Source organism: Alnus glutinosa, chromosome 8 (genome assembly GCF_958979055.1).
Source record: "Alnus glutinosa chromosome 8, dhAlnGlut1.1, whole genome shotgun sequence".
Lineage (NCBI taxonomy): Eukaryota > Viridiplantae > Streptophyta > Magnoliopsida > Fagales > Betulaceae > Alnus > Alnus glutinosa.
In genome coordinates, this window is record NC_084893.1 from 10668667 (window position 1) to 10740755 (window position 72089).

Below are 72089 nucleotides of genomic sequence, written 5' to 3' on the forward strand. Positions count from 1 at the left end.
GACGGGCGTACAATTGCAACTGCCTCCCCAGAGCCTCTATCCAATGGCTCAGAAACCCCTGCCTTCTTTTTGGGCTTCTTCTTCTTGACTTGGTCATCTCTTGGCCCACCGGCGATATTCGACGCCTCCTCAACATGGGCCTTGACGGACTTCTTCTTGGGCGCTCCTTTAGCTCCCCCCATAGCAGGACATTTCTTTTGGAAAACAGAAGGGGAGGCACGTCCCGCTAGCTTGGACCGAGAAGCTTTGATCGACAACGCTTTTGCTATAACACCTGGTTATGAACCATAAAGGCAGAATTTGTTAGTTGCAGCTGCAACCCTTCTTTTCCTTTCTTTCTGCTCTTCAGCTGAGAGCTTACTCAATCCCTAGTACCCTAGGGCCTCTTCCAGGTACTCGTCTCTTAACACCCAGTCAAGATCAACCCACCGGTTCTTTTTCTCTCCGTCCTCACTTTGCGCCCACGCCAACAGTCGCTCTAATCGTGCCCCCTGCTGGTCGGTGATAAGCAATTTCTCAGTCGATGCCACCGTCAAACATATGTTAAGTGGAGAAAAAAATAAAAATTGCTGCTACTGTTACCTCCTTTGTGGGGAACTCCCCACCTACAGTTAAAAGCTTTCCCATCGGTCCAAACCGGCACCAAAAGCGTAAAAAGAATTGAGTGTCCCAGTTCTTCAAACTAGATAACCTCCACGGGAAGACGACCAACCGTCAGTCTTGACAGTGAGAGTGGAAACTCAACACCCCAGGGTGTTTCCAAAGGGGAAGGGGCTAATGCATGTACAAGAACATGGCAGGAGAAAGTTCTTACGACCTTCTTCCATGAAAATTTTTGACCAGACTACGCAACTTGCAATCATGATCAGCTAAGCGTCGGGTATCAACTGAATAGGAGCCAAAACAATAATGGAGCGAAGCAACGACGAATCTCCTCCAGCATCATCATCCTTGTCTTCGATCGCCAACTACCCCCAACGAATCCACCAACTGCACCATCATTGACAGATCCTTGACCACCAGTCACCACCATTAGCCATGGAAAACTCTAACCAGATAGAGATGAAAGAAACATTGGTGACTACAACGACGGAGAGTTGCGACGGGAATAATGAACGAAGGAGGGGAGAAGAAAGCAAAATGCCAAAACTTGAGAAAGTGAAAGTAAGAAAGGAAGAATGGCCATTCAAAACCCTTTTATTCACGTAGTACGCGTGAATCAAGGGGACCGTCGGACCGACACCAACATACATTTTTTTAATTTCAAAAACAGTCCTCCGATTGATGCTCCGTCGCCACATGTCGTTCATGGGGGAAGGCGCCGCACTCAGCACAACACCCATCGGTTCCCAATGCATCTAGCATTGTGGCGCCACCTGACGTCATGGGTTACCTGTCTTCGACAGGCAACGACACCGTTTCACAACCAAAAGCATTAATTGCATACCCATCAAATCCCTCATTATTCAGACACTTTGCAACGTATTTACGACCAGAAGCACGAGTCAAATTCTTAACCATGGGATTTGATTCTTGCACTGCACTATCACAACAACTGCATGAATTTCACCCTCATATGAGAGGTTGTTGTGTAATTGTTATATTGGTGTTGTAAATCTAACATTTTCCCTTAACCATTAGAAGGCTCCAACTATCATGGCTTCGCGGGACTAATCAAAGTCCTGTTGGCCCCCACCACAGCCTTGTAGACAAAATTCCCATGAACAACTATCAGCCAAATCATTCAAGAAAATTGGAAGGCCTAGAGCATTCCTAGTAGCCTCACCAAATTTTACTCACCAAAATAACTAAAAATCACTTTTTTCTATTCTGGTGAGCCACTTTATTAAAATTCCCCCAGCAGCCTCACCATTTTAACTAGTCAATATTCACTATTCCATTTAAATAATAATTTTTTCATATATATATATATATATATATATATATATATATATATATATATATATATATATATATATATATATATATATATATATATTTTTATATAATCTTTTTACAAAAAATCATTCATATCCATGAAATAATGACAATATCGTGTGAGAGATGGGAGATGGGAGAAGAAAATGAGAGAAAAAAAGAAAAAAAGTGTGCTAATCATGTGAGAGAGAAAGGTGAAACAAAATTTGGTGAGTGGGTTGTTGAGTGAAAATGTCTGGTCTAATTTGACTAGTAATTTCAGTCATCAAATTTTTTTGGTTAAAATGGTGAGGCTGCTGGGAGTGGTTTTTAAGAGTTTTCATCAAATTGGCTCACCAAAATAGCTAAAAAATTAATTTGGTGAGGCTATTAAAAATGCTCAATAGCCTCACAAAAATAATTTTTTAGCTATTTTGATGAGCCAATTTGATAAAAATCCTAAAAAACCACTCCCAGCAGCCTCACCATTTTAACCAAAAAAAATTAATGACTGAAATTACTAACCAAATTAGATGAGGCATTTTCACTCAACAACACACTTACCAAATCTTGTTTCACATTTCTCTCTCACATGATTAACACATTTTTTTTTTCCTTTTTTCTCTTATTTTCTTCTCTCATCTCTCATCTCTTACACGATAATGTCATTATTTCATGGATATGAATGATTTTTTGTAAAAAGATTATATAGAGAAAAAATAAATAAATATGAAAAAATTATTATTTAAATGGAATAGTAAATATTAATTAGTTAAAATAGTGAGGCTGCTAGGAAAATTTTAATAAAGTAGCTCACCAGAATAGAAAAAAGTAATTTTTAGTTATTTTGGTGAGTAAAATTTGATGAGGCTAATAGGAATGCTGGGCCTACAAACAAAATTTTCATGAACAATTATCAGCCCAATCGTTCAAGGAAATTGAGGAACTACTGAAGGGCTTAGTTATTGACGATCTTCCAATGGTCGCCCACCAATAAGCCCATAAGGTCTGGTGGCCCACAACCTAGACAGCCAACAAGGATTCGAGCACACTCTTGACAAGACATAACGCCCAACGGCCAATTTCTCACTCCGCCAACTCAACTAATTACCTAACCACGCCATGCATCCCTTCCCAACAGATTTAGGGAGAGAATCTCCACGTCAACAACAAATTGTTGGCAAGAGTCCTTCAAACCATAAAGATGAAGGGTAGGAGACAATGGCCTATAAAAAAGGAGAGGTCACTCACTCACTCACTCATGTACACCAAATTTTACCTTATTAAGACTACTAAAATTTCCTCTTTGTTCTCGCCAACTGACTTGAGCGGTCCCGCCGGACTTGTTCCGACAAACTCCTCTAACCTCTTTTCTCTCTATCAAATTAATAGACGGCGTGAGGTAACGGTAGGTCACTGCACCAACAGTTACGTAGGTGCATGTAGTTGCTTGTCATAATCAACTTTCCAAAAGTTGCATTCTTTTTTTTGCTAAGCATTCCAAAGGTGCAATATTGACCCCAAATATATCATGTTCAAAGTAAATTGTGCCACAATGAGCCAATAGAATGAACATTCAAGACTCCATTTAGAGAGCCCAAACTACAGAGAATTCTGCGTTAATGAAAATTTAACACTTGAATTTCATCAAAAGATGGGTCAATAGAAAAAAAAAAGCTAAGCACCAACTCTTTTCTTTTGATATTGGCAATACCATAAAGAAGCCTGGGCCAAGGCCTTGGCCCAATTAACACCTAAAGGCCTACGCCATGAAAAAGGTCTGTTTTTGCAGATATGTTTATATAAACGTTACGAGATCCCCACCTCAGCCCATAAAATGAGCACCTAATTCCCCTCCCATTGGGCCAATAGGCCACCACAGGCAGATAAACATAACCATCACATATTCCGAGTCATATGGATCAGAAACTCGGCGGGACTGAGCCAACTCAGTTATCAAGTCAAAATCAAAAGAGGAAAAAAAAAAAAAAAAAAAAGATGTACCCCACCCCCACACGCGCGCACATATATATGTATGGCCTATGGGGACGCACATGTACATATACAGATTATTTATTCATTTATTTATTTTTAAGGATAAACCTCGCCCCGTATACGGATTGGGTAAGACTCGATTTCGCCTGCAGGCGTGACCCAGAAACTGTTTGCAGATTCGAATGTTATACGTGATTGGATGCCACCAACTCCAAGGCATTTTACCACTTTGGCGTCAAAGGATTTTTTTTTTTATAAATAATAATAATTTTTATTAGAGAAAGAGGATATTCCACTTACAAGAAGAAGTATACAAGAAAACAAGAATACCAGATACCAAAGAACTAGCTGCTATACAAGAGAAACAAGAGCACAAAGAACTGGCTGCTGTTACAGCGCAAAGAATTTTTGAAGCAAATAATTGGTTTCTGAACATAATACGAAATATATATGGACGTGATCACAAAAATGAGAAGAAGGCTTAATTACTTGTGGTACGAAGAAGGCGGCGAAGATTGTAGGAACCATGATCGCCATCTCCTCTCTCTGGCAGTGACGGGAATTCCTGTAGATTGATTCTCCACGACGATGTCTCGCATCCTGAATCCGGCTTAACGTCCGGTACCAGAAGGGGCGACCTTCTGCCCTCATGTATTGCATCAATGCCATCAATCCCATTCTCTTCCATGATGCGCTTGTCTCCCTCTCTCTCTCTCTCTCTCGTTCTCTCTTTCTTTCTCTCTCAAACGCAAAAGAACACAATCTCTCTCTCTCTCTCTCACTCTCTCTCTCTCCTAGGCCTAGCCGCCTAGATCCAGTTTTCCTTCAAAAAAATATTTCACAAAATAGCGAGTGTTATCAGTTATGGCAACTCCAAGTAAAGCGTGCAAAAATATGAAGTTTCGAGTCTTGGAATGTGGGAATATTTATATACATAAAGACAAATGTCGAATATGGAACAGAATTTGACAAAAGAAAATAAATTGTCATTTATATATATCCCAAAGAAGATAAATATCAATTTCGACATTTACATATATAAAGACAAGTTTCGAGTCTGTGGTCCCTTCCAACTCTCTCTTCAGAATATTCACTTTCTGTAGTCCCTTCTAAAAAAACATTTTAGGAAATTGGGATTATACATTTTATTTGTGCAGCGTGACAGGATAAAAAAATAAAAAAATAAAAAAATAAAAAAATAAAAAAAGAAAAGAAAAGAAAGGAAGAAAGAGAGAACGAGAGAGAGAGAATTATCCTCCAAGGACGCAACCCCGAAGTAGAAGTGATAGAAGGTCCTAGAAAGTGAGCTGGAGCAACTGTGCGGTTAATCTATCAGCCTTTGTTGAAAAATATCTTTGCACATAATTCCTGTACAACTACTCATATGGATGAGGCTTATGTATGTGATTCAGGAAAGTTGTGCAACTAGTCACTTCTCATTTTTCTTAGACTACTCCTAACCATTTCTCTCTATTTCTCTAAACAAAGTCATTTTTTTTTTTTTTGTATTAATAAACAATTTTATTTAAAAAAAAAATTGAACAAAATCTTTCAAAAATACTTTTACTTTGACTATTAAAAAACTAAATTTATCATTTATAATTATTAATCAGTAAAAATTAGAAAACTAGCAGCCACCCCAGAGGTCGACGGGGTGGCTGCAAGTCACCTTCAACCACCTCTAGGGGTGGCCTGCAGCCCCCTCAACCATCTCTTTTTTTTCTTTTAAAAAAAATTAATTTAAATTCTTTAATTTTTTAAATTTTTTTAGTTTTATATATTTGTATATTTTTTTATTATGAGTGACATATGACGTTATTTTATTGACTATGATGTGGCACACTAATAAAATCCGTCAAGTATTTTTACAAAATTTGACAGCAAAAAATAAATTGTCATTTATATATATATATATATATCCCAAGAAGCTATCTCTTCATTTTGGTACTTCAAAAAAAAAAAAAAAATTATTACAAATCAAGTAAACCAGGAAATGATTTTACATTTTTTCTCTAAATTATTTAAATGGGGATTTTTTATGCAAGTGTTGGAAAGTACTAGACTAGAAAGTGTTAGAGGGCCTGACCTTTGGTGCTCATTTCGGACAAAGGAAGAAAAAAGAGGAAGCCAGCAGAGACAACAAGTCAGGAAGAGGAGATCAAGACAACCAAAAAGGAGGAGGAAGAGGGGTTAACACTAAAAAAAACTAAAAAATTTACGAATAAAATTTCTTTTTAAAGAATTTTGCAGGGGCATTAGCTCCATAACTGCATCAAGAGCCTATTACTTCGCAACTGGTACTTATTTAAATGTTTGTTAAACGAGTCAGACGAATTGGATTAACTCAACACAATTATTTATCAAATGAATCTTGTTGTATTATTTGCTTATTTTAATGGGTCGCATTAGAATAACTTTTAATATGTTGGGATAAACTAAAATCCAAAAAATGATAAACATTCAACCGTCTCTCTTGTTAGTCACTTTTTAATAAAAAAGTGTATTTTAATTATAAAAAATGAAAAAATAGAAATATTTTTTTATATTTTTTAATTAAAATACACGCAACGGACAAAGAACGATTAAATGTCTCGTGTCTATCATTTTTCCTAAAGCTCACACCACACTTCAAAATAGGCAATCCTACTTTAAAATAAGATTTTTTTTATAATTATTATTTCTTTTTTATTTGTTGTTATCATGTGTTCCGCAAAAAATATACTACATTCGGTACACAATCTCTGTCGGACATAAATATCGATCCCTGTCATGTCTGTGTCAAACTTTCATCGGAATCTATGCTTACTGGCCCAAAAAAGAAAAAAAGTAATAATAATTATAAAAAAAATCCTATGCTTGCTTTGCATTATTCGGTGATACTTTGATGCTTATTTTTTCTTCTGGGCGGTGATGCTTTGGTGGTTGAAAACATTAAATCTTTAATATATTTTTGTTTTTGCTAGGCATCATTTCGTCGTTAATTGAATGACTTATAACACACTTAAACATTAACAAAGAAAACTAAATAATAATCTTATCTCATGTCATTACTTAATTGCGTCACCTATTATTATTATTTTTTTTTTTTTCATTTTTTCATGCACCATATCTATCTATCCGGCTCTTCGAATCCTATAAAGTAGTCGAGGTTATTTTTTAAAAAATAAAAATAAAAATTAAGTAGTCGAGTTGATTCTTTGAAAATTACGACGAAATTTCGTAAAGTAAGCAATTCCCAATAGCACTCATGAGTTGTGAGGTAGGTTGTGTTTGAAAGCATAAGAGTAGAATGGATGTGAAAAAACATTTCACTTTTGGGAAAAGCCAAGAGGATCATATTCTTATATAGGCCTTAATCTTATTTGTAATGAGCGTCTTATGTTGGAACTGTCGGGAGCTTGAGAACCTCTGGACAGTTCGAAACTTTCACCAAATGGTGAAGAAGAAGAAACCCAATTTAATTTTCCTCACGGAAACCAAAATGATGAATAAAAAAGTCTACTTTGTGAAAATAAGATTGAGTTTGATCATATGTTCGTGGTGGACAACAGGCCCGTAGTGGTGGTCTAGTTCTACCATGGAGAAATTTAGTTGAATTTGATATCCAAAATTATTGCATTAGGCACATCAATGATGTGATCAACGATGAGTGATGAGTTGGGGTGGAAGGTTAATGGAATTTATGGACATCCAGAGGTTGCAAGACGGAAGGAAAAATGGTCGTTTCTGCAGCATCTTTCCTACATGTTGCCTACACCATGGCTCTGTGTAGGGGATTTCAATGAAGTTTCAACTTTGGCAGAAAAACAGAGAGTTGCTCCTTGATCCCGCAGTCAAATGGAAGCCTTCAAAAGAGCCTTAGAAGACTGTAAACTAAGTGATTTGGGGTACAAGGGTTCCAAGTTTACCTGGAACAACGGTTGCGCAGGCAGAGAATTTACAAAAGAGCATTTGGATAGAGGGGTTGCTAATAAAGAATGGTGTGAGATACACAGTAATGTGACAATCTCTGTGTTAGCATGCCGTAGTTGTAACACCCCTAAACCGTTAAGGGTTATGTTCGTCCATTTCCTTACACAAAACTGCAAAGATTCATAAGGTCTGCCAGATAAACTAGCCAATATACTAAATTAAATAAATTTCTAGAAAAAAAAAAAAAAAAAAAAAAAAAAAAAAAAAAAAAAAAAAACAATTTTTAAACTCAGAGCTTCAAAAATATGTGGAAACGAGTGTTTCGAAAATAGCCATTATGTTTAATACAATAAATGAAAATCCAGAGAAAATTAAATTTATCGCGCAAGTGCACATATTAAGATAATTGAAATGCAACGTCCTAATGCAAGCTTAGATCCCATTCCGGCCGCCTAGGTCCCTCTACTCATAACCTGAAAACAAAACAAAATAAGGGTGAGCGAGAAATGCTCAGTAAGGTAACCCCCAACCATAAAACGGTTGAGTTAAATTCATTTTCTTCAAAATGATTATTAAACAAACTTGAGATCAAAAATTTCCTTAATATAGAATATAAATTCGGCATTTTTCGTAAAGCATAAAATTACTGGTTGATAAATAAACTTCTCATATCTAGAGCCCATGTACACTATTACGCCCTGTATACTTAGTGACCATGGCAGGTAACTGTGGCCATAGCTGCCCCGTCAGCTAATTAATCAAAGTGCACTTAGCATGATTTGGAGACGGTTTCCGCCTTCTCAACGTCCTTCAGCGGTTGCGCTTCCATCTCAAGCAACAGTACCGAACTTAATCCTCTGTGAATCTCTGTCAATATCTCTGGGGCCAAAATAATAGTCTCCTTCACACACGTGCCTCATTTATAAAAATATTTTTCCTTCTCATAAATTATTCTTATTCTTTTCACTATGTTTGGTAACTCTTGAGGCAACGTGTAGAAGGGTTTTTACACTCCTCTTTTCATTAATTTCAAAAAGAAGTAACTTCCCATCTCGGGAACCAAATAAGCAATTTACTATAATTGGGAAGTCCTTTATAACTAAAGCTTCTCTTAAAACCATTGATTTCAAGAATATCATTTCTACCAACAACTTTCATCTCAAAACTATTTTAAAACAATCATTCATGCATCAATATAAATTTGAAACACATAACGAGAACAATTATTCGTAAATATGCTAGAATCAATGGATAAAATAATATGACATAAAATAATTTTAAAAGAGGTAAATGATCCCTTACATCTCTGAACGCAGTACGTTGTTGAAATATTTCGACAGCTAGCTAATCACCTGGTACAGGTTTAAATAAATTAATACAATATACTAGTCACTGGACGACACTCTGACCTCACTATGGCTCGTCTTGCAAGCCTATTGAGAATGGACTAACCCAATATATTTAGATAATCATTCTACACTGTGTACATGTGTTAAAACATATTACAAGAAGGTATTTGTATGTGTTATACACTTAAACTGTGAAATCTAGTTATTTCAAACCTTTGGATGAAATCATGAAACCACGTATTAAAATCATTGAGGTAGTGCACGGCGTGTAGAAAATAGTTTCAAACTCTATGTATGTATTCTATACTAGCTGAGACTTATGGCTGAAAAAGGAGTTCTAGATATATATAGGTGATGCATAAACCGGAAAGTATGAAAATTTCAGGGAACGAATTTTGTCCTTGTAGTGGCATCTTGCTTATGAAAATAATAAATAGTTTCCTAAAGGGATTCACGTGACAGTGTGTGCTAATAATAAGACTACAGTTTGAAATATGTGTATATATAAAAGAAAATAAAACCAAGGCTAGAAAGGCACAAGGACAATGAGAACCCAAATAAAGGTGGTACAAAGGAAGAGAAAAGTCAAACAAAAAAAATCAAATAACCAGTAAGGGCTGTAGGTAGTGACGTTGATAGGAGAGAAAATTAAACAATTGCTTTTGACCGAAAAGTGTACCAAGGCAAGGTGAAAAGAAAATATCCACCCAAGCTTTGATGGTTACTGTAAAAAAAAAAAAATAGTAAAGAATACAATACAATACAGCGACATCTATATCGATTATGAAAAAGAAAGAAGCATGTTTTGAACTAAAAAGAATTAGAAACAGAGAAAGAGACAAGGGTTCACCTTGTTACAAAAACCAAAGTCGTGCGAAAACCGAAGTTGTGCGAAAGAGATATGGAGGGGCGGCTGTAAGAAGGCGCATTTATAAGCTGAGGGTTTGTTCTTTTTGCATGGTATGGCTAGGGTTTTGAGAATATTAGGATTTTATAAAATAAAAAAAAAAAATGATATAACTTATTAAATATAACAACTGCCTTTAATAATATTATACCTCAAAAAAAAAAAAAAAAACTAAAGATCCGGTATTTAATAAAATATAAGAGCAGATATTTTATTTAAGATAAATTAATATATAAAAATAAAATATAAAAAAAAAATCATGTCTAATATTTAAATTATATGGTGTCCAATCTCATAGGTAGTAATTAACCATTTTACTCTAGTAAGAAGGTCGGGGTTATTACAATCTCCCCTCCTTATAAGAATTTCGTCCTCAAAATTCGGTAATCGACTACAACAGTAGCTACGGAAAGTACCTGAGGTGTCAGAGTTGTACTAGGGTCAGTCTACGTCGTCCACTACATCCGATGGTTCGTAAAAGAATACATCTTCTTCTGGATAGTAATAGATGAGGGGGTCCTCCTCTGGATCGGGTTCTATAACGCCCCGCTTTTACATAAGTGAATTTTTTTAAATTTTCACGTGACATTACTAACTTATCAGAGTTAAATATTGGCAACAGATTATATATAGATATAATACAGACTTGGGAATTAAAATGACACTTCAAAGCTTCTACTAAAATACCTCAAAATAGATATAATAAGTAGTCAGTATAATTATACAAGCAGTAGTAGTTATGCCTCACAGGGCATAAATAGTCATACTAGCCAAAATATCTGAGGTTTAATAACTACATGACTGTAGAATTATAAATATTGTCTTAAACTAGGTTAATGAACTACAACAGGATAGTTCACAAAAAGAACGCAGTCTAGCTTCAAAAACTAGTATTAGGAACCATCTATGAGTCTGGATAGTCCTGATATTCTTTTTCTTCATATCCTGTATTATTACACAATACAGAGAGGAAAATAACAACACAAAATACTAAAGTGAGTCCGTTGTTTCCCATAATAATATAAATGCTGATTTATTTAATAAATGCAACATAATGCAATGGCTTTATAATCACATGTATATGCAAAATATAATCTATGGTCGTGAATCGTAGACATAGATTGAATATAAACATAATCATAAAGCAATGACAATTTTAAGTGCAGAGTTTTAGGTATTTCCCTTTTTCCACTCCTCTGTTGGCCTTGGCACGGTTAGCGTTTTATTTGAAGCCTTGGCTTCCTCTCTTTAACTTTTAATTATATTCTTTGGGAGCCTTGGCTCCTGGAAACATTGGTTTTCCTAGTGACCTTAGTACACCAGTTTTTGTATTTATTATTTTCTTTTCAGGTACTTCCTCATTCACTAAGAACCTTGGAACTCTAGTGAAGCCTCATGTACCCACTGTGGATCTGGATCCAACAGCTTGTTATTATACAGATTATTAAAAATAATAAAATATGCAAAACCACATGCGCAAACAGTACGTAAAGCAGTAAACACAATATTATAGGAAAAATCAACTAGTTTCGTCCTCAGCAAGTATAGAGATACTTACTAGTTTACTTCAACGGTTGTCCTCAAAAACTGCATAATCATAATCATGCAATAATAATAGATTAATTAAAGGTATTACAAAACAATTATTATTATCACTATATTTATTCTCATGAAATTATTATAACAATCATTCTAGTACTTTCATTTATAAATTAGATGACGTAACAGTATTGCTATTTGGTTCTCTTAATTATGATATTGATCGCCATTTTAGATTATTGAGTAATGAAACTACTATAAATACAATCAAATATCTTCTTTTACTAACCAATAGTTCCAACTATATATATATATATATATATATATACACACACATGTATACACATATATTTACATATAACTCACACACATAAACATATACTTCTACATAAGATATACACTTCTTTTACTCCAAACATATTCACCTTATTCACACATTCATGGTTCTTAACAACACATTCAAATGCACCCATTTCAGCACACATACTTGCTGTACACACTCACTATTTCTTCTTTTGAAGCACACAAGCACATATCTCTTTCTCCTTCATGCACACACATCCACTCACATACTTATCAACATCACACACAAACACTTTTATACTTGATTTTGCTTGCTGGTTTTGTCTTGAAAGAACAATAGAGATCCATAAATATATATACATATACATAACCGATTATTGCTTCTTCAAAGTAGTAAAACAAGTCACAGTTTAACGTAAGAAAGGATTGCTTATTCTTTGAGAAATTTGGGAGAGAAATCACTTACTGCTGCTGCTGCTGCTTTATAGTGACTCAAATGAGGATAATGAGTTGCTTGTCTAAACCAGAAAATTCCAACCAACGACACTTTGTTTTCTTGGCCTAAAACAGGGGTTGTTTTTCACTTGGTTCCTGTTGGTTTTAGGTGCTGGTTTTGGGGTGATAAGAGGGCAATTTTAGGCTCTAATTTAACTTACTAGGTGCTTGAAAACATGATGAAGCAAGAAGATTTTCAAGCTTAGAGTTTCTGCATTGAAATAGAGAAGGAGACAGCAAGAACGTGAGAAGGTGTTTGGGCTGAAATCTTGGTTTTTGTTCATGGAAATCAATCACCCATGCATCTTATATATAGCAACCTTGAAGGGTTGAGATCAAGCCAGAAAGAAGACACTTCAATGGTCGGATTTAAGCCAAACAATACCCCAAATTCGTATCCCAAATCCCATAGGTCACTATTCCACATCTTTAGACATTGATTGCTTGATATCTATGGAAATCTAGTTGGTTTGGAGCCAAATTGGGCTAACTAGACTAACTAAAATGGATATGGTCGTCTGGAACCGAGAATAGTGTGGGTTCAAGAATCAAAGATTGAAAATCGCTCATTGCTGTTTACACGTAAACTGCACCACACTGGATAATTAAGTCGCTCAATCGACTATTCGGTCGCTCAATCTACTTCGACCCAGAATCGCTCGATTGACTATAAAGTCGCTCGATTGATTCTATTTCCCAGCTATTATTCTATCGCTCAATCAATTTAATATCCGATCGATCGACTTTGCTTCCAAAGTCGCTTGATCGACTTTGGTTAGTAATATCTTCACTAATCCGATTTCTATACACACACACACACACATACACACACACACACATATATATATACAATTCTATTTAAACTAGCAATAATAATTATTAGGCCTTATACTTATGCATGCATATGCACATATTCTCATTCATGCATTATTATCCTAAACGTAGTATTTTCCCGGGTATTACAGGTTCTTCTTCTGGTACCCATAATGGGCCTTCTTCAAAGCTAAAGTTAGAGTGACGTGCACTCCCTTCGTCCGTGTCGTCATTGCCTAGAATTTTTATTTGTTCCTCCTAACGCGAAATTTTTGTTTCGTCCTTGCCGATAAGCGGAGCATATGGAATTACATCAAAGGTCGGGCTCTTCCTGCTTAGTGTGTGTTTCAACTCCTTAATAAATCAGGCCCATGCCTGATGTGGTCAAGAACTAGGACTGTGCGCTTTGGTTCGTCTGGTGTTTGCCCTAAGGTCGTTATTGCACGTGTTAATCGAATAGTTAAATAATAGGCATACTCAATTCCAATAACTACAAAAAGAAGGGAGAGAGAAAAATATTAATGAATCCTAATTCATGGAATTTATGACATCCAAGACAAGCTTTATCTACCTCAACTTCCTTGCTCGGTTACTTGGCAAACAAATACGGATATTTGTCACGCATAGTCTCCTCTAGTTCCCACGAAGCTTCCTTTGGCGAGTGGTGGTTACTCCACATTACTTTGACCATTGGGATTCATCTTGGGCATAATTTGTTCTCTTTCTTATCAATGATCTCCATGGGTACCTCCTCGCATGACAAATTTTCCCGTAAGGGAATCGTTTCAACCTCCAACACGTGTGAGGGGTCTGCAACATATTTTTGTAATGCTGATACATGGAAAACATTGTGCACTCCGGACAGATGTGGCGGCAATCCTAAGCGATATGCTAAAGGGCCAACTCAATCCAAGATTTTGTAGGGTCCAATGTATCGAGGGTTTAGCTTACCTCTACTCCCAAAACGGGTCACTCCCTTCATCGGTGCTACTTTCAGAAATACTTTATCTCCATTCGCGAACTCCAAATCTCTTCGTATGTGATCCGCGTAGCTCTTTTGCCAGTTCTAAGCCTCGGTCAGTCTTTGCCAGATTAGTGTAATCTTCTCTGAAGTTTCCTAGATTAATTTCGGCCCCGTCAGTTGTCGCTCTCCAACCTCGTCCCAATAGAGTGGTGATCGGCACCTTCTCCCATAGAGAGCTACGTATGGTGCCATCTTGATGCTTGCTTGGTAGCTATTATTGTATGCGAATTCTATTAAAGGAATATACTGACTCCAGTTGCCCTTAAAATCTAGAACACACGCTCTCATCATGTCTTCCAATGTTTGGATCGTTCTTTCCGATTGTCCGTCCGTCTGAGGGTGGAATGCGGTACTAAAGTTTAGCTTTGTTCCCATTGCGACCTGCAGGCTTTACCAAAATTAAGAAGTAAAGCGTGGATCACGGTCTGAAATGATTGACACTGGCACACCGTGCAGTCGTACAATCTCACTTACATACTCTTTTGCCAAATGACTCATGTCATATGTCTTTTTAATGGGCAGAAAATGTGTCGACTTTGTCAGACGATCGACCACTACCCATACTACATCCAGTCCAGTCACCATCTTTAGTAAACTCGTGACAAAGTCCATGGCTATATGTTCCCACTTCATTATGGAATGGTTAATGGTTTGAGCATCCCCGCTGGTTTCTGATGTTCTGCTTTGATCCACTGACAGGTAAGGCAACATTCTACAAACTGTGCGACTTCCCTCTTCATGCCGTTCCACCAATAGTACTCTCGTAAGTCCCGATACATTTTGGTGCTTCCCGGATGTGCTGTATACAGTGATTGGTGAGCTTATGCTAAGATCACCCTTTTTAGATTGTCTTCCTTAGGTACACATAAACAGTTCCAGTACCTTAGCGCCTCGTCTTCAGAAATACCAAAATCTTCTTGTCCACTTTTCCCGACTTTCGCCCGAATCTTAATTAGTTCATCGTCCGTTAGCTGGGCCACTCTAATCTGTTCTAGTAAGGTTGGTTCCAAGGTTAACTTTCCGAGGTAAGACCGCACTTCTTCCACTGGCAATTCAATGCCCGCTCTATCCATATCTAGAAGTAACTCCTTTTGAGTAGTGAACATCGCTGCCACTCTTCCTACTGGAGTCTTCCTACTGAGGGCATCGGCCACCATGTTTACTTTCCCCAGGTGATAGTTAATGGAGCAATCATAATCGTTGAGGAGTTCTAGCCATCGTCTTTGGCGCATGTTGAGTTCCTTCTGGGTAAAGAAATACTTTAAACTCTTGTGATCTGTGTAAATTTTGCAATGCTCCCCGTAAAGATAGTGTCGCCAGATCTTCAAGGCGAAAACCATTACAACGAGCTCAAGATCATGAGTCGGATAATTAAGTTCATGCACTTTTAGTTGCCTTGAAGCATAGGCAATCACTTTCCCGTTTTGCATCAGAACATAACCTAATCCCTTGTAGGAAGCGTCGCTGTAAATTACGAATCCACCAGTCCCGGATGGGAAAGTGAGAACGAGTGCTGAGACCAGTCGGTGCTTCAGTTCTTGAAAACTTCTTTCACAATCGTCCGACCAAATGAACGCCTCATTCTTCTTGGTAAGTTTGGTTAAGGGTGCAACTAGCTTGGAAAACCCTTTTGAATCTTCTATAATAACCTGCGAGGCCCAAGAAGCGTCGTATCTCATGAACACTCGTAGGCCTTGCCCAATTTACCACGGCCTTTACTTTACTGGGATCCACCGAAACTCCTTCCTTCAATATGACGTGGCCCAAGAATGTCACTTCTTCCAGCCAGAATTCACACTTCTTGAATTTCGCAAAAAAGTTTATGTTTCCTCAAGATGCTCAGTACCGTAAACAAATGCTCCATGTGCTCTTCCCGACTCTTCGAACAAATTAGTATGTCATCGATAAATACCACCACACATCTATCGACGAATTCACGAAAGGTTCGATTCATCATATCCATGAATGTGGCCAGGGCATTGGTTAATCCGAACGACATTACTAAGAACTCGTAGTGCTCATAACGAGTTCTAAATGCTGTCTTTTGGATATCTTCTTCCTTAATTTTGAGTTGATGGTATCTGGACCGTAAGTCAATCTAAGAGAATACTTGGGAACCATGTAGTTGATCAAAAAGGTCATCAATTCTTGGTAGGGGGTATTTGTTCTTGACGATTGCCTTGTTCAATTCCCTATAGTCAATACACAACCTCATCGACCCATCTTTTTTCTTCACAAATAAATAGGACGCTCCCCAAGGAGATACACTCGGGCAAATGAATCCTCTATCTAGGAGTTCTTGCAACTGCTCTTTCAACTCTCTGAGTTCGAGTGGTGCCATCCGATAAGGTGCTTTGGATATAGGCCCCGTGCCTGGTAATAAGTCTATAGTAAACTCGATCTCTCTGTTTGGAGGTAATCCAGGTAGTTCCTCCGAAAACACATCTACAAAATCACTCACGATAGGTATCTCCTTGAGTTTTGCTGCTGGTGCTTCTTTTGTCACACATGCCAAGAACCCTGAATACCCTTGCTTCAAAAGCCGAGTCGCCTGTATTGCTAATACTAACTTTGGTAAGTTGAAAACTCTATTCCTTAGAAATTTGAATTTTGCCGCTCCTGGTGGTCTGAACACTACTTCTTTATAGAAACAATCAACGCAAGCATGTTACATGGACCACCAATCCATTCCTAGGATCATGTCAAACCCGCTCATTTCAAATATAACAAGATTAGCCAGCATGACATGACCTTGTATGGAAACAAGGCAGTTTCTAACTACGGAGGTACATATTACAGTTTTCCCTACAGGGGTAGCTACTGCTAGGTCTACATCCAACCATTCAAACATCAAGTTACAGTCTCGGGAAAAAGAGTATGACACAAACGAATGTGTTGCACCAGAGTCAAAAAGCACAGTAGCCTTGCAGGATGAAATCAAAAGTGTACCTGTCACTACTTCGTTTGATGCTGCTGCATCACTTGGAGTCAGGGCATACACATGTGCAGGCACAGTATTCCATTGTCCCCCTGGGCGATTCTAATTGGTTAGGTTGTTGGCAGGGGCCCTGCAATCCTTAGCGAGGTGTCCTAGTCCACCACACCGATAACAACCCGGTTGTCCGAGCTGGCATCTCTCATAATGCATTTTCCCACAGGTATGACACGTAGGACATTGACTACCTCCTCCCTAATGATGGGGGTTGTTGAGGAGCTGTGTTCCTTCCAGCAGTTAGGTTGGATCTCTTTTTATTGTGGCCGTGGGAAGGTCCCCCATATCGGCTCCCTTGTGGAGCACTTCTCTTCCTTTAGTTGAAGTGCTCCGCATTGATTTTCAATGTCCGTTCAATCACTGCCACTTTGTTGACAAGGTCCGTCAGATTTCCAATTTCGAAACCGACCACCTGATTCATGATTCTTGGCTGCAAACCCCTTTCAAACTTTCTTGCCTTTAAGTCTTCTGTGGGCACTAGGTACGGGGTGAACCGTGATAGTTCTATGAACCTTGCTGCATATTATTCCACTGTCAACGATCCTTGCACCAGGTCTGTGAATTCTTGTGCTTTAGACAGTCGAATTGACTGAGGAAAGAAGCGCTCCAGAAATGCATCTTTGAAGTTCTTCCAGGTGATTGGTACACCCTCGTGTAACTGTTGTTGTAGGTGATCCTTCTTTGATGTCCGCCAACGTTCTTCTTCAGCGGTCAACTTGAAGGTAGCATAGCGGACCATTTGTTCATCCGTACAACACATAACTTCCATCAATTTCTCCATCTGCAATACCCAGTTCTCTGTAGCCACTGCATCTGGTAGTTCTTCAAATATATGGGGGTGTTGCTTATTGAATTGCTCAAACGTGCAACCTAGTTGCTCTTCCACATTCTATCTCACCTCTCGGTTAGCGTTTGCGCCCATCTTCAGTAGGTCCACCAGTTGGGCAGCCAATGAGATCAAAGTCTCGGGGTTTCCGTTCGGCGTCGGGTTTCCCACTTTTTCGCTATTCTCATTCTCGTGGAGATTCCCTTGGTTGCGAATGTGGGGTGCCATCTCTACAATTGATGTTATAAGCATTAGTGTAAAAATTAGGGAATGATTCCCTAGCAGTGAATATAAGACAAAAAGGACTGACTCTACTAGGCCGGAATGTGATTCCCCATTACCCCACTAAGTCTATCCTAATGATTTGGCTTTTACGAGTCTATAAAACCTTATAACCTTTGCTTTGATACCAAAACTGTAACGCCCCTAAACCCTATGGGTTAGGTTCGTCCATTTCCATACACAAAGCTGCAAAGATTCATAAGGTCTGTCAAATAACCTAGCTAATATGCTGAATTAAATAAATTTCTAGGGAAAAAAAAAAAAAAAAAAAAAAAAAAAAAAAATTTTTAAACTCAGAACTTAAAAAAAAAAATGCGAAAAAGAGTATTTCGAAAAGAGTCATTATGTTTGTTACAATAAATGAAAATTCAGAGAAAACTAAATTTATCATGCAAGTGCACTTATTAAGATAATTGAAATGCAACGTCCTAATGCAAGTCTAGATCCCATTCCAGCCGCCTAGGTCTCTCTACTCATAACCTGAAAACAAAACAAAACAAAATAAGGGTGAGTGAAAAATGCTCAGTAAGGTAACTCTCAATCATAAAACGGTTGAGTTAAATTCATTTTCTTCAAAACGATTATTAAACACACCTAAGATCAAAAATTTCCATAATATAGAATATAAATTCGGCATTTTTTGTAAAGCATAAAATTATTGGTTGATAAATAATCTTCTCATATCTAGGGACCATGTACACTATTACGCCCTGTGTACTTAGGGTTGCGCGGTCTTTGCTATGACCATGACAAGTAACTGTGGCCGTAGGCTTGCCCCGTTAGTTAATTAATCAAAGTGCACTTAGCATGACCTGGAGATTGATTTCCGCCTTCTCAATGTCCTTCAGCGGTTGCGCTTCCATTTTAAGCAACGGTATCGAGCTTAATCCTCAGTGAATCTCTGTCAATATCTCTGGGGCCAAAATAATAGTCTCCTCCACACACGTGTCTCATTTATAAAAATATTTCTCCTTCTCATAAATTATTCTTATTCCTTTCACTATGCTTGAAAACTCTTGAGGCAACATGTGGAAGGGTTTTTACACTCCTCTTTTCATTAATTTTAAAAAGTAGTAACTTCCTGTCTCGGGAACCAAATAAGCAATTTACTATAATTAGGAAGTCCTTCATAACTAAAGCTTTTCTTAAAACTATTGATTTCAAGAATATCATTTCTACCAACAACTTTCATCTCAAAACTATTTTAAAACAATCATTCATGCATCAATATAAATTTGAAATACATAACGAGAACAATTATTCATAAATATGCTAGAATCGATGGAAAAAATAATGACATAAAATAATTTTAGAAGGGGTAAAGGATCCCTTACATCTCCGGACGCAGTACATTGTTGTAATATTTCGACAGCTAGCTAATCACCTGGTAAAGGTTTAAATAAATTAATACAATATACTAGTCACTGGACGACACTCTAACCTCACTATGGTTCGTCTTGCTAGCCTATTGAGAATGGACTTACCCAATATATTTAGATTATCATTCTACACTGTGTACATGTGTTAAAACATATTACAAGAATGTATTAATATGTGTTATACACTTAAACTGTGATATCTAGTTATTTCAAACCTTTGGATGAAATCATAAAACCACATATTAAAATCATTAAGGTAGTGCATGGCATGTAGAAAATAGTTTCAAATATGTATGTATTCTATACTAGCCGAGACTTATGGCTGAAAAAGGAGTTCTAGAAATATATATATATATATATATATAGGTGATGCATAAACCGGAAAGTATGAAAATTTTAGGGAACAAATTTTGTCCCTGTAGTGGCATCTTGCTTATGAAAATAATAAATAGTTTCTTAAAGGGATTCACGTGACAGTGTGTGCTAATAACAGACTACAGTTTGCAATATGTGTATATGTAAAAGACAATAAAACCAAGGCTAGAAAGGAACAAGGACAATGAGAAGCCAATAAAAGGTGGTACAAAGGAAGAGAAGAGTCAAACAAAAAAAATCAAAGAACCAATAGGGGCCGTAGGTAGTGAGGTTGATGGGAGAGAAAATTAAACAATTGCTTTTGACCAAAAAGTGTACCAAGGCAAGGTGAAAAGAAAACATCCACCCAAGCTTTGATGGTTACGGTAAAGAAAATAGTAAAGAATAAAATACAATACAACGACATCTGTATCGATTATGAAAACGAAAGAAGCATGTTTTAAACTAAAAGGAAATAGAAACAGAGAAAGAGACAAAGGTTCACCTTGTTGCAGAAACCAAAGTCGTGCGAAAGAGATTTGGAGAGGCGGTTGTAAGAAGGCGCATTTATAGGCTGAGGGTTTTGTTCTTTTTGCATGGTAGCGGCTAGGGTTTTGAGAATATTAGGATTTTATATATAAAAAAAAAAAAAATAAATAAAAAAAAAAAAAAAATTGATATAACTTATTAAATATAACAACTGCCTTTAATAATATTATACCTCCAAAAAAAAAAAAATTAAGAACCGGTATTTAATAAAATATAAGAGCGGATATTTTATTTAGGATAAATTAATATATAAAAAAATATCATGTCTAATATTTAAATTATTTGCACTACAAAAAAAATTGTTTTTCGCCACTTGCAGGTCGCCACGTGTACGGTCACTGTACACGTGGCGAACTGTTGGCCGCGTGCAAGTGGCCACGTAAATACACGCGGTGGACCTGGATGAAACTAACTGCGTAATTAGCAGTGTGTATTTTAATACGCGCGGCCAATTGGCCGCGTGTATTTTAATACGCGTGGCCAACTGTTAGCCGCGTGTATTATTATACACGTGGCAATATGTTTTTTTAAAAAAAAAAAAATTAAAAAATAATTTTTTATTTAATTTAAATCTGTATTTAATAATTTTTTAAATAATTGATTGTATTTTTAATTTAGTTCTTTATTTTTAGAGGAAAAAAAATATAATAGCTGGAAAAAAAAAAAAAAAAAAAAAATAGAAGAAGAAGAAAGAAAGAAAGAAGAGGAAAACACATGTACGAACAAGTTCAGTAGAGAGAGAGAGAGCGAGAGACAGAGAGATACCGAGAGAGAGACATGGAACTAGATACAGAGAGAGAGAGAGACAGAGAGAGAGAGAGAGCGAGAGACAGAGAGCGAGAGAGAGATACAGAGAGAGAGAGAGAGAGAGCGAGAGACAGAGAGCGAGAGAGAGAGAGAGAGAGAGAGAGAGAGAGAGAGCGAGAGACAGAGAGCGAGAGAGATACAGAGAGAGAGAGAAAGAGAGAGCGAGAGCCAGAGAGCGAGAGAGAGATACAGAGAGAGAGAGACAGGGAGAGAGAGAAAGAGAGAGAGCGAGATATAGAGAGCGAGAGAGAGAGAGAGAGAGAGAGAGAGAGAGAGAGAGAGAGAGAGAGGAGAGAGAGAGAGAGAGATACAGAGAGAGAGAGCGAGATATAGAGAGCGAGAGACAGAGAGCGAGAGAGAGATACAGAGAGAGAGAGGGAGAGCGAGAGAGAGAGAGAGAGAGAGAGAGAGAGAGAGAGAGAGAGAGAGAGAGAGAGAGAGCGATACAGAGGAGAGAGAGAGAGCGAGAGACAGAGAGGGAGAGCGAGAGAGAGAGAGAGAACACACCGTGAGAGAGAGAGCGATAGAGAGAGAGAGAGAGAACGTGTATATTTGTAGTGGTTTTTTTTTTTTTTTTTTCCGTTTTGAAACTCTTGTTCAGTGGCGCTCGGGACAATTCCCGCGCGCCACTGCCTTCAGAAATTCTGGCCGCGTGGCTTTAGGCCACGCTGCCAATTATATTATACGTATATATATATATTTAATAAAAACAATTAGCCACGTGTATTTAATACACGTGGCTACTTTGACGCGTGTAATAAATACACGCGGCCAATTGGCCGCGTGTAAAAAATACACGCTGCCAATTGGCCGCATGTAAAAAATACACGCGGCCTAAAAATACACGCGGCCAATCGGACGCGTGTAAAAAATACACGCGGCCAATTGGCCGCTTGTAAAAATACACGTGGCCAACTGGCCGCGTGTAAAAAAAAACACGCGGCCAACTGTGATGCGCCCCCTTCTAGCCACGTGTACTGTATACACGTGGCTAATTGGACGCGTGTTTACAGTAACAGGTACTGTAGACACGCGGCCAATTGTAAGGTTTTTTGTAGTGATTGGTGTCCAATCTCTTAGGTAGTAATTGACCATTTTACCATCGTAAAAAGGTCTGGGTTATTACAGTAGTTCTGACCATAACCCTTTGTTGGTCCCCTTTCTTCCCCAATAGGAGATCAAATGGACCAAATGCCAAAGATTTCGTTATGAGGCAAGTTGGAGTAAGCACAATGACTACAAACAACTTGTACAATAAACATGGAGGGAAAAGGTTGCGGCTGGGAATAAATGGCTTAACATATGTGGAAATCTCCAACGCTGTCAACAAGCGCCCTGCAACAGTAGGTCAGAAAGATAGAACACAATGCAAAGCTATTGATAAAGAAGAAGACTCACGAACTAGCTGATATGCAAAGGAAGTCCTCGGGGCAGAGTCTAGAACTTGAGAAACAACCAAAGGTTCAGCTCCACATGCCCTAGAATAAGAAGACATGAAGTGGAGACAACGAGCTAAGGAGAACTGGCTCAAGAATGATGATCATAACACCAAATATTTTCATGCTAGTGCCAACCAACGATGTTGGAGGAACTTGATCTCCCGGATAGTCGATGGGGCTGGGCATGTGTGTACAATACAGGGAGAAATTAAGCAAGATTTTGTTGTTTTATTCCAAGACTTGTTTACTTCAGGCAAACCTAATCACATAGAGAGGTGCACTCAGGTTATTAAGAGCCAAATGACTGCAACAATGGACTAAAAACTGCTGGCAAAATTCACATATGATGATATAAGTAAAGCTCTAAACCAGATGCCCCCCTTCAAAGCCCCGGGGCAGACGAGCTCTCTGCAGATTTTTTTCCGCAAAATTGGGAGACCGTTAATGGAGAGATATGCTCTGCAATCCTTCACTTCCTCAATTTCGGTCAATTAGATGCTAAAATTAATCACACAAATATTGCTCTTGTACCTAAAAATAGAAATCCAGAGTGTCTTTGATTTTTGACCAATTAGCCTTTGTAACGTGTTGTATAAGATGATTTCTAAGGTGCTAGCTAATAGACTCAATGAGGTACTTCCCTACATCATCTCCCTTTACCATAGTGCTTTAATTCTGGGTAGACTGATCACTAATAATGTTTTAGCTGCTTATGAAACATTGCTTTCCATGGACATGAAAAATGTGGAGTAAAGTGGGCTTTATGGGCATCAAAGCTAGATATGAGCAAAGCCTTTTGATGTGAATTTTAATTGTACTCGCAAGTGCACGAATCGTTTGCAGTTAATGGATTGCAAGTGCGAGGTCGATCCCACGGGAAATTGTGTTTTTGAAGAACAATTTTGTTCCTAAACTAATTAAATCTTAACCTAGTTCCAAAAAATGTTTGATTTTTAATAAAAAGAAAACATAAACTAAATAAAGTAGAATAAAAAAAAAAGAAAAATATTAAGGTTTTAGAATCCACAGTCACCGAATCAGAACAACATACTCCATGTTCATCAATATTAATCCGAAGTTCTAATTTTTAAAATCTTAAGTATGTTTTTACTATGCTTCAAACAGTTAATCAAAATATCACATGTATTCATTCTTTACACAAATTACAAAAGATATCCAGTTTAAACCAAATCATCAAATGTATCCGTAGAATAAATCAAAAGAGATATCCAATTGTTTTGTAAATAAAAACCAAGCAATCAATTATGTGAAATTATCTCAAATCATCAAATGTATCATTGAATCACAAAAGATATCCAAGAATCATTCCACACATTGAAAAGAAATAAAACAATAGAAAAATTGAACCAAATAAAATCGGATAATAAAAACTTACATGGAAGTATTGTTGTTCTTCATTGATGATGCTTCATCTTGAACCTTAGTTGAAAATCTAGCTACACATGATTGTTGAAAATAAAAACCTAACTTAAAGAAAAACTAAACTAAAAAGAACAAAAAATATATTTGGTCTCTAGCTTCCCCCTCTTTTTCTTGAGGCTTATATGTCTATTTATAGGGAGAAAACAAACCCTAGAACCCCTAGAATTTCTAGAAAAATTGGACTTCAATCTCATAGTCAAATTTAGAAGCAATCATAGTACAAATTGGAATAGAATTTGTCCAGATTTGCATTCTTATATTGTAGGACACTTTTGGCATAGTAGACATCTGAATTAGGAAAATCCTATTTTATAATGATTTGTAGTATTTTGAGTTCGCTTTCAAACACCGCTAATTTCATCTTAGTCTGATATTTGAGTGGAAAGTTATGGCCAAAATACTATGATATGTGCAGAATCTGAATTCTAATTTGATTTTGACTCCAATTAGAGAAATTACAATTTAGTCATTTCCTTGACTTGGTTAAGCATAACCACATCATCTAGGTCTTCTCAAAATGTGCTTTCTTTCAAACTTTGCATTTTTCACCTTAAAGCTATTATTTTCTCTCAATGACCTGCAAAATACTAAAATACCAAAACTAACCAAAAAATTAAAAAATAACAAAGCTAAAGGTTTAGCATATGCAAATTAGGGGGTTCAAATATGCAATATTTGGCACTCATCACCTACGATAGAGTGGAATGAGATTTTATAGAAGCAGTCATGAGGTGTATGGGTATTTTTAGCGTTGGATCAAACCGATTATGGTCTGTGTCCATTTTGTTTGATATTCAATTGTGATAAATGGCCAAACGATGGTTGATATCCAGCCAACTAGAGGCATTCGTCAAGTGGACTCGTTATCACCATATTTGTTCCTCATCTGTGCTGAGGCACTCAGCTCCCTTCTTCAATAGGGAGTATTACTGGGGTCCCAAATTCCAAGCACGGGCCACGGCTCAGTAATATTTTCTTTGCAAACGATAGTCTTCTGTTCTGTAAGGCAAACTTCGTAGAGTGGCGCAGAATCTTGAAGATACTGAAGAGGTATGAAGCAGCTTTGGGGCAGCGACTGAATATGAGCAAAACTTCTATCTTCTTCAGCTGTAATACTAGTGTTACTAAGCGTCAAGAAATCACTTGTCTTTCAAGTTTACTAGCTACTTAAAGGTATGACAAAGACCTTGGCCTACCCGCTCCTGTTGGGAAGTCACGGGTTCAGGCTTTTCAAAGCATCAAAGATAGTTTGAATTCGAATAAATAGTTGGAAGCTTAAGTTTTTATCTCAAGCTAGGAAGGAGATATTTTCAGCAGTCATCAAAGCAATTCCTACGTATAGCATAAGCATTTTTTAGCTTCCACTCTCTCTTTGCAAGGAGATCAATGGGATGATGCAGAATTTTTTGTGGGGCCATCAAGAGAACATATCTAAGATTCACTAGATGAATTGGGCGCAGATGGGTTTCTCTAAGAACCAAGGTGGGCTGGGGTTTAGAGACTTGGTTATTTTCAACAAAGCTCTCCTAGCTAAGCAAGTTTGGCGGCTGATGCATAACCCTAATTCCCTAGCAGCATGCATCTTCAAATCAAAATACTATCCTATGTGTTATATCTTGGAAGCCTCATTAGGGAATCAGCCATCGTATGCATGGAGGAGAATGCTTTCTGCTTGACATGTGGTTATCAATGGGATGATTTGGTGAGTGGGAGATGAGCGAGACATTCGGATTTGGGGTGATCGCTAGTTGCCAACCCCAATTTATTTTGCCGTCTAGTCTCCAAGAAGCTTATTTCCTAAGGATGCAAAGGTAAGTGAACTCATTGGCATTGAAACCAAGAGCTGGAATACGACATTGATCTCGATAATATTTATAGCAGAAGAAGCTCGGACCATTTGCAACATCCCTTTGAGCCCACTTCAACCAAGAGACCTCTTGATATGGCGATGCACTACAAATAGGTTATTTTCTGTTAGAAGTGCATACCACACGGAGAATGATATACAAGCTCTAAGTAAGGGAGGGTGCTTTCGGGCCCAAGAGGGTTGCAAAATCTAGAAGACAGTATGGAGCCTCAATGTTTCCAATGCCATCAAAATGTTCCTCTAGAGAACTTGTAATAATATTCTTCCATCAAAAGAAAATTTGTACCGAAGGAGGGTGGTGCCCAATATGTTGTGTCCTATTTGTTGCGAGGATAAAACGACGGTTCATATTTTGTGGTCTTGCCCTTATGCACAAGATGTGTGGGGTTGTGGCCCATCCCGATTGTGAAAAAGCAGCAGTTTGGGGATTAGTTTTTCCTTTGTATTTAAAGAGTTCCTTTGTAGCTATGCTGGTTCGCAGTATTTGGTTTAGCAAGAACACCTTGGTACATGGAGGGGACCTTACCCATCCTACTCAAGTGGTTCAGGAGGCCACAGCCTCCCTTGAAGAGTTTCAAAGGTAAGTGATCACAAATTCCACTACAGCAGTTCAATGGCAGGCGCCTCCCCTGAGTATCATCAAAGTTAATTGGGATGCAATAGTCGACAAGAAGAACGGGTGTATGGGTTTGGGGATTATCGCTCAAGATATTGAAGGTTTCATATTGGCTGCTCGTAGTTCCACCCACACCATATGTGTTGATCCTACTATGGTAGAGGCATGGACAGCATTACAGGCAGTGATATTTAGCAAGGACATAGGTTTGTATGACATAATTCTAGAAGGGGATGCAAAGCAAATAGTATATGAGATCCACTAAGCCAGTCCACAGTGGAGCAGATTTGGGCACTTCATTGATGGCACTAGAACAAAATTGAGCTCCTTTAGAACATCTAGGGTAGCCCATGTCCAGAGAGAGGCTAATTTAGCTGCACATGTTCTAGATAGACAGACAGTTACTCATGTCGTAGATTCAATCTGGATGGAAGAAATTTCATGCAGCATCTATAATATTGTTCGTAGGGAGTCTTTAGTCCCTATCTCTTCACCACACATTTTTCTTGTGGTTTTCAATATAAGATGCTTTCTTGTTCAAAAAAAAAAAAAAAAAAAAAAAGTAAAACATGCGTTTAGTAGTTATTTTTAGCTAAGTATTTATGAAAAATGTTTTCTATTAAACTTTTAGAAATAATATTAAAGTTAATTTATTTAATATTATATATGAAGAACAAATGTTTGTTTAAAATAGTATTCTATTATTCTTTAATAATATTTACAAATACACAAATTGGATTACATAATCTTTTAATTGTGGTTAAATATTTATGATGAATATTTTTTTTTAGGGATAATTACCTTTCCCCCCATGAACTACCAAAAAATGCACGATGCCCCCATAAACTACCAACTCGACCAAAATAGAGCATTCAACTACCAAAGACAACCATTTTCCCCCCTTCCGTCAGTTAGAGAGGTTAAAAGAAATAGTCAACGGGTCATATGCCGTTTTACGTGGGGGCATGTTAGAAGATGGTGGTAGTTTATGGGAGAAAAAGAGGAAGATGGTGGTAGTTCATGGGGGAAAAAAGGAAGAAAATGACGGTAAAGCGGCATGTGACGGTCACGTGACGCGTTGACCATTTGTTTTAACCCCTTTGACTGACGAAAGGTGGAAAAATAGTTGTTTTTTGTAGTTAGATGCTCTATTTTGGTCGAGTTGGTAGTTTGTGGGGGCTTTGCGCAAAAATTGATAGTTCATGGGGAGAAAATGTAATTACCCCTTTTTTTTATTAAAATTTTTAAGAGAAACTTCACTTAACTCATGAATTATTATTACTTTTGTGATGTAAAAAGTATAAAAAAATTAGAATGTTTTTTATTTAATTTTTTTTTTTTTGGGAAAAATGAAAAGGGAATTGAAAATTTTATATTTGGTTGCCAAACAGCTCCATAAACAAAACGGGTACACACGGAAATGAGCACAACTCCATATGGGCACACAAGCTGTGGAAATGATCCTGACAAGTCCAAAGGGATATGAGCTTGCCACACAGCACGCACTCTTACACTTTTAACTAACAAGAGCAAGTACTTGTTATCACAGCACCGCTACCCGAAAAAATAAAAAATGGTGAAAAGAAAGAGAGAAAGTGGGATAAGAAAAGTTTTTGAGGTAGTTCGGTGTTACGGTAGACACCTACGTTCACCCCTAGTAATCACTGAGCTACATTGTACTCTTATTACCCCTATTTACAGGGGAAAGGTGGTAAGTGAAAACAATACAAATTAGGTAATATGATTTGATTACAATATCACGTGTATGAGAAATAATCTAATATGGAAAATATAAACCCAACATAGAAAAACTATATTCTAACATTATTTGAAGGCCATTGTGTTTTGGAAAGGCTGGGATATGATCATTGCGGCCATCATGATCATCAGTCATCACTAGTGCCATCAAGTTGTGATCTTGTGTTCAGGCCTATGAGTATACTCGAAATCTATATGCACAAAAGCACGCTCAACTTCAGGGAGTTTCTCAAGCTTCTCTTGAAGTGTCTCACCAATATTATGTGCTTTGTTCAGAAGCATGTCTTGTGGCAAAACTACGTCAACCTCCACAAAATAATGATTACCAAAAGTATACGCTCTAACTGTGTCAATGTGCTTGATGTCTTCATGGTGGTTCCATATTAAAAATGTTAGCTTTGCCAGAAACTCAGGTGGTGCTGTTCTTCCGATTAGTGACCATACATTCTCAATGACTGTCTTCGTCCATGTATTCATTGTATATAATGCTATCTGTATCACAGGTTCAAGAAATCATCATATAAAGATAGACTAAGGTTTCACTCCAAGAAGAACAAAAATTCCATCCTCAACCCACTTACACAGCACCATGCTAATGCAAGGAAAAGACACTAAAATAAAAAAGTACAGTAAAAAGCTACAACAATGACAAAAAATAAATAAAGAAATAAAGAAAATAAAGTTGGTTATGAACTCACTAAAATAGCTCCAGTAGGATCAATCCACCAGTAATATCGGATGGCCAGGACAGCTGCTGCCAAACCAACTGAATTTGTAACAACATCGAAAAGATGATCTTGTGCATAGGTCCTAACAATTTCATTTTTAAATCTGCGACAATAGACCATGAGCACAAACTTCACAATTGTTACAGAGACCATTATACCAATCATCCATTTCTCCTTCTGGGGATCCGTTTCAGGCTTGGACTGTAATCAATACATGAAATGGAAATTATGTTAAACCAATCAGAAAATTAAATCTTTAAAACAATCATTTCAAAACGTTGAATCACTGACTCAGACTGTGATCTAACTAGGAACTCATACATTTGGTTGGTACTTCAAGACCTATGTCATTTTTTTCGTGAGGTAACACTAACAGGGGACACGTTGGACCTCTGATGAGAAACTAAGGGTGGCTAATTTTCAAAACCCTTCTCAAATACGCATAAGAACAAAGTCGCATACCTTTGACATGAGTTCTCGAACACCCTCAATCAGTATCTGCAATCCAAGAGTTGCCATTACTGATGCAAAAACAATGATTCCCTGCAAACTCAAGATAAATTAGTATAACACAGTGCTTATACCTATCGGATGGAATTATTAGCATGCCTTGGGGCCACATTCCCATGAGTCATAGTCACTCTTGAACCTACATTCCAAAACAATTCCTGAAACCAATGCTACTTGTTCCCAAGACTAGATTGTTTGACTGCTTGTAATTTGACTCCCAAGACTAGGTTGTATTTATTTATAGTTGGTATACAGAAGCAAAAAGCTATGGGTCCCTCGCATTTTCTCATTAAAATAACTCTGTAAAGAAAACCAATGCTAGTTATTTATGAACTTAATAGATTCTAAGCCCAATATTCCGATAACAAAATGAGAAGTCTATAGCACGAACCTGATGAAATCTGTAGACTTGTATTACATTAATTCCAAACTTCTAGCAATAAAATAAACTGTAGCATAACACCGTTACATGCCTCTTATGCTCTTCCCTCTTAACATTTGCTGCATAAGACATAGCTGAAGCAATTCTAATAACAGTGGAAATAGCATTGCGCTTTATTTCCCTCATTGAACACAAGAAGGATTGATGAAATGGAAAAAGAAAAAAGATATATTCTCAAAATTACTTGGGGTTTGCAAGTTTAATTAGTTTAAGAAGAAAAATTTTCTTCACCAATTCCTTAGCAACCAAATGAGGCACAAACGGAACACTAACACGTACGCACGACTTCTCATTAGCAGCATTAACAACTTCTACCTATCGGAATCTGCACTTAAAAAGAATTGCAAAAAGGAAAGATGGAGGGAGCTAAAAGAGTAGCATTTTCTATTTAACTCAGCTGAATTTAAAGTATTTTTTGATTATACTTATCAAAAAAAGAATTTAAACTAATGAACAGAAAGAAGAGAATTATGCGACTTTGTGCGACTAAAACTTATCCAACTGATTGCAGGAATGGAGAACCTAAAAATATAAATTTATCCGAAGTTACTTCCAGAAGCACCAATAATTATTATTGGATTGGAAAACTTACCACTGGCTGCATCCGTTTCTTTCCAATTGGATAGTGATACTGGTTTGGCTTTCTCATGGCATGGGCAGTGAACCACAATATAAACCCTGACAAGAGATCTAAGAGCGAATCCATGGTTGAGGCAATAACCGCCAGTGATCTGCTCTCAATAGAAGCATAAACCTTTGCCACAAAGAGCACCAAGTTAGCTATGTTTGATACATACACCGCCATCTTCTCACTCTTTACAAGCTGCCTCATCTCATCCTGAGAATAACGTTTACATATATTAACAAATAAACACATATCAGTTTCTGTTTTATGTTTTATAGGAGACGAGAAGGATTTTAGTTGAAAAATATTGCATGGTTTATAGGGGCGCTAGGTTGTATATGAGGCAAGCTTGAACTTTTCATGAACCAGCTTCATATGGTCACAATAGGTCATAGAAAAGCAAAACATGAATTGAAATAGTTGCCATTATCAAACTAACAAATTACCAGCCTCTTTTATTCCACAAGTGCCAATTAGCACCACCATAATAAACATGCATTTAAAATCATTAACTTGAACGAATAATGAAAAGTTGGAAAAAAATAAAAATAAAAATAAAAAAAGGGGGAGGGGGGGGGGCAGGTTGGTGCATGGCCTACATGCTGTATGAAATTATGTCCCCTAAACTGAATCGTGTTGAACTTTAGCAACCAGCATTAGGAATAGTTAAATCCAATAAAACATTGCCAGCTTTATGAAAGGTTCAGATTTAAACGAAATGAAAAGAATAAAAGAAAGCAAAACAACCAACCTCTGTTAGACTAGGCAGACAACCTGCTACAACCATGGTCTCCATCTCATTGAACCCTTCAAGGAGCCTTTCTTGCTTCTTGTAATAATCAGCAATCTTGTTGCGTTTCCCTACAGTCAAGAATAAATGTTTCAATTATGTCATCAACTTCTAAAGGGACAAGGAGGTGAATGGAAGCATCCAAATTCGTCAAATGCTGATGTTTCGTTTTCCCAAAGAACTGTACATTTAGTACATTGTGAATAAGAAAACATTCAATGATTCTGATCTTAAACTCCAAGTATAACAACTGAGAAAAAGAAAAAGAGCAATATGTCAAATGCCTCTGCAAAACTCCCAAGAGGATCTTCCAAGTTTTCAGATCATCCGTAGTTGCTCTATCTGTATCATCCCAAAAGAGTGAAAGGATATTCTCTAAAGCCTTCTGACTCCATCATTCAGAAATTTTAAGAGCAACAAACGTATAATGCCCCTGTTGGTAAATGGAAGAACACAATAGACATCTAACAAAAAAAAGTTAGCTTCAAAATGCAAGGGCTAAAGATCAATAGTTTATTCATGAGTGGCTGCTGTAAACACATAACAAAGTTGAGATGATCCAACTTCGGGCCACCATTAAACAATCAGTTTGTAAGCATCAATGATTTCAGGATCATATTTTCTAGAATTTAGTTTCTCATTGGATTTGATGGCAATCATGGTCCATTTCAGGTATACTGAAGGACACAATGTTGACGAAAATTGCTGCATCGAACTACGCTAGCTATCCATGCATGTATTTTCACCAGATATGGGATGCCACACCATTCATGGACTATTTTCCTGATTTCATGACAGCTGAAGAACAGAACTGGATAGACTCCATATAAATGCTTTTACACCACACTATATAGTTGATGCTAAGCAGTATTTGATGGCATCATCAGAAGAATCATTAAATTGCTTTGTTAGAAACTACTGTCATATATCAGTCACATTTGAAGTCCTAAAACTGCTTTGCTATTTTTTGGTCTCTAAAAGCTATGTCTCAAAAGGCTTTGCCTATAATCAAAGCTCAGTCCTCCCTCCCCACCCCATCCCCATCCTTATCTCTAGCTTCCTTCTTAAACTAGAAAAGTAAAATGCAGCCATCCTTTAACGCTGAGTCAGCCTGCCCGCTCCTCAACATGTCTTAATTGACCTTTGAGGACTTCCACATCAGACAAATCACAAAACAGGCCTGCTACTAGGGCAGCGCTTGTAGGTCATCGGCTCATAGACCTCCACCACAAAGGACCACTACTTGCAAAGCAATCTGTTGGACCAATAACGCAACAAAGTGTATTAAATCACAAACAAATATGGCCATAAGTGAATAATTTTCGCGCACTTTCAGCGCTAAGTCATCAGAGTCCCCTATATCTTCTTCCGAGCACCTGGTGGGAATGAAGCCTCGAAGGACTTCAATAAGATCACTTAGAAAATCAAAGGGCCCACTCTCGGCACCACTAACCTCTTCAAACGAGTACCTTAGGATCAACTCGCTCCTAGCCATCAGTTCAAGGGCCACTTGAAGAGCCCACCGGTGTCACTACCCTTGGCTCTAGGATACCCGCCTCCAGGGGACCCTCTTCCTCTGGCGATGAAAGCCTTCCTTCATTACCACAAGGAGGCTCGATCACGCCCCTCGGCGTCGCCACCAGTTCTAAAATTATAGGGCCATATTTGTAAGTTTCCAGGGATGATCCCACCACAGCGGCCCCCAAAGTGTCAATATTCAATATTTGCCCCTCACTTGAAGATAGGTTTGACCCAATTGGCACATTGAGTGACGAAAGCCACTCCTTTTACATCATTCCTCTCACTTCAGCCTAAGTGAATGGTTCGGGCGCCAAAACCAGCTGCCACTCTCCCATCAATTGTTGGTCAATCCTTGCCAAAGATGCTACCTCTTCTCTACTGGGCGCTAGTTGTACCTCCTCAACCAATGATGACCCGCTGTCCTGACGATCGCAGTCAGAATCACTAGATCCAACTACATGTCTCTGGCTCGTGTGGTCGAGCAATCGTTAGAGGGGTAATATTCAACGGAGATCCCTCTCCAAAGGGTTCTTCCAGAATCCCCGTTCCGGTAAAAGGTTATTTGCTTGCGAAACTCACCAAGTCAAACTCATCGAGATCCAGTTGGTCAAAAAGGTCAACGTGGGGAGCATGCTTACAATACCACTCCAAATGGGCTCGGGCTGCCTTCTGGTTGAGCCTAGCTGGTGTACGATTGTTGGTACCAGGAACATATTTGCGCCTTAGCTTCAATTGATGTTCCCGCTAAAACACTTTCAGAAGATGTCTGCTCTTCGAAGAGCCAACACCTAAGTCGATGCCCTGAACGGAACTTCAATTTCCTTTTACGAGGAGCATCAATCCCCGTCGGCACACCACCTTCCTAACATGGCACGACAGGAGAATTGTGCCCCCATGGCTCGAGCCATCTCATCCTCAATTCCTTCTTCCCGACGGTCATCAACGATAGGTGGGTTTTCAAAATGCCATCATCATCATCGGCCTCATTGATAATTTGTAAGGTTGAGATGGCCCACCTACCCCTGTTCCCTGACCTTCAGTCGACTTGTGAAAACAACGGCCCAACAGGTGTTGGGCTTGGCACGAAATTGGTGTTGTGCCTTTCAGCACTAGTCTTTCGCCGAACGATGATGGGGACATCATCTTCATCTTCTTCCTCCTACCGGATGTCAGCAGCCAGTGGGCATGCCACAACCAACGGGCATTCGGTGACCAACGGGAGTACAATTGCAACTGCCTCCCCGGAGCCTCTATCCAATGGCTCAAAAAACCCCTGCCTTCTTTTTGGGCTTCTTCTTCTTGACTTGGTCTTCTCTTGGCCCACCAGCGATATTCGACGCCTCCTCAACATGGGCCTTGACGGACTTCTTCTTGGGCGTTCCTTTAGCTCCCCCCATAGCAGGACATTTCTTTTGGATAACAGAAGGGGAGGCACCTCCCGCTAGCTTGGACCGAGAAGCTTTGATCGACGACGCTTTTGGTATAACACCTGGGTCTGAACCATAAAGGCAGAATTTGTTAGTTGCAGCTGCAACCCTTCTTTTCCTTTCTTTCTGCTCTTCAGCTGAGAGCTTACTCAATCCCTAGTACCCTAGGGCCTCGTCCAGGTGCTCATCTCTTAACACCCAGTCAAGATCAACCCACCGGTTCTTTTTCTCTCCGTCCTCACTTTGCGCCCACGCCAACAATCGCTCTAATCGTGCCTCCTGCTGGTCGGTGATAGGCAATTCCTCAGTCGATGCCACCGGCAAACATATGTTAAGTGGGAAAAAAAAAATTTATTGCTGCTACTATTACCTCCTTTGTGGGGAACTCCCCACCTACAGTTAAAAGCTTTCCCATCGGCGGACTCCAAACCGGCACCAGAAGCGTAAAAAGAATTGAGTGTCCCAGTTCTTCAAACTAGATAACCTCCCCGGGAAGACAACCAACCGTCAGTCTTGACGGTGAGAGTGGAAACTAACACCCCAGGGTGTTTCCAAAGGGGAAGGGGCTAATGCATGTACAAGAACATGGCAGAAGAAAGTTCTTACGACCTTTTTCCATGAAATTTTTTTACCAGACTCCGCAACTTGCAATCATGATCAGCTAAGCGTTGGGCCTCAACTGAATAGGAGCCAAAACAAGAATGGAGCGAAGCAACAACGAATCTCCTCCAGCATCATCATCCTTGTCTTCGATCGCCAACTACCACCAACGAATCCACCAACTGCACCATCATTGACAGATCCTTGACCACCACCATTAGCCATGGAAAAACTATAACCAGATAGAGATGAAAGCAACATTGGTGACTACAACAACGGAGAGTTGCGACGGGAATAATGAACGAAGAAGGTGGAGAAGAAAGCAAAATGCCAAAACTTGAGAAAGTGAAAGTAAGAAAGGAAGAATGGACATTCAAAACCCTTTTATTCACGTCGTACGCGTGAATCAAGGGGACCGACACCAACATACATTTTTTTCATTTCAAAAACAGTCCTCCGATTGATGCTCCATCGCCACATGTCGTTCATGGGGAAGGCGACGCACTCAGCACAACACCCATCGGTTCCCAATGCATCTAGCATTATGGCGCCACCTGACAACATGTGTTACCTGTCTTCGACACGCAACGAACGTTTGGACGACACCTTTTCACGACCAAAAGCATTAAATGCATATCTCATTATTCGGTCACAACGTATTTACGACTAGCAGCACGTGTTAAGAATGTTCAGTTGGTTGTTGAATTCGAATAATATTCGAATTCAAGGAGGTGAGAATTAAAAAGTTTTGTCTCTATGAAATAAAATTTTAAAAAATTTAATAAAATATGATTTATTTTTTTAAAAAGTAAATAATATTCTATTTTTTTTTTAAAAAAAAAATCATATTTTATGTAACTTTTTCAAATTTTATTTCACAAAGTCAAATTTCGTAATTCGCACAGTAAATTTGAATAATATTTGGATTCAATACCCAAACGAACTATAACCATTCCAAGGCTTCAACTATCATGACTTTCGCAGGACTAATCAAAGTTCTGTTAGCTCCCACCGACAGCCTTATAGACAAAGGCCTTGTTTGGTAAATGACAGACATGTATAGAATAACGAGTTGTTAGTGGATTGTTAATTTTAAAATTATAAAAAGTGATAGATGTGATATAAAATAAAAAGTGTTTGTATAGAAAAGTAAAAAATATTTGTATTGTAGTGAATTTTTTATTTGAATAGTAATTAAAAAATTATTGATATGATATAAAAAGTAAAAAAAGTTTGAATGTTGATTGATAGTGAAAAATGTTAAAAAAAAATTAAAATCTCTCTCTCCCACTACTTTGCACACGGCGGGGCATTTCCAAACATGACCAAAATTCTCATGAACAACTATCAGCCCAATCATTCAAGAAAATTAGAGGACTAGTGGAGGGCCTGGTTACTTATGGGCCTACAAACAAAATTCTCATGGACGATTATCAACCCAATCGTTCAAGGGAATTGGGGGGACTACAGGAGGACTTAGTTACTGACGATCTTCCAATGGTCGCCCACCGATAAGCCCATAAGGTCTGGTGGCCCACAACCTAGACAGCCAACAAGGATCCGAGCACATTCTTGTCAAGAAATAACGCCCAACGGTCGATTCCTCACTCCGCCAACTCAGCTAACTGCCTAACCACACCATGCATCCCTTCCCAACAGATTTAGGGAGAGAATCTCCACGTCAACAACAAATTGTTGGCGGGAGTCCTTCAAACCCAAAAGAGAAAGGGCAAGAGACAACAACCTATAAAAAAGAGAGGCCACTCACTTAGGTACACCAAATTTTGCCTTATTAAGACTGCTAAAATTTTCTCTTCGTTCTCACCAACTAACTTGAGCGGTCTTGCTGGATCTAGTTTCGGCAAACCCCTCTAACCTCTTTTCTCTCTAGCAGATCGGTAGGCGGCGTGAGGTAACTGTGGGTCACTCCACCAACAGTTACGTAGGTGCACGCAGTTCCTTGTCATAATCAACTTTCCAAAAGTTGCATTCTTTTTTTGCTAAGCATTCCAAAGGTGCAATATTGACCCCAAATATATCATGTTCAAAGTAAATTTTGCCACAATGAGCCAATAGAATGAACATTCAAGACTCCATTTAGATAGCCCAAACTACAGAGAATTCTGCATTAATGAAAATTTAACATTTTTGAATTTCATCAAAAGATGGGTAAATAGAAGAAGAAAAGCTAAGCACCAACTCTTTTCTTTTGATATTGGCAATACCATAAAGAAGCCTGGGCCAAGGCCTTGGCCCAATTAACACTTAAAGGCCTACGCCATGAAGAAGGTCTGTTTTTGCAAATATGCTTATATAAACGTTACGACATCCCCACCTCAGCCCATAAAATGAGCACCTAACTCCCCTCCCATTGGGCCAATAGGCCACCACGCAAATAACATAAGAGCACTAGTAGTTACTTTATATTGGTTCCATTTTCTATATTTAAGAAAAATTTCATGAAAAAATCAAAAAACTTTCCACACTAGATGCTCTATATTTAAATGAAAGGGTTACGAATGAATAGTAATTCCCTATGTATACATGTCTACTATTCCTTCCATATGTATTATTTTAATATAAAAAAAAAGTATATTTAATTGATATAGGAAAGAGAAAAAGTAGAAAAAGAGAAACAAAATAAAAAATAAAATAAAATAAGAATAAAAAATTAATATTTAATTAATATAAGAAAATATAAGGAAATCTATTATGGGGTATTTTTTTTAGGGATAATTGCACCGTTGGTCCATGTGGTATGCCATAATTATTTTTCACTCCCTATGGTTTAAAAAGTTCATAAGAGGTCCATGTGGTAAGCAATAATTACAAATCAATCCCTGACGTCAAATTCTGTTAAAATTTTTAACAGATTCCGTCAAATACCACGTTAGCGCCACATGTCGCCAATAAGATGGCGACATGTGTCCATCTTAATAAAAAAATATAAATTTATTAAAAAATAAATAAAAATACCTTTTTTTTAAAAAAAAAAAAAAGGGAAAGAAAAAAGAAAAAAAGAAAGAAAGAAAAAGGGGAAGCAAGGGGTGTAATTATTCCAGCCACCCCTTGCTGCTTTCTTTTTTTTGTTTTTGTTTTTTTTTTTTAATTTGAATTTGAATTTTTTTAAAAAAAAAATAAGTATATTTATTTATTTTTTAAAAAATTTATATTTTTTATTAAGATGGACACGTGTCGCCATCTTACTGGCGACACGTGACGCTGACGTGGCATTTGACAGAATCTGTTAAAAATTTTAACGAAATTTGACGCCAGGTATCAATTTGTAATTATTGCTTACCATAGGGACCTCCCATAAACTTTTTAAACCATAGGGAGTGAAAAATAATTATGGTATACCACATGGACCAACGGTGCAATTATCCCTTTTTTTTAATTGAGAAGCAAAAAGTAATTTTATTCATTAAATATAAAGAAAATAGTTGAAAATCTACCGCTAACTATCACATATTCCGAGTCATATGGATCAGAAATTTGGCGGGACTGAGCCAACTCGGTTATCAAGTCAAAATCAAAAGAGAAAAAAAAAAGATGTACCCCACATATATATGGGGACGCAGGAGTACATATACAGATTATTTATTCATTTATTTATTCTTAAGGATAAACCTCGCCCCGTATACGGATTGGGTAAGACTCAATTTCGCCGACCCGAGAAATTGTTTGCAGATTCAAATGTTATACGTGATTGGATGCCACCAACTCCAAGGCATTTTACCACTTTGGCCCCAAATGATTTTTTTTTTTTTTTAATGAATAATAATAATTTTTATTGGAGAAAGAAGAAATTCCTCGTTCACGAAGAATTATACAAGAAAACAAGCATACCAAAGAACTAGCTGTTGTATAAGAGAAACAAGAGCACCAAGATCTAGCTGCTGTTACAGCGCAAAGGATTTTTGAAGCACATAATTGGTTTCTGAACATAATACGAAATATTTATGGACATGATCACAAAAATGAGAAGGCTTACTTGTGGTATGAAGAAGGCGGCGAAGATTGTAGGAACCATGATCGCCATCTCCTCTCTCTGGCAGTGACGGGAATTCCTGTAGATTGATTCTCCACGACGATGGCTCGCATCCTGAATCCGGCTCAATGTCCGGTGCCAGAAGGGGCGACCTTCTGCCCTCATGTATTGCATCAATGCTATCAATCCCACTCTCTTCCATGATGCGCTCGTCTCTCTCTCTCTCTCTCTCTTTCTTTTTCTCTCTCTCAAACGCAAAAGAACACACAGTCTCTCTCTCTCTCTCTCACCTAACCCTAGATCCAGTTTTCCTTCAAAAAGATATTTCACAAATAGCAAGTGTTACGGCAACTTCCCGTAAAGCGTGCAGAAATATGAAGTTTCGAGTCTTGGAAGATGGGAATGTTTATCATTATATACATAAAGACAAACGTCGAATATGGTACCTACACGTGGCGCCAACCTGAATTTTTTTTTTAATTTATTTATTTTGTGGGCCCTTCCATTAAGATTAGTTTTAAAATCTGATGGATTTATGTAATAAATTATAAATCCCCATTATCAGGAATTTTTTATGCTATTTTTCAGATAACCAATTTTTGTGGAAAGCGAGCACCATACCTGATCCCGTGTCTCTCACCCAACCTCAATTTCTGTGGTCCCTCCAACTCTCTCTTCACAATATTCACTTTCTGTAGTCCCTTCTAAAAATAAAAAATAAAAAATAAAAAAAAAAAAAAGAAGCTTTTGGAGGGTTTAGGGGGTGTGGTTCTGGTGGCCAAACCCATTTTTGTCTATAAGATTGGCAACCTTTTTATACAATTTTAAAATTCGATTTGGGTTTGGATTATTATTGGGTCAATCTTTTTGACCTGTTCAATAATGAGTTCATCCTATATCAGTCCGTTTAACCCATAGGTGAATCAGTTAATCTGTCTATCAAATCAGATTTCTTTATAAACTCTCTCTCTCCCTCTAGACATAATTTCATAATGAATGGAAATTGTCAAGATCAATCATAATTATTAGCTTTGTTTGTTAATATATTTTGAAAGTTTTTTTTTTATTTTTTTAATTTGAAAAGGCATTTTGAACTTAACATAAAAATAAATCAGTTATAACTGTTTTATGTTTTAAATAATTCGGGTTAACATGTTTGTTTTGACAAAAACAAAAACGATAGGAAAAAAAAAAAAAAAAAATTCTCTAAGTAACTTTTATTTTGGCATCTTCACACTTTCTTCCGCTTAACTTTTATTTTGACATTATTACTTTCAAAATTAAATATTCCAAAAGCCTAAAATCCACAAATAATAGTAGCTCAGGGGCAATGATGTCAATAAGACAAAAAGCAAAATTTCCCCAATTGACATCAATTTTAAAGATGGGACGATACATCATAGTGTCTGCATGTCCATCAAGCCAGTATGGTCCACCATTTATTTGGTGCTTACCCTTTAACTCTTGCTTTCTTTTTGTCCACCCAAATTTCCACTAACCATGAACGTCTATTCCTTACTACCCTCCAAGGACGCCACCCCGAAGTAAAAAGTGATAGAAGGTACAACAAAGTGAGCTGGAGCAACTGTGTGGTTAATCCATCGGTCTTTTTACACTGCTAGTAACCATTTCTCTCTATTTCTCTAAACAAAGTCAATTTTTTTTCTTATTAATAAACAATTTTTTTTAAAAAAAAAAAAAAAATTTGATAAAAATCTTTCAAAAAATACTTTTACTTTGACTATTAAAAAACTAAAATTATCCTTTATAATCATTAATCAGTAAAAACTAAAAAATCAGCAGTCAACTCAGAGGTCATCGGGTGTGGCTACGAGCCACCCTCAGCCACCTGTAGGGGTGGCCTGCAACCCCCTCTGCCACCTCTTTTCTTTTTTCTTTGTTTTTTAAAAAAAAAAAATTAAATTAAATTAAATTTTTAATTTTTTAGTTTTATATATTTGTATATTTTTTATTTTATTATAAGTGACATATGACGTTATTTTATTGGCTATGACATGACATACTAACAAAATTCATCAAGTATTTTTACCAAATTTGACATCAGAAAAATAAATTGTCATTTATGTATATCCCAAGAAGCTATATGTTCATTTTGATACTTAAAAAATAAATAAAAAATATTACAAATCAAGTAAACGAGAGGAAATGATTTTACATTTTTTTCTCTAAATTATTTAAATGGGGATTTTTTATGCAATTTTTTAGATAAGTAATTGTTTGTAGAGCTTGCAATTATGGGTTTGTTTGACAAAGACATGTACAAAACAGAACAGAACATAGTAGCTAGTTGTTAATTTTGGAATTAGTAAAAAGTGATGATGATGTGATATAAAATAAAATTAAAATTTGTATAGAAAAGTAAAAAAGTTTTGTATTGTAGTAAATTTTTTTATTTGAATAGTAATAAAAAAAAAATTATTAATATGATATAAAAAGTGAAAAAAAAAAAAAAAAAAAAAAAAAAAAAAAAGTAAAAATGTTTTAATGTTAATTGGTATTAAAAAAATATGAAAAAGTGAAAAAAGAAGTACATAAACAGTATTTACATTACTGTGTACCGTCAAACAAGGCCATACCTTTTCTCCACCAAAAAATGTACCTCACCTACCCTTACTGTCTCTCGTCGCTTCCAACTCTCTCTTCGGAATCTTCGCTTAAACCATTGAAAGTGGGGTGCTACTCATTTTATTTGGCCAGCGTAACAAAAAATAAATAAACACATTTTAGAAAGTGTTATTAGAGCATTTCTATTAGTCGTTAAAAAAACTTTTTAATTAGTTAATTTGATGAAATTGTCTAAAATGACTCTCCAGCAACTTTACCAATTTGGTAATAGTGAGCATTGTCCACTCGTTAAATCTATAATTTTTTGGTTATTTTGAATGAGAAATAATCCCTACACTCATTTCTCACAATAGCCCCACAACAAGCTGATGTGGCTGGTAATATTTTATTTTTTTTTTACAAAAAGAAAAGAAAACAAAACAAAAAAAATAATAAAATAGTACCAGCCACGTCAACTTGTTGTGGGGCTGTTGTGAGAAATGAGTGTAGGGATCATTTCTCATTTTGAATTGATTAATGTGATTTTATATCAAATTAATCAATTCATTTTTTTATTTCTAAACTCTCAAAACTCTTCACCAAACACCTTCATTTTTTTATATGCGTCAATTGCGTTAATACTCATAGAACCTTGGCTATGCAACATTGCTCCTCTTACACGGAGTCGCCATCTATTACACGTTTCTCTTCACCACAAAACACCAAGCAGAAGAAGGGCCTGACCTTTGGTGCTCATTTACGACAAAGGAAGAAAAAAGAGGAAGCCAGCGGAAACAAGAAGTCAGGAAGAGGATCAAGACAACCAAAAAGGAGGAGGAAGAATAAATAAATAAATAAATAAACCTAAAAAATTTACGTATAAAATTTCATTTTAAAGAAATTTGTAGGCGCCAGCCCCCATTAGCCCCATAACTGCATCAAGAGCTTATTACTTCATAACATGTACTTATTTAAATATTTATTAAATGAGTCCAACAAGTTGGATTAACCCAATATAATTTATTTATCAAACGAATTGTGTCGTATAATTCATTTATTTCAATGGGTTGTATTAGAATTAACTCTTTAGGATTCGTTTGGTTCATGGAATAAACCCCTCGAATAAAATGACTATTTCATAAGAATAGTCATTCTTATGTTTGGTAGGGGTCTATGCCTTGGAATAGTTGTTTAACTTATTCTCATTGGAATAATTATTCCCTTATGAAGATGAATACATATTCCTCTAAAAAATGAGAGGAATAGCTCTTCTAATGAGAACAGACTAGATTTTCCAAAAATAAAAATAAAAACCACTCTTATTTTTTATTTTCTTTCAATACCCCAACCCCCCTTTTACAGTGGTTGGTTCACTATCCCTATGGATGGTCGGCTAGACCCCAAATGGCGCTGGAGCCCGGCGCCATTTGGGGATGGCACAAGCAGTGGTCGGCCACCCACTAGTTTTCAATTTTTTTTTAAATAATTGAAGTTTTTTTAATATATATATATATATATATATATATATATATATATATATATATATATATATATATATATATATATATATATATATATATATATATATATATATGAGTGTCAAATATTATATATTTAGACCCCTTAATTTATATTTGTTAAACCTTTAACTTTATTATTTTTTAATGTTTCTGGTTAGTTTTTGTATTTTAGTATTTTTTAGATCATTGAGAGAAAACGACAATTTTAAAGTGAAAAATGCAAAGTTTGGAATGAAGCACAAAGTCAAAATCGAATTGGATTAAATTTTACATTCTGCACAAGTCATAGTATTTTGATCATAACTTTCAGCTAAAGTATCTGATTAAAGTAAAATCAGTGGTGTTGGAAAGCTAATTCAAATTACTACAAATCATTGTGAAATAGGATTTTCCTAATTCGAATGTCTGCTATGCTATAAAGGCCCTGCAATATAAGTGTGCGATTCCAATGCACTGACGACTGCTGACAAGCCTATTAGGGTTTTCTAAGGGTAGAGGCTCCATTTTGTAAAAGCTTGCCTAAACCCTAGTGTTCTTTTCTCCTATTAGGGTTTAGAGGGGTAGATATGTCATTTTGTAAAAGTTAGGTTTAACCTAATCTTCTGCTATAAATACCCTCCGCTAGGTACCACTTAAAACACATTCTAACATTGTACATAGCAGCAGCTGAGTTCTTTGGCTTCTATTCTTTGTAAGTTTTTGTTTTTATGTTCTTAATAAAATTTAGTATTTTCTTTTTAGTGATGATTAATTAATTTTTTAACTAAGGTTGAGGATGAAACCTCACATTTGATAATATTTTCATTCTTGCTATTTTATCTTATGCAACTCCGATATTTATCAAATTATTGTTCAAGTCCAATATTCAATTAATTGATTTATGTCTTTTGATTGAATGATTATTTATGAAAAGTTGGATATTCAATGTGTTTTGACCGATAGATACATCGAATGATTTGGTTGAAAGACGATATCCATTGTGATTTGTTTGTCAAAACGGATACATTGAATGATTTGATTTCAATTGGGTATTCGTTGTGATTTGTTATTAAGTTGGATTCATTGAATGATTTAATATAATTTTTACGGAACCTTGAATAATGAATATGTCTTAATTGTTTATCGAGTGTATGAATAAAATACAAGAATGTGTTATTTGATATGGTGAGGTGGATTCTAAAACCTTAGTGTTTTTTTATTTTACATTATAAAATCTCAAAATTCGGAACTAGGTTAAGATAAAATTAGTTTATATAGAAATTAATTTTTGCAACTCAATTCCCTGTAGATTCGACTTCGCACTTACACATACATTATATTGCAAACAATTCGTGCGCTTGCGAGTATTAAAATTTGCACATCAATATATAATGTGGAGTTTTTTTTTAATAATTTTGATTGGATTCCAATTAAAGTAAATGAGTTATTACCAAACTAAAGATTAGAAATAATCATTTCATTTCACTCTTTTTTTTTTCTTAATAATAACTATTTTATTTTTCAATAAAATAATTATTTTACAAAACCAAACGAAACCTTAATATGCCCGGATCGATTAAAACTCCACCCCAGACCTTCAAATAGTCAATCCTACTCTAAAATAAGTTTTATTTTATTTTATTTATTTATTTATTTATATTTTTGTTTTTTTTATCATGTGTTCAGAGAAAAATATATTACATTCGGTACACAATTTCTGTCGGACATAAATATCGATCCTTTTCAGTTGTCATGTCTCTGTCAAACTTTCATCGGCATCTATGCTTAGAGCACTTGTAGTGAACTCGTCAAAGTGAGGAAATCTTCAAAATCAGCTGAGTTTCATCAAAATCGTGTCTACAATGAACTCGTCTCTGCTACAGGAAATTTGATGAGTGCTGAAATGGCTCGTCTGTTCTGCTGAGCCAATTTCCTCTCGTCTCTTCTTATTTTCCATTTGTTTATTACCCTTCCCGCGTTCTCGATCTCTTGAAGCAAAAATTGGAGCTCCTTCGCACCTTTTCTCACAAATCACCTCTGCAAGCTTTTGAATCCCAGGTTTGTTTTGATTTTATGGGTTTTGATTTTGAATCTCATATTTTGATTTTGGTGTTTGGGTTTTGAATCTCTCTTCCTCTTGTCTGTGGCCGAGTTCCGTGATAATTTTTAGTTAATTGTAAACCTACCAACAGAAACTTAGAGAGAGACATTTTGTAAGTTTGTTCGTTAGATAAGTGAAAGTTGAAAAGGGTTCTGCATATAATTTTGTTAGAAATGGGTTTTCCTTTTTGCTTTTTCAACTATAATCAGTTATATACGATTAATCTATGTGATTGACGCATGTTCTTGTTAAAAATGCCCTTTATTTAGTGTAGTTTTTTGTGCTTTCTAGAGCTAGACTGGTTGAGATAAATTTGTGTGCTTTGTGGTTGAAGGGGTTACAAATGATTTACTGGGTTTTGGTTATGGGTTTCTTGGATACATTTGTTTCATTGGAATGTTGTGGTTGGGGAACAGAGGTATAAGACGAGAATGGGTGCAAATAGACGAAAAGCAATGGTGTCTTCGTTGGTTTTGCTACTCTCACTGTCTCTGCCAATTTGGTGAATGTGGTGTGCTTAAAAACATGTTTATTGTGTCAATCAATGTGAGTGCAAAACTGATGATGAAAAGAGCAATCAAACTCATTCATCCATTCTGCCAACACTCTGCTTTGATGAGCAGCAAGATGGGCGTTGGATTTCCATGTGAACAATCGTTGGTTGGTTACATTTGGCTTGTGGGTTTCGGGTTATGCGTATGCCTTATTTGTCTTCCAAGGATCTGTTGTTTTTCCTGGGGGATGTGGAGTTGAGGGCTTCATATGATTCAATCTTGTTGCTTTCTGTTATTTCTCAAGTTGTGGCCTTACTCCTTTCGTATTGATTCAATCAAGTTGTAGCCCTTGTAACTAACTTGGTGTTCTCTTATGCTGAAGGCCAAAAAACATAGTCTTTTTGATAATGAAAATATTCTCTTCCAAGGATCTGCTATTTTTTGTCTGCAACCTGTTGTGCTTGGATTTCACTCTTAGTAATCTTAACAGATTGACCACTTGCAGGTTTGGGTAGATATTTTGTTTAATATTTGCTGGGTTTATTTGATATTTTCTCTGTAACTTTCTCTGGGCTTTAGGTATGTTCTTTGGCGGCTGAATTTGGTGTTTAACTTAGTGAATGAAACTCATTTCTTGAAGTTCATTGCCTTTTTGAAGTTGAGTTTGACTTGGTTTCGGTTTCCAAAGAATTTGCTCTAGAATTTATGTTGTCATGCTGTTGGTTCTTGAGTATCTGCCATTGAATAATCGATTGTTGCTTTCTTTATTGTCCAACGAAAACAAACTTATTATTTTGATTGTGACTAAATTGTGAAAGAGATTAGGGACAAATGTGAAAATTGTTTCTTTCTTGATGATTTTTACATTGTACATTAGTCGTTATATACAGACTTGCTACCTAGTAAATAAGGCAAGCAATTAGGTAATTACAGAGAATATTGGATTGTCAATTATGTCTAATATACACATTGAATGTATATTTCCTTAGAGATCAAATCGTGATAGGCACGGCTTCATGGCGCTGGACCTTTTCTTTTCTGCATCGTGATAGATATGGCTCGCTACAGCTGGAAGTTTCCTTTTCTGCATAAGGGCAGCAGCTACACATTCGTTGATCTGCAATTATGGAGTCTAATTTGAATGTTGAGCCAAGCGCTCTGCAGCTGGACTTTTCCTTTTCTGTTTGTAAGTCAGCTAGACAGATTGCATAGTTGTTGGGATGCTGCTGTATTATCATATTGGCTTGCACACACGTGGCTGTCTCTCTTGGCTTGGACTCAAATCCATTAACACGTTGAGTTCTTGTGGCAGCATCTCCTGCCTTGGCTTGTGTCTTAGCAATGCTGAGGTGTCCAAGGGCAGGAACGTGTCCAAGGGCAGGAACTTCACTAACAAATTGTTCTGCTTTGTATCTGATGATGTAAATACGTAAAAGAAACCTCGGAAAAGGGAATAAAGAAAGCGAGAGTAAAATTTTCAGGCATAGTCAGTTTGGAGAGTAGGAAAATAAGATGGGAACAATACCTTAATTGCGATGTGGCTTCCATTTTCTTGCTGGGCCAGATACATGATGTTTTTTTGGGTTAGAGTAGTTTTATTTTTTCTATCCTATTATTTTCTTTTCCTTTTCTCAGTCTTCTCATAAGCCAAAGAATACACGTTGGAGGATGTATGGGCGTTGGACTTTGGAGCTGTATGGACATTGAATTTTTAATAAATTTTGGTTTCATGGTAGTTAAAAGTGGTTGGAAGTGGTTGTTTTAAAAACAATAAAAAAAATAGTATTTATTTGAAGTAGAAAATATTTAGAGAGTTTGATATTTGATGTCTTTGAAAAGTGGGTAGCTAAAATAACCAAAGTGCACTTTTTAGCCAAAATTTGACTAAACTTTGGTGAGTTCACTACAAGTGTTCTTACTCGCTCAAAAAACGAAAAAAGTAATAATAATTATAAAAAATAAAAAAATAAAAAAAATCCTATGCTTGCTTTGCATCATTCGGTGATACTTTGATGCTTATTTTTTCTTCTGGGCGGTGATGCTCTGGTGGTTGAAAACATTAAATCTTTAATATTTTTCTTTTTTGCTAAGCATTATTTCGTCGTTAATTGAATGACCTATAAGAGCACTAGCAGCAGCTTCCCAATCATTTTTCTTAATTTAGAGAAAATTTAGGGAACCAAACCACTTTTTCTTTCCTTATACAAAAACACTTCACAACAGCTTTTATTTATCTTTCCCTATATATTAAAATAATATTTTTAATTTTTTCTTTTATTTTTTTTATTCATTTATTTTCTTCTCTCTCTCTTTCTCTCCCGTCTTCTCCTTCATCTCCTCCATCCGTTCTCAAACTCTGGTTCTTCACCTCCAAGCAGTCGATTTGCTTTGCAGCTCGCTCGATCTTCAACAGCGACTCTCTCTCTCGCGGAGCTCTTCCACCAGACGAAGCATCTTCGTGACGCCGAGCGGGTGGGGCTGGACCTGTGTGGAGGAGCGTGGGAAGTACACGCCGAATGGATGTGAGACCACCGCCTTTCTGGGGTACCTTGGTTGAGCTTGGCGACGGCAACAGTGGTTTTGGAGGCGGCGTTTCCTACTTCAAACGCACCGGCGAATTTTGCAGCCCCATTGCCATTCTCACCTTCCTAGCCACCATTGGTACCAATCCCTCTCTCTTACTTTCTCTCTCTAGAAATACGCTTTTATAGTCCTGGGTTAGATATCTTGTTGGCTTGTTGCACTGTGGATTTCTTTGTTTTTATGAGAAATGGTCCTTCATTCACAACTTCTCTCGTATATCCTTGGAGAAGAGGGAGAAATTCTGTAGAAATGGTCTACAAGGACGTGAAGGAGAAGAACAGGAAACACAAATGTATGAGGACAAGGGCGTGAAGGAGAGAGGAGAGAGACGTGTTCTTTTATTTCATTAAAATAATGTGTTGGGTAGCGCTGTTGCTACCCAAGCAAGTTCATGAATAATGAGGAGACTGCTGTGGTCTGTATTTTGTAACTTTATTTCAAATTTTTTCTATTTTAAGGAATAAAACTACTTATAGGACATCTGAAACATTAACAAAGAATACTAAATAACATTTCTTATCTCATCTCATTACTTAATTGCATTACCTATTAATTTTTTATTTTTCATTTTTTCATGCGCCATGTATATCTGGATCTTCGGATCCTTTAAAGTAGTCAAGGTTTTTTTTTTTTTTTTTTTAAAAAAAGTAAATAATAATAATAAAAAAAAGGTAGACTAGTTGATTGACTTGATTCCTTGGAAATTACGACGAAATTTCGTAGCACATGTTTAGTAAGCAATTCAGGACAGCACTTGTGAGTGAGTCGTGACGTAGGTTGCGTTTGGAAGCGTAAGAGTAGAATGGATGTGAAAAAACATTTCACTTCACTTTAGGGAAAGAGCAGTGCTATATCCAAGCTTTACCCTTAGGGAAAAGCCAAGAGTATTATATTATTATATAGGCCTTAATCTTATCGCATCTAAATCAGGAAAAGTCAGATGAAAAAGGACAATTGTTTACTACATAGGAAAAGTCAAGAGTTATTGGATCTACCAAAATTATTTAACATTTTATTATTGAACAACCTAAAGCACGGTGTTTAGCCTTATTATTATTTTTTTTATTTCTCTCTAATTACCTCATAAAATAAATGAAAGTATAATGTTAAAAACTATATTTTCATCTTATAATTATCACACAATATTTATGTGATAATTCAAATGAATTCTAAGATTAGTCATTATTAAAAACGAAACTAAAAAATTAATTAAAATTATCATGTCAGCATTTTTGTATCATTTACAACATTATTGTAAATAAAACAAACACGACTCTTTTTTTGAGTGAAACTCCATTAATAAAGAAAAATGAAATACAAAAGGAAGGGGTTGGTTGAGCACCCCTGCACTAACCCGAGTACAAACATTACAGTGCACAAATTAAACTAAAACCTTAGGAATGAACATATGAGTAGAATAAACCAAAATTAATAGATTAAGTTAGAGCACCTTTGGCGCTTGATGCTCTGGCTTATGAGTAGTATCAAAATCCACGTGGACAAATGCTCGCTCAACATCTGGAAGTTGTTCAAGCTTCTCTTGGAGGGACTCCCCGATGTTATGTGCTTCACCCAGGGTCATGCCACCCGGTAACACAATGTCAACCTCCACAAAGTAGTTACGACCAAATGTGTATGCTCTAACTGTTTCAATGTGCTCAATCATCTTGTGGTGGTTCCAACTTAGATATGTGAGCTTCGCCAGATACTCTGGCGGCGCTGTCCTCCCAATCAATGATGAAACATTCTCCATCACTGTCTTTGCCCAATTACTTATTGTATATAGAGCTATCTGCATTGTTGTTTAACACTAATGCATTAGTGTTTAATTCGATCATTTTGAGAGCCAATATAACTTTGGATTAGTAATTTTTCACACAACCCCACGAACATTATATGAAATTAACAAATTAGGTTTAAGGGGTCTCAACCGTTTAATTCAATGGGCCATGTTATATTTAACTTATATAGTTTTATATTCATGTCTTGACATGGCTCGTACTCGACACATAATGACATTTAGTATTGACAATTTTTGACATGACTCGCAAATCCAACATGAAATTAGCGGGTTATAATTGAGGGGTCTAACATGTTTAATTAAATGAGTCGAGTTAGAGTTGACCTATACAATCTGATAGTTATGTCTCGACACAGCCTGAATCCGACACGCAACATTTAGTGTTGATAATTTTTGACATGACCCGCGAACTCAACATAAAATTAGTGTGTTAAAGTTAAGGGGTCTGACCCATTTCATTAAATGGGTCATGTTAGACTAGCATATATAATCTAATATCCATGTCTAGACACAGTATGAACTCGACACACAACATTTAGTGCTGATAATCTTTGACATGATCAGCGAATCCAACATGAAATTAACGATTTATGGTTGAGGAGTTAAATGAGTTAGACTATGTTTGACCTATACAGTCTTATACTCATGATTCGATATGATCCAAACCCAACATGTGAACATAAATTAATTGCTACTCCTAAATTTGTTAGAGTATATCAGGAGGTCAAGAATATAAGTTACAGTTGAAGATTATCACATACTCAGAATTAAAAACTGTGACTTAATTACAGTTGAAGACTACCACCTAATGAAGATTGTGACCTAGCTACAGTTGAAGTCTATCACCTAATCAGAGTTGAAGACTATCACTTAGTTATAGTTGAAGTCTATTTGTATCATCTAATTCTCCTATAAATAGGAAGTAATGCTACATATTCTCTTTTTGTCTCTCCAAAATTGATGTGGCTCTTAAAATTACCATTGGATCAAAATTCAATAGTGATTTATCGTAAATTTAATAGTAATTTTAAGAGGTGCATCAATTTTTAGAGGACACAAAGATTATATATATATAACATTACTCATAAATAGTAACCGGTTATATTGTAAACATTACTCAAATAAATAAAAGTAAAATATAATTCTTTAAGCTTTATCCTATAAATATAAATCATAAACCAAAACACATAATTCTTTTCGGCTATTTTTATATTCGGCATTAAATTACGTTTCAAAATGATCACATATACTTACAAGAATGGCCCCAGTGGCATCGAGCCACCAGTAGTATCTGATGGCCAAAACAGCTGCTGCTAAACCGATTGAGTTGGTGATGACGTCGAAGAGATGGTCTTGAGCATATGCCCTAACAATTTCATTTTTAAATCTGCGACAGTAGACCGTAAGCACAAATTTTACTACTGTCACCGACACCATAATCCCTATCATCCATCTTTCTTTTATGGGGTCCCTTTCAGGCTGAGTCTGCATATATATATATAAAGTTAATGGTGGCTTCAGAAAAATATTAATGGGTTAAATTAATATAAATAGAAACAGTAAATGACCACACCAGTACTTTTACTTTGTAGTGTTTTTTAGGGCAAATTTGATGGAACTATTTCAATTTTATTAATTTAATTAAGTCCGAGTTTATGACCATTTTAAATCTGGAACTTTTGCTTATTTTTTCATCAAATAAATAACAGAAATTATATAAATTACACAACATTAAATCTTAGTTGCGTTTAAAACCCTTTTGAACTTTTTTTGGATTATATATATACAGTTTTTCTAACTCATTCATAATTGCGTTTATAACCCTTTTATAAAAACATGCATATATATGTTACAATTATACACATATATATACACAATTTGGTAAACCCTAAAAGTTTTAAATTTGGTTTAATTACTCTTAAATGATTACCACTTGTCTTAAAAGCTTAAGCTAATAGGAAGATGTAAATTTAATCATTTAATAAATGCTTTAACACTCTCCTCACGTGTGGGTCAAACAGCCTATTAATAAGGTTCGAACTCAAAATCTTGGTTCTGATATCTTCTTAAATCAAGGTTCGAACTCAACAATTATTATCCAGTGTATCCTGCTGATCTAGTTGCGTGCATGGTTTCTTAAACATGGCTAAAACTTATGAGTTATATTAATTAGTTAAAAATGTTTGGAAATTCATGGGATAATATTATGTAATGAGTAATATTATTTAGTAGACTATTATACGACTGCCATATCACAAAGATAACATAACAGTGAAAATCAATCTTTGAATCCACAAAGGCTTGCAAAAACGAAAAATCAATCGTGTGTGTATGTATATATATATATACCTTTGTAATAAGTTGTCGAGTTGATTCGAACAATATTTGTAATCCAAGAGTCGCCATTACTGATGCAAAAATAACAATGCCCTGCAAATTTGTGCATTCAATCAAAATAAGAAAATTGAGAACCACTATTTTCCTATGGTTATTCAATATTCATCATTTTCAGATGAAAAAAAAAGGGAAAAAAATGATGAAGGTGAAGCAATGACATCAGAACATTTAGAGTAATTATGCTACTCATCACGTTTATTTCTTACACACATTTTATATTAGTTGAAGTGATATGTTTTGAATTTTTTTTTAAGTAATTGGCATGAGAAACTGTTTAAAATATGTCACATGAGTCAATGTAAGATATGTGTGTGTGTAAAAGAGTAATTCTAAATACTCAACTCTCTCACCTCACTTTCATTCTACTATGTTAACGTAGCAATGCCCATTATCCCAGTGAAATAGCAGTGGGATGAGAATTGAGTATACATGCATGCATGTAGCATTAATGATCTTAAAGAAAACCCCTTTTCTTTAAAAGAAAAGAAATAACATCATTTGTAAACTTATAACATCTTCAACTTATTATTATTATTTTTTAAAAAAATGTAATTAGGAAGTCTTACCACAGGTTGCATTCGGTCCTTTCCAATAGGATAGAGATGTTGATTGGGTTTTCGCATAGCAGAAGCAGTAAACCAAAGGATAAAACCTGATAAAAGATCCAAAAGGGAGTCTAAGGTGGAAGCTATCACTGCTAGCGATTTACTCTCAACCGCAGCATACACTTTTGCAACAAAAATCACTACGTTTGCTATGTTTGATGCATGTATTGCCATCCTCTCGCTCCTCGCAAGTTGCTCCGTTTCATCCTGAAAATCAACATTTTTGTATGCATTTTAGTCTAAATATTAACTTTTATATTTAGATTGCTCTTTTAATTTGTTGTTAATGAATATATATGTTTCTTTTGTACATATTGTAATTATATAAAGGAGAAAATACAATTTACCCCCTAAAGTTTGATCACTTTTTCAATTTTGCCTCTAATTTTTTAAAAATTGCAATGTACCCCAACAAAGTTTTCAAAATTCTCAATCTGACCAATTTGTTAGTGATTTCCGTTTTCTTTGACGGAAAATGGCTCACGCGCACCGCACATGCGTTTTTTTCTACAAAACTTCCAAAATTACCCCTTATATACGTGTTAATTCCCAAAATGCCATTGTTTAAAAAAAAACCCAAAAATAGGAGAAAATGAGGTGATCGTGGACTACCCCCTTGGCCATTTGGGGGTTGCTTTTGGCCCTTTGATGGTTGTCGAACCACCCCCATGGGCCATGGGGGTGCATGGCTCACATCCTCCATTATGGTTAGGTGGGGGTGGCCGAGCCACCCCTTTTGGCCCATGGGGATGGCTACGACCACCCTTTTTTATTGTTTTTTTCTTTCTAAAATGACATTTAAGTCTTTTCAATAATTTCAGTAAAAATAAACCTTAATCATTAACGGATTGGTCACATTGAAAATTTTGAAAACTTTATTAGGACACATCGCAACTTTTTAAGCATTGGAGGCAAAATTAAAAAAATGATCAAACTTTGAGGGGTAAATTTTATTTTCCTCTTATATAAAATATATAATTGTAGCTAGTTATAAAAAAAAAAAAAAATTGAAATATATAATTGTAAGTTGTAACTACGTATTAATTTGCAGTGAAAATTTTGTGAAGATTTTGTAAGAAGCTCCACAAGAAGTGAAAGATGATTATAACTAATGCATATGTAGTACTTCTAGGCCAAGACACTTGTAGTGTTCATTATATATAAAAGCGAAAGATACAAAGAGGAATCAGAATAAAGCCTACTAATGTGCATTAATTCAGCAGAAAACTCTACGTAGGCCTCAAGCTAGCCTTGATCAACACTTTGAGCTGCTAGCTATTTATTAATTTTCTTAATCATTGGAAATGAAGTAAACTTGTTAATTAAGTTGACTGAATAGAGTGAACAACAAACCTCTGTCAAACAGCTTCCAGGCAACTTGCCTTGATCAGTAAATCCGTCCACTTCATTGAATCCTTTGAGAATGGTTTCCTGCCTCTTGTAATATGCCGCAAGTTTTCTTCGTCTCTCTAACAAAGAGAGATATAAATTACCACTTATTCTAAAAGCTTAAACTAATAAAAAGATGTAAATAAATTTAATCAATTAATCAATACTTTAACAGAAAAAGAAGGTTTGTTGTAATTTAACCTAACTGAGCACAAGAGAAGAGAAAATACTTATTGTCTTGAAAAAATATCCAAAACCAAAATCAGAATATGTGTGTTTCTCTGGTAACTGAACCCCATCCATGTTGAGTTGCCATGCTGGCGTTGCAACAACACCTTGCCCTGGTGGGGTTGCAGCAGGTGATAGAAGCTCAGTTCTGTAGTCTGCAGAATCGGTGCGAAGATCGGTCTCCATTTTTGTTACAAGAAGAGAAAGGAAGAAGTCTCATTCATTAAATAGAGCAGAATTAACAAATTAACAAATTAGATATTAAATAAATAGTGTAGCTTCCGTCACGAGTTAAAAAGAATTTATATTCAATCAGGCCAGACTGCGGCCGCATGGTGAGTGCCATATATAGGAGCTGACTTTGTCTGTTTCTTTAGGCATTACTTAGTATGAAAGGAATCCTACTGGGGAAATATCGTCATATTCTTAACAACTCAACTAAGACGTACAGCAAATAATACTTTAGTATAGTTGGGCAGTTGAAAGTCTACCTAATCACTATATATATATATATAATCTTCGAAGTCCACCAGATGAAACAGTAGAAATTTATGAAAAATATAAGATAAGGGAGAAGTATGCTAACGCATGCTCTATTTGTAGGAAGATTGTGGAAATTATAGTGACTATAAAAGATAGGAAATTGATGGCAGATGTATAAAAAATTCCAACACAAACTCGATCTTTTTTTTTCTGGGGCTTAAAAGGTCGTGACAGTGGTTTTGAGTTTTGATTGTGTTCTACATGGAACTGAAAGCGGCTCATTTTCATTGCGGTTTTCCACGGACTTTCAAGAAGTCTAGATCTATTAGGATATGCAATAATTTGTGTTCAGAGGTGTAAACCGTATTATATAGGTGGGTAATACCTTTATTCTGCATGTACCTGTACTTTGCGGTAGAAGGATTTTAGTAACTGTTCGTCCGTCCAGAACGAGTGAATTCCACCCATAACCTTACGAATGGGCGGTTTTTTTTGTACTAACTGATAATGGTATCCACTTTGCATTTTGGGCTCTTTTTTTTTTTTTTTTTTTTTTTTTTTTTTTCCTTAAAGCTTTTTTAGATGGGCTTAATTCAATTTTTGAACTAAATACACTTGCGAATTATAATTTGAAAATACAAATTAAATTGTAAACATTAGATAATACAAATATTTATAAACCGAAACAACTTTTTTTTTTAATAAGACAAAACTATTATATATATATATATATATATCTACACTTATTTTATAGTGCAGTCACATTTTGCATCTCCAGCAGAAACCATATGAGAAATTTCAAGTCATATGGCCCGAGAGTGTTAGTGATGTATGCATCACATTTTGTACACGAACATTTATTAAAAGTTAAAACCTATTTCTATGCCCACTTGGGTGTCCAAAAAATAGACAGCATATTTTGTGTATAATATATACACTCATATTTAGTTAAAGACCGCATATGGGATGAATCTCACGTCAAATGTGAGTATATGTACAAAATGTCTATAAATATCATTTGTTTTTGAAAATATTTGTGAGGTTTTAAAATATGAGGGATTTATGTAATAAATTATAAATCCCCATCATCAGGAACTTTTTATGCTATTTTTCAGATAACCAATTTTTGTGTAAAACGAGCCCCATACCTTATCCCCAGCAAAAAGTGTACCTCACCCAACCTCACTTTCTGTGATCCCTTCCAAGTTCCAACTCTCTCTTCAGAATATTTACTTTCTTTAGTCCCTTCTAAAAAAACATTTTATGAAATTGAATGTCTATCCATTTTATTTTGTGAGCGTGACAAGACAGAAAATAAAAAAATTAAAAAAAAAAGTTAAAAAAGAAAAAAGAAGAAGAAAGAGGTAGCTTTTGGAGAGTTTAGGGATGGTTCTGGTGGCCAAAGCCATTTTTGTCTTTAAGATTAGTTTGGCTACCTTGAAATGAGGGTTACTAATTTTTTATACAATTCGTATATTTGATTCGGGTTTGAGTTATTATCAAGTCGATCCATTTGACCTGTTCAATAACAAGTTCAAAACAACCTTTTTTTTTTTTTTTTTTTTTTTTTTTTTTTTTTGTGTCCTGGGTATATTATTGATCAAAGATTACAAGCATAAAGTTTTTATATCACAAAGCATAAAGCACTACAAAATCATAGCTACATGCTATGAGGTTACATAGTCTTAGATACAAACAAAATTTTTAAAATAAAATACTATCTATGACTTTCATCTTTGCTAACCTATATACAAAAATAGTTAAAGAGCAGATATGCTCCAAGCAGACTAAATCTAAGACAAGGTAGCCAAATATCCGAAAAATTTATTTAAACGGGCTGTGAGAAATAGTCTTTCACACCAAACTATCCAGACCGTGAGAGATCGTTCCTCACACCTGACTAATCTTCATCCCATAGATCGCCCATGAGGACAGATCTAAAGAGAAGAAAACTCTTATTCAAAGTAAAAACACAACAGCAAAAAGTAGTAGCGGCTAGAGAGGAGATGAATGACACAACACAGAGGTAGATGGACGAATGTATAGCAGAGAGGCTTAAATTGCTGATCTGGTCGGAGAAACACCTACAAAAAAAAAAAAAAAAACTAGAATGTGAAGGGGATGGTAAGAGCGAGGAGTAGAAATAAAAAGGAAGAGGTGAAGTCTAGGGTCGACTTTCTATAAGAAATGAGGCCATGGGTGACTTGGTTAATCTGTTTATAAAATCAGATTTTTTTTATAAACTCTCTATATACATAATTTCAGAATGAATGGAAATTGTCAAGATCAATCTTAATTATTAGCTTTGTTTGTTAATATATTTTGAAAGTTTTTTTCTTTTTTCTTTTTAGTTTGAAAAGGCGTTTTGAACGTAACATAATAATAAAAACTGTTTTATGTTTTAAATTATTCGTTAATATGTTTGTTTTGAAAAAAACAAAAACGATAAGAAGAGTAAAAAATCTTTAATAAGTAACTTTTATTTTGGCATCTTCGCACTTTCTTCGGCTTAACTTTTATTTTGACATTATTATTTTCAAAATTAAATATTCCAAAGGCCTAAAATCCACAAATAACAGTAGTTCAGGGGCAATGATGTCAATAAGACAAAAAGCAAAATTTCCACCAAATGACATCAATTTTAAAGATGGGATCATACATCATAGTGCCTGCATGTCCACCAAGCCAGTATGGCCCACCATTTATTTGGTGTTTATCCTTTAACTCTTGCTTTCTTCTTGTCCACCCAAATTTCCATTTTCTAATCACCACGTCTATTACTAACTACCCTCCAAGGACGCAACCCCGAAGAAGAAGTGTTAGAAGGTACAAGAAACTAGAAAGTGAGCTGGAGCAACTGTGTGGTTAATCAATCAGCCTTTCTTAGACTACTGGGTAACCATCTCTCTCTCCATATATATATATATATATATATATATATATATATATATATATATATATATATTAATCAAAATCTTTCGAAAATACTTTTACTTTGACTGTTAAAAAAAATCAAATTTATCCTTTATAATTAGAAAAAAAAATATTTAATCCCTAGATTTTCATCTGATTTAAATTTAATCTTTAGGTTTCTAATTTCAATAATAAGGTCATTAGATTTTGCTTATGTTTCAAATAGGTCCATATGTTACTTTACCGTCAAAGTTAACGGTTTGACATCTGCCATGTGTGTCTCATTTAATATATCAACATCCACTTTAACAACATTGATAAGTGTCACATCATCTATCTATCTATCTATATATATATATATATATATATATATATTAAAAAAAAACCACTGTGTTAGTTATCAAAACAAAACCCCTACCCCATGCCTCACTCCACATTATTCATCCATTAGAAATCAACAAAGTTCTAGTACGAAAACAATAAAAGAGGTGAGATCTGTAGCCTCTAAGACAAGGAATTATTTGGGATTTGTTTTTTGTAATAAACATAAAAACTAAAAGCAAGCCATTTGTTGGTTTTTAAATGTTGGTTACATTCTGAAGACAAAATGTTACTCTATTGTTGAAGAACTTGTGACTTAAAACACTCAAAAGACTTCTAGAAGACAAGTTGTTTCAACAGTGTCCGGATAGTTAGAAGCCGTGTCCGGATACAAGTTATAGAAAGTTTCATTTTTAGCAAGATGTCTAGACAGCCTTCAGACATGTTCGGACACAACTGGCAGAAAGTCTGTGTTCTCAGCATGTCCAAACATCCCAACAGACGCAACTTACAGTAAGGCCCTATTCTCAACATGTCCAGATAGCCCAACAGACACAAGTTCCAGGAAGCCCCTGTTCAACAAGATGTCCGGACACTCAAGACAAGACAGCAGACACAAAAAAAGTTTTCTTGCAAATGTCCAGACACGCTTTACAGAAAGTTTACTTTTTGATACATGTCCGTACATCACCGGCTAAAAATCCATTCCTGACTTATTTTAAGGTTTTCAGAGCCTATTTAAAGGGGCTTCTAGGCAGTGTTTCTTTAAGAATTATAGTAGAGAATTTCATTGTGCTAAGAGAAGATTATTTAGGCTTAAACAAATTTATGTATTTCTCTTAGAGTCTTTTATGTATTTTGTTGTTCAACCATTCAACCATTGAAGTCTAATTAGAGGGGAGCTCCAGATAAGAAAGTCAATAGAAGAACTCTCCAGAAGGGTCTGAGAGAGAGGCAGACAAGTAGGCTCTTGTTAAAATTCAAGAGAGTGACTACTGCAAATGGTTGTGAGTATTAACTTCTTGTAATTAGTTATTTCTTCTGATAATTAATTTCCTGAGTTTGGTTACCCCGTAGTAGTTTTTCTCTCTAGTGTAAAGAGTTTCTACTTCGTAACCAAATATCTGTGTTATTTACTTTTATTGCTTTACGTATTTGGTTAACTATTTGGTTGAGGTTGCTTAGGAGTCTATAATTATTTTTCACCATTCATAAAAACAAAACAAAAGATCATAAAAACATGAAGAGAGGGACTGGAATATTTTAGAGCCCTTGCAGCCATAGCAAGTAAACCCAAACCAAAAGTTGCGAGTCATGTCGTCTAATATATCACTGGATGGTCTTTTAATGTACAAGCTTACATGAAACTTTTCAAAATGTACCAACTTTCATGATATTTTCGAATATCTTGATGGTGATTTGTGATCCAGTTGGTTTGCTCTCTCTTCAATATATAGAATAATTTCAATTCCAAATAGGCGAGAATTTCTGTAACGACCCACCCCTTACAATACGATATTGTTCGTTTTTAGTTCCCTCGAACCAAACTTCTCAGGAGGTCACCCATCCTGATATTACTCTCGCAGAAGTACACTTAACTATGAAGTTCTGATAGGTTCATGGCTATCATGGCTTTAAAACGTGTTGTGTCAAGAATGATGCGCAGAGACGGAGGGAAGGGGGGCCGGTAAGGGCCATGGCCCCCCCTCAACTTTTAAGAAGAAAAAATATTGAAGTGTATAGAAGAATTCGAAACACCGCATATTGAAGTGAAGTGGACGGCTGAAACTCAACTAAGACGCTGTTGATAAGAAGAAAAAGATTATGGGAGTGGGTCTGGCTGTTAGGGACTCTTTGGGACAGCTTATGGCTGCTTTATGCATGACCCAACCATACATCTCTGATCCAGCCACTGTGGAAGCCTTTGCTGCTCGTCGTGGAATTCAGTTGTGCAGAGAGTTGGGCATCCAGATCATCATTCTTGAGGGAGATTTGCTTGAAATTGTCACTGCCATGCGGAAGAACGAAGGGTGGGCGTAAGCTTACAATAGTATTGTTGATGAAGCTCGGATCTTCCTGTCCTCTTTCCAGTCCTAGGAGATCAGCTAGCTTTGTGCGTCGAGAAGGGAATCACTTGGCTCATGGTTTAATTTGGCTTGTCTAGCTGTCTCTAAAGGAATTAACCGCACTTGGCTGGACACGTGGCCAGATTGTCTTTCCTGAAATTTTCGGATTGGTCTATGTACTGATTAAGTTCTAATACAGTTAAGTCTCTTTTCAAAAATAAAAGAATAAATAAAGCCACATTCTTTTATGCGGAAGCAACAGCTTCAGGCCAGTGGATCCATTAGCACCTATGGACTCCAAGAGTGCTTGATGCAAAATTATTGAAAAAATAAGTCCAACAGTTTATGGATGTAAGTTGTTACAGAGAAAAAAAAAAATATTAAAATTGGATTATGATTAATTTATTTAAAATTTGTTTATATATATATATACACACATATACTTTAACCCTAATTTTAAAAAAATATATATTTATTTGGCCCCCTCCCATTAAAAAGTCTGGCTTCGTCCCTGATGATGCGTTTATACATATAAGCACATTCAATTCCCAGGCGATGTGGGACATCACAATTTCAGACTTGAAAATTATACATGACTAGAAAAAAAAAAATTGCAACTTCAAAAGCAACTACAATCCAAAGTTTGACTCATATCGTAAAACATCACTATTGGGTTTCTCTCAATCTTGATGTGCTTCTCGACAATGTGCCCACAAATCTACAACCTCCTTGTACTGTTAGGGATGCCTGTGTAAGAGTTGTAACTCCATGTTTCTCCACACTTTGGGATACCTATATAATATATTAAAATTGTTAAGGTTTATCACACAAACTTACTTACAATCTGTAAACTAATAGCATTAATGTAACTTACAGAATTTGTTGCAGTTGCCGGATAACCACCATTATCTTTAGATTTTTTTTTTTATCTTCTTTGGCCATTTCTTGTGGGTTGGGTTTTTTGGCTGAGGACATGTTCTAAAATTGTGACTGGGCCACTACTCCACAATTCCCACACTTTACATCATAACCAGCTCTAGAAACCTTGTATGGTTGTACTTCTTCATTTGTAACGCCTCACTTTTACAAAAAGCGTAAGTGAAAATTTTTGAATTTTTCCCCGTAACGTTACTAACTCATCAGAGTTAAATGTTGGCAACGGAATATATATAAATGTAATATAGACTTGGGAATTAAGTAATACTTCAGAGCTTCTACTGAAATACCTCAAGATAGATATAATAAGTAAGTCATCATAGTCATAAAAAGCTAGTAGTCATGTCTCACAAGGCACATATAGTAAGACACACCAAGATAACTGAAGCACAAATAACAGCATAAATATAAATATTGTCTATAGGACTAAGTTAGCGAACTACATCATGGTAGTTCCCAAAAAGGGAGGCGGTCTAGCCTCAAATACTAGTGTCAAGATCCATCTAAGTGTCTGGATAGTCCTGATATTCTTCTTTTTCATAACTTGATTTGACACATAATACAAAAAGAAAACAACAACACAAAAACACTAAAGTGAGTCCACTGTTTTCAATAATGATATGATTACTAATTTATTTAAGTAAATGCAACACAATGCAATAATATAAAGTAATAACAGTTTTATATGCATAGTTTTATTATAAAATGATTCATGAGCTTCTTGCATTCGATCTTATAGAGACGTAACTCTAACACATAGATTTAAGGAAACGTAATTCCATTTAATAGAGTCTAAGAGACGTAACTCATGTCTAACGTGTTATAGGAGACGTAACTCCCGTTTAGTGAATGATAGGAGACGTCACTCCCGTTTAGCGGTTCTAAGGAGACGTCACTCCTCTAACAATTTATTATCTTTTTGGCACAGGCAGACATCACTCCCTGTTCCGTAGGCAGACGTAACTCCCTACTCTGTTGTTTATTAATATTTTTGGCTCAGACAGACGTCACTCCCTGATCCGTTGGCAGACGTCACTCCCAACTTTGTTATAATTAAATTCATTAATTAAAATAACAAAATATGCAAAATCCACATGCGCAAACAATTAAATAAAACAGAAACCATAACATTATTGAAATTCAGCATCACCCTCAGTAAGTAATAAATACTTACAGTTCTTTCTTTGCTTCAGAAAAGTGTTCACATAAATATTAGCTGCAGTATAATTTAATACCAATAATAGTGAATTAGTAGAATTCACTAATAAACTCATATTAACACTATTTTTATTTTTAACCTTTTAAACCTTAACATAATTGCTAAAATCATTTAAACATAATAACAGCATATAAAAAATTGGTTTAATTATAATGCCACATATTCCATATGGGCATTATAACAACATTTATAAATAATGACCAAAATACCCTTTTGCATTTTAAAATACTTATTAACATAAGAATCGTTTTACCAACACTTTTAATCATAAAAGCTATATATTTATATAACATAACCAATTCCAATTGAGCTGAGTAACAACATTAGTATTAGTAATGTCTAAAAATACTTTTAGAATATTGGGCGGCATAACGGCATAATTATGAATAATTCCCTTTATAAAATATGGCAGAACAATGACGCTTTTATAACTAATGCTTAAAAAACCTTTCAAAACTTTTGACAGCATAACGGCACATTTAAAGAATACCCAATTGAATTTGGGCATCATAATGGCATATTTGGTAAATAAGTGATCAATTTTGAACATAAGCACATAATGAACATAATCAAGCTTAAACTAATGAAATCAAAACTCAAAGCATAAAATCAATGAAACTAATGATTGGAAGCTTACCAAAAGACTTCCTAGAACACACTCCAAGCCTTGGACCACACAAAAGCACGCAAAACCACACTTTTCTCTCTCTTGGCCATGGGGGTGTGTGTGAAGCTTGATGGATTTTTGAATCCCCTTTAGTTCTATTTATAAGGGAATGAATGGCTAGGATCAAGTAGACACTTTTTGATGTAATAGATGAGAGTTAGCCTTATCCTCCAAGGCACATGGGTGTCATCATTACTAAGGTAAATATCTACATGCATTTGCATTTCATGTGTATTTGCATTTCATGTGTATTTTGGCACATGGGTTTCATCATTACTTAAATCAAATAAAATCAAATAATATCTAATCTAATAAATTCAATTCCAACTAAATTTGACACCCCACAAAATATCCTAAAATCTCAATCATCACAAAATCAAATAAAATCAAATAATATCAAATCCAATCATAGCAAATATTTCCATCCTAACTAGATTTGGTACATGGGTTTACTAAGAAATGAAACTAAGTTACAAATAGGACTAATTGGTCACAAAATATCACAAAATCAATAGGGTGACGTGGCGATGACGTGGCAGAATCTACACATGCATGCTGCCCAGTCCAGGGGCAGTAGATTCACGGACACTTTCGGCAAATCTAGAAAACTCTGATTTTTGTGAAATTTTATATGTAAATAGAGGACTCCGAGACGAGCGTTCTGGCTTTTGAATCGACCAAAACGGAGTTTGTTTGACCCTGTTTCCATCGTTCTAAAGTTTAAGGTTCGTTTGAACTATTATTAAACTAAAACTATAAACACTTCTTAATACATGAATATTTATCTCCATAAATATTCATATTTATTATTTTTCCTTATTATTATATCATAAATCATATTTTAAGATATTTAATATCTTAAAATACGGGGTATTACATCATCTACACCCCTCTTCCTCACCTTCTTAGGCTTACTAGGTCGGGATGTCATGCGTGGAGGTAGGATAACTTCATCGGTCTTGATTTGTGACCATTCATCAGGTTCAGGCATAGTGATGTGTAAATTTTAATACTCACAAGTGCACGAATCGTTTGCAATATAGTGTTATGCAAGTGCGAGGTCGATCCCACAGGGAATTGTGTTGCGAAAATTAATTTCTATTCAAACTAATCATATTTTAACCTAGTTCCAAATTGAGTAATTTTTAACAAAAGAAAACATGAACAAATATAATGAAAATAAAGGGTTCTAAGGTTTTGGAATTCACACCCACCAAATCATAGCTACATATTCTCAAGCTCATGTACACTATTTGAAGTTCTCACATGAAAACCTTAGGTAAGCTCTACTTTGCTTCAAAGATTGTTTAAATCATTCAATGAATCCATTCTTGCACAAATTACAGAAGATATCTAGTTTTGACTAAATCATCAAATGTATCCGTAGAATGAAAGACACCGAATATCCAACATTTTAATAAATAAAAATCCAAGCCACCAATTTAATGAAACTATCTCAAATCATCACGTGTATCCGAAAATCAAAAGAGATATTTAAGAATAATCTCAATAATTGAAGTTGAACAATGAGAAATCAAACTCATAAACCCAAATAACATGAACAAGCAAGAAACATAGTATCTCTTCAATGATGAGGTTTCATCTTCAACCCTAGATGAAATTTTAGCTACACATGATAAAAGAAATAAAATCTAAAACCTTGAATTAAAAGCGTTAAAATTAAACACTTACAAAAGGAGAGAATGGAAGAACAAAATCCTCTCAAAAGAAAGACTTGGTGCGTGAGGGTTGTGCCCCACTCCACACACTCCCCCCCCCCCCCCCCCCCTCTTTTTCTTTATAAGAAAACTACCCCTTTTATTTTGGTGTTGCTAGAAAAATGACGCTTCTGCCCTGCAGGTTGTCTCTTTTTCTGCTACCCTTTCACGTGATTCTCCACACTTTAGTTCATCCAGCACACACATCTTTCAAAGCTTGTATATGTTCGGTCTAATAGGAAACCAAGAAGAGGAAAAATCTGCTGGTCCATGTGTGTGTTTGCTGGGTGTAAAGAATACAATCTCCTTTTCACGTGATTTATGCTGCAGGTCTTCAAGGATAAAGAAGAAGTGCTGCCCTTTTGCATTTTTTTCGTGCTGATAGTGTGTCTCTTTAAAGACAAGTCAAAAGTTGGTCTTCTTTTTCATTCATGCTTGCTGTTGTCCACCTTTGGAAGAAGAGATGAGCTACTGAATTGTTTTGGAAGGACAGCAGCATGTGAGCTACTGTCCAGCAGCTTTTTGGAGTTGCTGTCCAGCAGTTTAAGAGCCCATGCTAGCCTACTTTTGCTAGCTTTGAAAGGGGGAAACGCATGGGGAGACGAGAGAAAGGTGCTGGCCTGGTTTTGTGGGGAAATGGTGCTGTCCAAGTTTGCACAATTCCAGCTTTGGTTCTCACGGCTACAAGTCTTTCCGCCAATATATATATGCATTTCTCTCCACATTTGAAAGTGAGTCAAAACGAGATGGTTTTTCCACTTCTTTGCAATTTTAATTAAAATACCGTCATTCTATCTCCAAGTCCTGCAAAAACACCAAAACTAGCCAAAACATTAGATAATAATAAAGCTAAAAGTCTAACTAATATAAATTAAGGGGTCCAAATATACACTTTTTGGCACTCATCACATAGCTTGCATGCGGGGTTCATATGCTTGAATGTATTTATCCATTTGGTAGCAATCTAGCAAGTACATCGCAAACATATGCTTCTTCATGTAAATGGCAGAACATGCATGAGAGCACGAGATACCATTTAATTTCCATGTACCACATGTGCATGTCCTGCTCTCCAAATTCACCACCCTTTTTGCATTATACATGTGGTCAACCTTGAACTCTGAAAAATAGATGACTTCTAATTTAACCGTGTGCGTGTGCAACGTGTAACAAAATAATGTAAATGTGGAATTTAAATAATACAATTATTTTGTTAACGAAGTGGAAACTCAATTAAGAGAAAAATCACTCCGAGGCAACCAAACCCAGGAAATCCACTATCAGAAGACAAAGATAGTACATAGATAGTAACACTCACATACCCGATGCAGCGATCGTATCTAGCACTCTGACACGTAACCCAACATGAACGCCTCCCAACCAAGTCTCATACTTGAAGGGGTCTTATATGGATTCGTTTACCTTAGGGCTCCTCCTTAAGATAGACTTCAATAAACGAGCACAGCAACAGCACAACGGCAATGGCTAGAGAGCTAACGGATCAGCACAATATCTCCCCAAAATATACTCTCTAATCTCTAAAGAATTCAATATCGAATATTGTAAATAATACATGCCTAGAGGCCTCTATATATAGGCTCAGCAGACCTAAATCGAGTCTGGAATTGATTTCTTTAGGCAGCGTCTGGACGGTAGCTAAAAGCATCTGGATGGACAACTGTGTAATCGGCTTTCCATAACACGCTTCATGCAATACCATATCAGGGCTGCGTTTGGATGGTATTGTCCTAGTGTCCAGATGGTTGCACTTTTGTTGCACGAAATTTCCATAACAAGGACTGGTGTCCGGACAGTGTTGCCCTAACGTTCGGACGGTTGCAATTCTTCTCCACATCTGGCCTTATCAAGGATAGCGTCCGAATAGTGTAGACCTGACGTCTGGATGTATGCGACTGTCTTCCCATATTTATGCCTACGAAAGAAATCCTTTTATTTGTCGAACATTGGTTGGCGTTGATAAGTGTCGAATGTTGTACATTCAAGCCCTTTAACTTATATATGTTAATTCCTTAGCATTGTTATTTGTTTGATTTTGTGTTGTTTTAATGTTTTCAGGTTTTAAATAAAGATACAATTAATTCTGTTAATTTTGGGCTTAAAGCACACTTTGAGAAGACCTAGAAGATATGTTTAAGCTTAACCAATCATATAGGATACCTATATGATGTGGTTGAGTTTAATCAAATCAAGTGAAGGATTAAATCAGAATTTCTCCAACAAGAGTCAAAATCGGATTGGATTCAAATTTGGATTCTGCATATGTCTCAGTGTTTGGATCATAACGTTTGCTTCAGATATCGGATTGCAATGAAATTGGTGGCGTTGGAAAGCTAACAAAAAATCAAACAAATATATCAGAAATATCTTTTCCCAAATTCGGACGTTTACTATGTCAAAATCGCCCCGAAATAAAGGACCGCAATTCTGGCTGAATTTGGAATCCTTTTCCTACTTGGATTGAAGTTTCAATCTCCTACTTGGACAAGAAGACTCAAGAGACGATTTTTCTGGAATTATAAGAGCTTATAGGCCTCTCCTAATCTCTATAAATAGGCCTCTAAACATTGAAGAAAGACACACTGCTACCTAGAGCAAATTCAGAGAAAAACTTCTTGAAGGCTTGAAGAGTTGAAGAGAAGTAATCATGGCAAGAGGCCATTGCAGCAACTTCATGAGCGGCTAAAAACCTTTGTAGGGTATTGATGTAGCCCTATCCAAGCACAATGGTTTGATTGTATTTTAATTTAGAGAATTTTAGTTTATGCATGTTGGTTGTATAATTATGAGAATTGCTACAATTTGATATTGTTCTTCATCTTTTAATGCAATTGTTCTTCAATTCATAATCAATATTGGTAGAATTCTTCTCTTGTCTTAGAAAGCTTTTTACCTTTATTGAACTCAAATCATTCTTATTTTCTGTGATTATGAGAATGATGATTATACAACGGGTTTAATTGACATATGATCAAGAGGATTAGATAGGCCATGCCTAGGGAAGACGAATCGTACTACACCCTAGTTTAGTGTAATTTAGGTAGACGATTCTTGCCAACCGAAGATGGGTTATACTTATGCTTTGATTGTATGTATCCTATTAAAGACGTAGCTAATCCATGCCTAGGGAAGACGGGTCGTACCGCATCTTAGTGGTTAGGTGGACGGTCCGTGCCAACCGAAGATGGATTATACTTATGCTTTAATATGGTAATTTCTTGTTTATTTATAGCATGCATAGAATGAATTTCTCTAATTAAATATGATTAACCATTGATGTGCGGATAGCGGTGAAGTCAATACTCTACTCTTTCTCTCTCTCTTATATTTCAATTCTCTTTTACGTTTATTTTATGCACTTTAGTTAATTACAAATTCAACAATCTTTTCATTAGTTATTTTTAATCTTCATAAACTTGATAGCAATACCCCTGCAGTCCTTGAGGTTCGACACCCTCTCTATAGCCTTATCCTACAAGGATTCGTCCTATTGCGAGTGGTTAATTATTATTGATATATTTTGGTAAACAAAAGACCACATCAGGCGTCCGGATGATATTGCCACATCATTCGGATGGATGCACTTGAACGCTGGATTCTTCTTGAACTTTGAATAGCATCTGGACGCGTTGCTATGACGTCCGAACGGATGCAAGCTTGAACAGTTCGAATCTTCTAGACACTGATGGGTGTTCGGACGATGTATGGGTCGTCCCAACGGAAGCTTGGGATCCGACTTCTTTGACTTGGAATCTGCACAGAATCTGCACAAAATCTTCTTTGAACTTCTTGAAGTACATTTCTCAAACGAAGACTTTGAAGTAAACGACATCCCTAATTATGCAACAACATTACATAAAAGTGATTTTGTCAAACAGAATGTAGCCAATCACAAACTAACAAACTCCAATTCATTTTGCCATCTACAGATACAATTCCCCGCATCATCCTTAGACCTCTCAGCTTTTTGTGAATCTTAGGACATATAGTGTGAGATGCTTGTCAAGCTCCATCTCTCTTTTGTTGGCATCTCATCATTAGATGTTGTATTATCATTTCCATCATAATCAAAATAGGCTTATCATGTGCATCTTTTATCCATGCGTTAAAAGTTTCTGCTAAATAACAGCATGTCACTTTTACAAGTTGTTTTGAATGTGTGTCTTGACCACAACTTTGGATCTATCTTCTTCAAATAATCATAAACATCCTGGTCCATAGTCTGTATGAAATTCATATGGTACTCAAATTGCCTGAGCGTACTTGCCCTGGCTGCACCCCACAATTCATCTCTAAAGGCCTTTCCTTTCCACCCTTTGCCCTTGAAGTTAGCGTGTAGATATCGTACACAAAATCTATGTTAAAAAAAAACACACACACACACACACACACATTAAAACACACTTGAATAGTACATAATCTAAACAGGAAAAAAAAAAATAACTAGACTAATCATTTTTAATTTTTTTTTGGGTATTTTACGATTTGATAGTCTGACATAAAAGTCCATGCACGCTCATCAATGGAACCAATGTCTTCAATAAGGATGCTCAAAAACCAACTCCATAAGTCCTTAGTTTCAGACTCCACCACAGCATATGCAATTGAAAACATATCATTGTTCCCATCTTTCCTTATGGCACACTGATGAGTGCAAAATATTATATATTTAAACTCCTTAATTTACATTAGTTGATTCTTTGGCTGTGTCTTAATCTAATATTTTGTGTTAGATTTGTGTTTTTAGTGTTTTGTATGTTGTTAGAGGAAAACAACAGTTTTAAGGTGAAAAATGAAAAGTTTGGAAGAAAGCATACTTTGAGAAGATATAGATGATGTGGTTATGTTTAACCAAATCAATGAAAGGATTAAATCGGAATTTCCCTAATTGAAGTCAAAATCGGATTGGATTAAATTTTAGATTCTACACACGTCTTAGTATTTTGATCATCCCTTTCAGCTCAAGTATAGGATTATGGTGGAACTAGCAGCATTGGAAAGGTAACTCAAAAGAATACAAATAATTGTGAAATAGTATTTCCCTAATTCGGACTTCTGCTATGCCAAAAGTGTCCTGCAATATAAGAACGCAAATCTGAACTAATCCTATTCTGATTTGTACTAGGATTGTTTCCTAATATGACTAAGAGATTGAAATACGATTTTTTTTGGAATCTCTAGGGCTTCTAGGGTTTGTTTGCTCCCTATAAATAGACTGCTAAGTCTCAAGAAAAGGAGACTGGAGACCAGAAACGAAATTCCATATATTTTCTCCCTTTTAGTTTAGTTTTTCTTTAGGTTTTATTTTTCATAATCATGTGTAGCTAAATTCTCAACTAACGTTGAGGATGAAGCCTCATCGATGAAGAACAACAGTACTTTCATGTAAGCCTTTATTGTCCGATTTTATTGGGCTTAATGTTTCAACTGTTTTACTTCTTTTCAATGTGCGAAATGATTCTTAGATATCCTTTGTAATTCAATGATACATTTGATGATTTGAGATACTTTCACATAATTGATTGCTTGGTTTTTTTATTTATTTATATAACAATTGGATATCCCTTGTGATTTATTCTACGGATACAATTGATGTTTTGATAAATATTTGATATCTTTTTGTGATTTACGAATACATTTGATGATTTAATTGAAATCAAATTTCTTTTGTGATTTGTGTAAATAAATGGATACATGGAATGGTTTTGATTAACTGTTTGAAGCATAGTAAAACATACCTAAGATTTAATTGTGAGAACTTCGGATTAATATTGATGAACATGGAGTTTGTTGTTATGATTCAGTGAGTGTAGATTCTTAAACCTTAGTGTTTTTCTTTGATTTATTTTTCTTTATTTAATTTATGTTTTCTTTTATTTGCAAAAAACCAAAAACCAAACCTTTTTCGGAACTAGGTTAGGATTTAATAAGTTTAGATAAAAAAATTGTTTTAAAGAATACAATTCTCTTTGAGATCGACCACGCACTTGCAAAACTCTTTATTGCAAACGATTCGTGCACTTGCGAGTCAATAAAATTTGTACAACACACACATTAATTGCCCACCAATATGCCCTTTTAAGTGGCACACATCCACCGATACAATAAGCCTACATCCAAACACCCATCCTTTTTTACATGCATCCATACATGCATACATTCTTTGAAAAAATAACCCCTCCTTTCGAATAAATACGTTGCTGCCTGGATTCCATCTTAGGATAGCCTCTCCATATTCTCCCGTATGCTTATATTGTTCTTCATAACTTCCATTAACTTGATTTATTGCCATCTTCTTAGCATAATAGCAACGCATGATCGGAACTTCAACATTGTAATCTCTGTGAACCTGCTCCTTTAGTGTAGTGATAGTCCATATGGAATCATCTTTGAAGTTAGTCTTATACCGGTTGGCAATAAAATTCACATGAACTTTATGATTATAATAATTGCTCTGACATTTCTAGGTAGAGTGAAATGTGTTAATCTGGAATGAACCCTTATCACTCGTTAAGGAGGCGTGGATTATCCACCCACAATTTTCCTTGCAAACAGCAGTAACCCTCACCCTATCATTGTGTTTATACACAAAATCAAAACGATTTTGTATAGCATAAGTTTCAGCGGCTTTCTAAAGTAATCTCTATCCTTGAAAATGTGCCCAAAAGTGAAAGTTATGTTCTTATTCATATCATGAACTGCATTAAACTCTGCATACCTCTTCTTCCTTGGTTGATCACCCTCTTCTTCTTCACTATCTAAACTATTCAAAGAATCATTATCTGCATAATCAGATTCCACACCATCATCACCAAAATTAGTAGATATTATGCCCCTAAAATGGGGAAACCAATCCACATTATTTTTAATGTTGTGTTCCATATTA

At 36.0% G+C, this 72089-nt stretch overlaps 3 protein-coding genes across 4 annotated transcripts in view; all 3 read right to left on the reverse strand.

Annotated features, from left to right (window-relative positions):
* LOC133874914 (metal tolerance protein 10-like) overlaps window positions 1-4879 on the reverse strand; it is a 14710-nt gene extending 9831 nt beyond the window's left edge. Inside the window, exon 1 of one of the 2 annotated variants that reach the window (XM_062312831.1) lies at window positions 4402-4879. In XM_062312831.1, coding sequence (XP_062168815.1) covers window positions 4402-4600 — 199 coding nt within the window. In that variant the 5' untranslated portion in view covers window positions 4601-4879. Of the gene's footprint in view, window positions 1021-4401 lie in introns of those variants that run through there. The other variant, XM_062312834.1, reaches the window with a different exon arrangement.
* A 23525-nt stretch (window positions 4880-28404) lies between these two features.
* Window positions 28405-39591, reverse strand: LOC133874770 (metal tolerance protein 9-like). The gene is made up of 6 exons (XM_062312638.1): window positions 39204-39591; window positions 31623-31732; window positions 30839-31084; window positions 29757-29837; window positions 29265-29495; window positions 28405-29058 (listed from the first exon to the last, which is right to left on the reverse strand). Exons 1-6 carry the CDS (start codon window positions 39400-39402, stop codon window positions 28714-28716), a joined length of 1212 nt encoding a protein of 403 aa, XP_062168622.1. The 5' UTR covers window positions 39403-39591; the 3' UTR covers window positions 28405-28713.
* Window positions 39592-49624: 10033 nt separating this feature from the next.
* Window positions 49625-55076, reverse strand: LOC133875670 (metal tolerance protein 10-like). Its single transcript, XM_062313873.1, has 6 exons — window positions 54865-55076; window positions 54599-54714; window positions 53207-53452; window positions 52593-52673; window positions 51498-51728; window positions 49625-50234 (listed from the first exon to the last, which is right to left on the reverse strand). Exons 1-6 carry the CDS (start codon window positions 55046-55048, stop codon window positions 49884-49886), a joined length of 1209 nt encoding a protein of 402 aa, XP_062169857.1. The 5' UTR covers window positions 55049-55076; the 3' UTR covers window positions 49625-49883.
* Window positions 55077-72089: the final 17013 nt, after the last annotated feature.

What these genes read in the sequence shown, in the direction of transcription:
- LOC133875670 (XM_062313873.1), bottom strand. Translation starts at nt 55,048, where the DNA reads ATGGAGACCGATCTTCGCACCGATTCTGCAGACTACAGAACTGAGCTT. An exon ending in ATATTTTTTCAAGACAATAA is followed by an intron (nt 54,715 to 54,864) that starts GTATTTTCTCTT and finishes TCTCTTTGTTAG; the next exon opens with AGAGACGAAGAAAACTTGCG. An exon ending in CTGGAAGCTGTTTGACAGAG is followed by an intron (nt 53,453 to 54,598) that starts GTTTGTTGTTCA and finishes GTTGATTTTCAG; the next exon opens with GATGAAACGGAGCAACTTGC.
- LOC133874770 (XM_062312638.1), bottom strand. Translation starts at nt 39,402, where the DNA reads ATGGAAGAGAGTGGGATTGATAGCATTGATGCAATACATGAGGGCAGA. An exon ending in GTCTGCCTAGTCTAACAGAG is followed by an intron (nt 31,085 to 31,622) that starts GTTGGTTGTTTT and finishes CGTTATTCTCAG; the next exon opens with GATGAGATGAGGCAGCTTGT. An exon ending in ATCCTACTGGAGCTATTTTA is followed by an intron (nt 29,059 to 29,264) that starts GTGAGTTCATAA and finishes CCTGTGATACAG; the next exon opens with ATAGCATTATATACAATGAA.